This window comes from Physcomitrium patens, chromosome 2 (assembly GCF_059467195.1).
Source record: "Physcomitrium patens ecotype Gransden chromosome 2, ASM5946719v1, whole genome shotgun sequence".
NCBI lineage: Eukaryota > Viridiplantae > Streptophyta > Bryopsida > Funariales > Funariaceae > Physcomitrium > Physcomitrium patens.
The window spans coordinates 24706818-24778906 of NC_143411.1; the positions used below are offsets into that span (position 1 = coordinate 24706818).

Here is a 72089-nt window from a genome sequence, read left to right on the forward strand (position 1 = left end):
AGCAAAATTAATTGCAATAGTCTAAGAGACACTATGTTACATACTTTATTATATTGACATGACTAAGAAGATTATACAAAAGCTCAAACATCACAATCCAAAACCATGTCCTTGAGATCCATTCTAAAGTTTTTTTTTCATCCTAGATGTCCAAATATTGAAATGTCATATCTCTTTTGAAGTATGAGTGTCTCAAATATAGCATTATCAAGTATATAAATTTGCTTCTTGAAATAGATCAAGCCATTACTAAGACTATAATCTTAATACTATGTATTATCTATCTTCAACCAATTGCTAATCACTTTGAAGTAAGCATCCCAATATATAGCTTCTTTCCATTTTGTCTCTTTTATTAGATTTGAAATGATACTATTAATAGTAGAAACTTTTGCCTTGTTTCACAATTTGATCTTCAAGTCTGATCTCTCCTATAAATTATCTAGTACAATATGTTATCATCCTTGCTTCTATTCAAGCTAAATATCAAAAAGCTGTAACTTTTCTTCTCAACAATAATATCATATTTTCATATTTTTCAGATGCAAATGATGTAGCAAGGGTCAATGGTCAATCCAAACAACCACTGGCTTTCTTAACAGATAGTATCATCACACCATTGTAGCATGTACAATCACTAATTGCTCTTGATTACATATAGAGTAGTTGTGCTCTAGCCTTCTGAGCTTGCATGATTCATATACTATAGGTTGAAGATCCCTTCCAAAGTCTTGTTGAAAGACTACTTCAATAATAAAGTCGAAAGCATCAATATCAAGTGTATAAGGTTGAGATTATACAATTGCAATATTAGAGCAGTAATAAGTACTTCCTTCAACCTATCAAAAGTACTTTGCTACTCTAGTTTCTATTCAAATGAGACACCTTTTTCCAATAGGTTTGTTAATGAGGCAGTACTATATAAAAATTATTGAATAAAATGGCAATAATATCCTAAAAATGAGTGAACTTTAAAAGCATCTTTGGAGATTGGCCAATCTTCTATTGCTTCCAGCTTATCTTACTCTACACCCATGCCTTCAGAGGACACCACATGCTCCAAAAAGGTGACATCTGACTTTTAAAATTTACATTTTGATTACTTATAATAGAAGCAACTATCTTATAGCCAATATAGTACTTTTTCATTGTGTTGCTTATACTTTTTAGGAATTTTATTATATACAAGAATATCATCAATGAAGTCAAATACATACTTATTTAAAAGGTCTTGAAATAATTTATTCATGTGATCCATGAAAGAAATTGAAGCATTGGTGAGGCTAAAAAGTAAAACCAACTATTTAAATGTCTATAGCATGTATGAAATACCAACTTTTTTATATATCCTCTTATAGTAAATATCTGCTAATAGCTTTTTTTAAAATTTAATTTATTAAAGTTGATCACATCTTAAAATTCATCAAGAAGATTATCCATGCATAAAAGTGGATATGTATTCATAATAATTTGTTTATTGAGACTTCAATAGTTGATGCAAAGTCAAAGTCCACTATCTTTCTTGGATGTAAAGAATACATTTGCTTCCTATAGTGATGTGTTTTTTCAAATAAGGCCATATTTGCTTGTTGATAAAGATTGTCTTTACAAATAAATCTTTAATTGTAGATTATTTTTCTTCTTTTTTCAATGCGGAGGTATAAAGAGTCACCTTGCATCTACCATCTTTAAAAGAGATTTTCCTTGCTATCTAACTAACTTACTTATTTTTCACCTCTAGCTATAATATACCAAGGATAATATCATATCTTAACTTTATTATCTTAAACCTCTCTCTTAAGACATAGATGTCAATCAACTTCAAGATTTCTTCTTCATATGATTCACTTAATGTGTTCTCTTCATCATCTACAAGGTATATATTCCTTCTTTTGATTACCTTAGTTTTAATCTCAAGTCAATTCACAATTTTACTTAAGATGTAATTTTTTGTAGAGCCACAATTTATAAGTACTCGATATACTTGACTTCTTAGTAATCCCATTAGATGCACCAATCAATTCTTTTTATAGTTATCCAAGGCCATGCTATTTGTTTCTAAGAGCTAATAGCTATTCCAAGTACTGGCCCTTGACGCCTTTATTAAAAAGCCTTCTTTTCTTGTTTTGTCTCATTATTTATTTGGTGAGTTTTGACATTGTGAATCTACCTTATTTTATTGGTGATTGACTTTTGGCATTTTAAACAATCTCTATCTGATGGCCTAGCTCTTAGTAATGGAAATACAATCTCTTTAGTACCAATATTTGTCATCTTTGTAGTATCAATGATCTTTGTAGGACATCAATCTCCATTGGCATTGATTATTGTGCCATAGTATTAAATAGCAGCATAGGACTTTGTACTATAGATTGTATTCTATGATTTTTGAAATCTATAGTATCAAACCTCTTTGCAATCCAAATTGCTTCTTTGAATGTTTGTAGATCTTTTCGTTCCACCTCTAGCTAGACTTCAAGTTTCAAACCTAGTAGAAATTGATCTATTATCTCCGCCTCTAAAATATTACCAATTTAGAGATATAGGAACTTAAATTAGGAGACATAATCTCGCATCAACTTAGATTGTGTAAGATTTGTTAACTGATTGCATGCTATCTTCTCTGCATTGATGGGCCAAAATTGATTCCTAAATTGATCTCAAACTCTTTTCAATCACAAAATGTACCTTGAACTTGATAGCTTTGAACTCAATGTTGCCACCAAATGGCTGCCACATCTCTCAAATAGTTGGCTATATACATAATTCTTTTAGTGGTATTTGTCTCAGATAGTTGGAAGTATTGTCACATATTAAAGAGCCATTGATATACATCTTCTTATCTTGAAGTCTTAAAATATGTACTAAGCTTATTCAATTTTAACCTAGCACATGTCTACTCGCTTGTTCTCGAGGCTTTTATTTACTCTTACAAAGTAACTATCTGGCCTAAGACGTGCAGTATTTGAACGTCCATTTGGAATTACTCTATTATATCTCTTATATTGTAATTTTTTTGTTGGACTCCACTATTATAATGTCTACTTACTTCATGGTTGATTTTTTATGAATAGCTCGTAGTAGCCTCAATACAGTACTTAATGTAACGACAATAACTAATCTTAAACTAGATAATGATTATTAACATACTACCAAAAAATAATCTAATATTTGCTCCAACATGAATTAAATACGATCGGTTTATCTCAAGTGTCCAAAATCCTTCTAATCCATAGCAATATAAAACCTCATCACTAAAAAAGATCCAAAATATACTAAAACAAAGCTAAATAGAACTTAAACAAAATAGGACACAAAAGCCAAAATTGAGCAACTCAAATTAAAACAAGATAGAACATAATAAGAAGATATAAAATCAAATTTTATTAAGAGCAAGGATCCAAAGCCATACTTGATCACATGCCTCAAAAGGCCTTGGCTAGTCCTATTTATACTTTGTTCTATCACCTTGGACTTTATAGAATATTTTTAGATGATGGATCTCACTTAGATAACTACCTTAAACTCCATCCAAAAGATTCTACGATGGGCCATTCATAGATAACTGTCTTAAGTCATTTCTAGAAGATTCTATAGTAGATCCCACCTAAATAACCATCCTAAGCCATTTCTATAAGATTCCATGATGGTCCTACATAATCCACTAACTTAGACCTCAATTCTAAAAACTTCCATAACTTCTAAAACATGGTTTTAACTATCTATTTTTATATATCAACAATACAATTATCTTATATATACTTTGTTATACTATAAGAATTTTAGATTTAGTAGCTTCAAAGATTACCTAAAGATCAAGAAATTGTATTGAAGAAATTAAAAGCTACCAACTTGAGCAACAAAAAGAGATTTGACAAAATCTATTATTTGAGGTCCAAATCAATTAAAGTTATAAATTAGATGTTAGTATTTGATAGTAGTTTTGAACATCAATATAGTACTCTTAAAAAATTTGTTTGAAGATGGTTTGGATCATATATGGTAGTAACAGTATATAAAAATGCTATCTATTTATTTCATGAGTTGGATGGTATGATGTTGAAGATATTTGTAGTTGAAAAGTAAATATATCCATTTAAGAAAAGAGATGGCAAAGTTATTCAAGTAATCTTTCAAATTTTAAAACATTAAATTTGAACCAAATGGAAGATACACAAACAATTAGAGATGATAAAATAAAAAATGATGGTTAGATTAGCACATGTCAAAAGATGTGCAAGTTTAGAAGAGATGGATGTTATGTTAGAAGGCAATATAATGTATAAGAATAATATGAAATTTTATGAAATTTTAGATTATAATTAAAAATATATATATATATATATATATATATATATATATATATATATGATTTTATCTAATTTATTTAAATTTGTAGTTTAAGTTTTAAGGAATAGAAGATTTAGGATTTATTTGTAAAAAATTTAGATGTGCTTTGAAGCCAAAAATATAATATTTTGATTCTTAGGCTATTCTATGTAGATAGATAAGATGAGTGACAGAGGACTTCATTTCTATTGGTTGAAAATCATATCTAATGGACTTCAAGATGTTATCTGGGACCACACTAGAGTTTGGAACCACTTTAGAGCAACCTATTTGAGGCAAGGCAGACCATTCAAGGAAAAGAAATGTATTCAAAGTTTAGAGGTTGGATTTAAAACATTTGTAATTTGGACTAGAATTTAGATGAAACAAATGTTTGATCTGAAGTTATAATAGGAAAATTATGTTTTTTTAAAATTAGGGTGTAATTTTGGTACCTATTGTTACTATTTTATGCATATAAAAAATTATAACAAAATTTTAAAGAATAAAAAAATAAGATTCAAAAGTAGACTTAAAAATCTATATTTAATATAAAAAATTGATACATTCTAATCTAGGATAAAGAAAAAAGAACTATTGGAAGTTAGTATTTAAAACTAAAAATTATAAGAGAGTTGTTTTTAATAGAGGTTTTAATTTTTGCCATATCTTGAGTTTTTGGATGAATTTTTGGATTGAAATTTTTGGATCAAATATAAATAATAATGTTAAAAATTTGCATATGAAGAATTTATAATATTTAAATTTTAGATTTTTAAGATATGAAGGAATTAACATGTAAGTACTTAGAAATTAATACATTTAATATTTATTAGAAATTAGGAAATATCCAAAGATTTAAAATAAATTTATAAATAAAATTTTGTATAGAGATAGTTAAGGATATAAGTTAACTTGTGGAAAATTTCGAACCCAATTAGACAATTAGATTAAAAGTTATTGAATGATACATATTTGGAAGGAATCTTTAGAGGAATAGAAGTGATTTTAAGATATCTAGTCACATCTTAGGTACTCTTATACATCTTAGACTTATATATTTGATGGAATTATCTTCTTGAAGACAAGCTATAAATCATATTTGTATTTTATAATCTTGCAACTTGTTTGAATGATTAGTGGCAGCTATAGGCCTAGCACTTTCTTGATGCAACTCTCTTTATTATGAAAACATATAAAAGCAAGACTTCCTAGATTTGGTTGTGAGGTCAATCTTTTTGCTTTCTTCAACTTCACAACTTCTTTACATAGATTCTAAATTTCTTCAATGGGCATAGGATTAATTTTTTTGTGAATGATATTCATGATGCGTGAAATTTCCATCCTAATAGTATTCACAAGTTTATAAAAATGTGCAATAATTGCAAATCTATTTTTACTTCTGCCAAGTGTAGCATCTATAATCTTTCCTTCTATTTCAAATAATTTAAGAAATCCATAAGTTAAATTAAAAGAAGGTAATCCACAACCTCTAATGTCAAATAAATTTTTTTACAATGAGAGATAATTAACTCTATTTGAAAAAAAAATCAATGTTAAATGATTAAATAATTTCTTTAATGGTGAATAATTCACAACCTTCAAAACACAACAATAGAAGTAGAATAATTTACTCACTTCAAAAACAAGATAAAAATAATAAGTTAGGACTCTTATCAAATTATCAAGGATATCAACTTTAAAGAAGTAAATGTCAATACACTCTTATATCATTTGAAAAGACTTAAAAATCACTCAAAGATGATACAATATTAAACTAAAATGACTATTGCTTAAGACATGAAGCTTAAAAAGTCTTAAAATAAGACTAAGTACTAAAAAGGCATTGACAAGAGTAAAGAAGGCTTTATTCTTATCTCCATATATATTCTTAACTAGGAGCTATAGAGCAATGTCCTATAAGACCTCCAAAATATGTTGACTTTGCAAGAATTGTATCTTAACTTGCAAGGCAGGTTTTCTATGTGTGCCACATAATTAGCTTGATTTATAAGCTGCAAACATGTAGTTAATTTGTTGACAAAGTTTCTAATCCATCAATCAACTACAAATACATGTAAAGTTAAAGAAATTTCTATGAAGCTTTCAGGAAGCTTTTTTAGAAAATATTATAAAATAAATTTATTTTATTTATTTTTATTTAATCATATAAATAAATATTAAAACAAATATGTATGCTTGTAAAAAAAATCCATATACTTCTAAAATAAGATATGAGCAATGAATTATTAATCTTATCAAATTATTTACAACATGAATCTTAAAGAAAGAAAATTTCAATACACTCTTCTGTCACTAAGAAAGACTAGAAAATCATTCAAAGATAGTAATATATTAAATTAGAATGGCTATTACAAAAGACAAGAAGACTAAAAAGTCTTGAAATGAGACCAAGGATTAGAAAGGTATTGACAAGAGTGAAGTAGGCTTCACTTTTGCTCCTATATATACTCTAAAATTAGAAGCTACATTATAATATTGTATCTCAATTATATAATAAAAATATGAAAAAAAATGATATTATGATTTACACTTTGTCATATTAGTTCAAAGATAATTTTAGACATTTAAACAAAGATTTTATGAAAGCCTCTTAATTAATTTTTTTGTTTCAATAGCTAATAGACAAAGAAATTATTACTTGAACTTTATCATCAACCTTCAAGTTAACAACTCAAGGATACCAATATGATTCTTTTATATTTTTTTCATAGTTTGTAAGTTGGATTGAATTGAAATTTTTTAAAAATATAGAAGACATATTATTTTACTAGTATGCAGAATTTTATACCAATTGAAAGCTTAGATCAAAAATTACAACAAATTGAAGCTCACTACCTAAGATTAGGATTTGGAGAAAAAATTGGAAGTTGTAGAAAAAGACAAATAATAAGATAATTAGGATTTATATTTGCTTGAGGTAATTAAAAATAATATTTTTTATTACTTTGCATTAGATTTAAATCCTTTTGCATTGAAGTCATTGTTAGTATGTAGAAAGCTTAAATATTTTGGTGATATGTTGTAATATTTAATTTTTAATTTTTCTTAAAGTTTTTTTCGTTTGCAATAAATTGTAGGTTTTGTTATCAGCATTATTTCTCAATTTGTAGGTCAATCATGGTTGTTGTATTGGAAGGTCCTTTTTATATAGAAATGCTTTGCAAAGATAATTAATGTGTAATTTTTTTGTAATTAACTCAATGAAAATGTAACTTTGTATCATATCCAGGTTTTATTTCATGTCCAAAGTTTATCCCTACTTGTTAAATCCTTTAATCATGTGTGTTAAACTTTTAGTAAACTTTTTGTAAGAAAATAGTTACTGTGAATTGTTTTAATACAAACTAATTTTCTAGAAGCATTAGTCACTTTTTTTTTCTTTTTAATAAATTTGCACTATTAGGTATGTGCTCAAAATACCTCTTTCAAAACCCTAATTTTAATATATGCATACAAATGTATATACACATGTAGACCTGCATGGTTTTGAAACATCAAGTAGTAATTCAATTTGTAATATAAAATTCATGACAATTCTGATCATGGACTATGTTGCAATATGAAAGAAATGAAATTACAATTGTTGCTATTCTTTTTTCGAAAATGAAATAAAATAAAACATCCTTCCAAAATTAAGTTTGTGAACAAAGTTTGCCCCAATTCGGGAATGGAGTCGACAAACATGTCACTGAATCGATCAATTTAATAATAAGTAAATACTTTATATTTACATAACACATCTTTGAAAACTTCATTCTTTAAAAACTTCACCTCTGTCCACACCACTTTGAAGATGCATCTAATTTTCTTCACAAAATTCTGATTGCATACCAAACACTGAAAATTCACATGAACAAAATTCTCAAACTCACTTTACATAAAACACGCGAAGCAGGAGCAAATAGGAAAAGACGAAGAAAAGCACACAGCTCGCATGTGAAGTGAACACTAAAGCCGCTCCATTGGTAATTGTAACACAATTTGCAGAATCAATCTGATCCACAACCAAACATACATTGAAACTTGCCAGTTGCTCATGTCTTTGGATCTCCTCCATATCTCAATACAGATATCAAAAGCCCTCCATATTCTATGTTTCCTGGTTATATTAGTTGAGCCTCCATCTCATGCAACTCAGTCTGGCAGCATTCATGGCATTCAAGTTGTACCACTTGTCCAGTGAAGAGTTATTGAAATCTACTACTGTCGAAGTGTCAGGGTCCTGTGTTCAGAGCTTCTCCTTGCTGACGCTGACCATTGTGACAAAATGTAAATTCAAAAGTCAAGAATATACTTAAATCAATATGACAGAGTAGGTGCACACTACAATTTTTTAACAGCAACAATGGTGGTATCTTATTGTAAGTTTTCAGTTGTCTTATATTGAGAGGAGTCATTACTTTTAGTGCTCAGGAAATTTCTTCCTAAATAGAGCAAGCAGTCCAACTGTGCCCAGCAAGCACATGGCACATAATCCGTCGTTACCAAAAATCACATTTCTACTTTCTCAAAGAACGAGTGCACATTGTATAATCTCATATTTGATAGCATGAAACCAGATTACAAACTGGGTTTCACATAATTCAGACATCAAAGCTGGCGCAGAATATTAGGATAGAGGAACAAATGAATGTGTCGGAAATAGGTACAAACGATATTAACCACAGCTTGCTAACCAGGATTCGGCATTTTACCACAAAACAAGAAAGCCTAAATGGACATATGCTCTTTCACGATAATGACTGAATTTCAACATCCTAACCTAAATGCTCCCTTGCCATACTTCCATACTTCACCAATCCTGCACAGATAATGCGCCAATGACAGCACCCGTGGTGCTGAAGGTGGATGAAACGTCAGGTAGAGATTGCCATTCCGTATCAATACATGTACCAGCATTGAGCCAGGGCTTCACAGCCTGACTAAAAATGTCCAAATTCGGTGAAAGAATTGCTTCCCAATCCACCTGTCAAGTGCTCAAAAACGAAGGTAAGGTAGGTTGGTGAATCCTGCAAAGAATACTTAAATACCGTTTCCCAAAGAAAGAGACGGCATAGGTCCGTATAACAGTTTCATCTTAGTTCAATTACAAACTAACATAGCTCTCTGTGTAATCATGAAGAAATAGAAGCTTAGTATGAAGTTATTATTGCATGCTCGATTAACATGCAGCTTAACATTCTTTCTTAGAACTCAGAATCACATACCGACAAGCATCATCAGGGCTTCAACAACTAAATTTTTCACAACCATCCGCCAACTGCGTTCGAGATAATAATATACCTGGAAGTTTTTCGGTACGGAAGTGGTGATCTTCATGTTGGCAGCAAGGAATAATCCTAACAATGTGATATAACCCACAACAGCTGTGCCTCTTGCCAGTGGCATGAAATTGTACCTGGATATACAGATGCTGTGAGCTAGACATTCATGCCACCACTGCTACTTGAACAGATTCTATTGATTAGAAACCAGCAACCACTTGAATTAGAAAAATGCAAATTATTCCAACTCTTTGCAGCCATCAATGTCCTGAACACGCTTGCAATTAGTACTCCCAGACTGCATAAACGCTGATGTATTGGTATATATTGTAAAATGCACATCGATTCCAGTGAGAAGCTGTGTTGAAGAGCGCACCAATAGAATGAAAGCCTTAATATGCATTCACGCACATTCTCCAGATCAGATAGCTCCAATGATCCATAAGCTTTATTGCAATATGCATCACACAGTGCCTATTTCACAAGCCCAATTCCATCAATGGAGAGAAACACTCTAGGAGTGTTCTCAACTAATCAAGCCTCCTATGTGTGTAGGAGGTGTCATGAATAGAACTAGAGTAGCAAAAGATAGGAGCAAGGCTTAAATAAATCATGCCATGTTTTAAAAGGTCCCCCTAGCACTAATGATGCACATGCTTTGCAACCCATTATGGAAAAAGCCTAATAAGATACTATGTACGAGGTAAATACCTGCCACGCAGCTGACAATTCGACATCATAATCTTCCCAACGTAGTGGCGTGCCTGGTGTCCTTATCGAGAAGTCAAATCCCTGGGAGTCTCTGCAAATTGCAGACAGTCATTGAAAACCTCAAAACAAGATTTGAAGTTTTCGAGTTGATTTGTAGATCTGCGATTCAGCTTGCAACAACTGTTCCGACGTTACCTTTTCACTTTGCTACGCTGATTAGAGAGAGAAGAAGAGAAGAGATAACGATTGACTTACAGTTTTTGCAGAGTAAGTCGAGTACCATCTAATACTTTCCTGCAGTAGTCCACATCAACACATATCAGAGTAAGGTCCTAAACTGCGTTGAAAAAGGGCGCGTATCACAATAGAAAAAGATTAGGTTTAATACCCTTCTTGGTGTGTACTATTACAAGGTGTACACACCCAAAAATCCTTCTCAACCGTTTTGTAAAGATCCGAGCAATCTTTAGCTGCATCCACCTATAAATAAAAATTTCAAAAATAAGATCCCATGAAATTCTGAAATGTACCAAATGACAAATAAAAGTAGCAAAATAACTCAAAAATAGATATTGCATTTCAGCGGCGATCTGTGCAGAGACAAAAAATTTCAAGAACTTTCGAGAACATAACTAGGAAAAATATTAGACTGGGGCACTCACTTCCTTCAATTTTGCAGGGTCTTTCATGTTCACAGGATCATTGGCTGCATCGTTAACATAGCCCCTCTCATGTATAAGCTCCTTAATAATTTTGAATGCTCTGCACAAATACATGACCAATTGCAAATCAATGAAAACTGCAACTAGTCGCCAACTTCCCTGATAAGCTTGAGACTAACAAATATTTTGTAACTTCGTTTCCAGATCCTAAAGAAAGTTTATTTTCTCACTTCGCTATAACTCAAAATGTATACAGAACAATGAATGATACATAAACTAAGATGCGTTAATCGATGCATGGACATGAGATCTCTACTTCTATCCTTGACATCAGGGATCATCAAATGACAGCTACACCTTTCAAAGTTAGCGTAATAGCGAATAACTTGAGCTTGCCCAAGCACCATGGGAGTGTGTGATCCAAATCCCGCTGCAAACTCCTTCGCACTGCACGCACAAGCACTTCTTTGAAACTACGCAAATGAAGAAGATATGACAGGGTTATTGAACCAATGACGATTGTAATTAATAATAAGACAAACTTTGAAGGGAGTAACTAAGCCAAAATCACAAAAAAAAAAAAAAAAAAAAAAAAAAAAAAAAAAAAAACTCGAGAAGAAGCATATGGAAGCGCAAAGTAGAAATATCACATCAAATCTCATTTAAAAATGGAGGACATAGAGAACAAATTGCGAGCAGAAGCTTCATTTGCAGCTATGAGTTCGTACTTCAGCAAGTCAACCCACACTACGGAGTCACAAGGCTCTGAAATCTGCCTCCATTTGACTGCTATTGAGTAAACGTCTCTCCAGGAAGACATAAATGGATCCATTCCGTGATTATTTTCCTGTCCACTGCCACATTAACATCATATGTTAACACATATTCATAATAATTGAAGCCTGTCACAACCACAGGTAATTCCGGGTTCGTAAGACAATTACCCTTTTTTCATTGATCGCACAGTGCTGCTATTCTTTCGATTAGTTTTCCGCCCAGCCTTTTCTTTACTTTGAAAATACTCGTCTCGCTTTTCATTCATCGTTCGCCATGTGTATGCCACCTTTTGTGCAATTTCGATTGCAGCAAATCCAGCCATGCGTTGCTGTCAAGAAATTGTAAACGTCCAAAATCCAGTGAAAACACTCTTCAGAAGGTTTAGAAACGAGAGCATCATGATTTACAGATGCACGATTGTATGATCCAACGTCACAGGATCAGTGATGTGATATAGCAAGCTAGTCGCAAAACTTGAAGAAAAAGCTGAGAACATCGAGCTGTGCAACATTAAACACACTTAAAAACCTTCTAATAAACCTGTATAATTTGAGCATGACTAGCACCTTGAAATAATACTTGGAGAAGCAAAATTAGTAAAACATTCTGAAAAGAGACATCGATAATCCCGATTGACGATGGATTATAATTCAAAGTACCTGCCGAACATTTTTCAAAAATCCCGGTGCATCATACTGAATCAGACGCCCAATCGCCGCAGCTGCATCCAAGAGGAGCTTCTTACTCTTGGTAAGTGCTGTGTCCTGTAGTCTGAGACTCCCTTTCGACCTGTCCTTAAGTGCAGGCTGGGGTTTATACGCATGATAGTAAAAATCAGGTGGGAGCCTCTTACACCATGCTTCCTGTGGCACCAAAACATTCATACACTCGTAATGAAACAATTATGATGAAAAGGAGACCTATCTGCTTACAAGAGGATTCACAGAAAATTTTCACATTATCTGCACAACAATTCAGTTACTGGATTACAATAATCATTCAGAAGATCTGCGCGAAGTAGATATTACGACTAGGCGGCCATGAACTGATTCGGTTATGTTCAGCAACCACTGCTAGACATAGTTTCTTTGATCTGGCATTACAAGATAGCAGTAGTACAAATTGCATCATAGACTCACTAATAATCTAACAAACAAGACTGCAAGAAATAGTTTTAAAAGCCGCTGACGTGTTTGACTTACTTTGAAAATAGGGTTAAGATCACCGTCCATGTCAAATCGGCCGAAAGGCTGAGAAAGTTTAGTGACTGTATACAATGAATTCTCCTTCTGAAAAAACACCAAAAGAATGCAATGTAGATGGCCAATACAAAAATTATAACTTGTTCCCAAAAATCGGCATTCTGTAATTACTAAAAACTTTAACTCGAATGATTGTTTGTGTCAATTTTTACGTTAAGCACTGTTACTTTCAACAAAAGTTAATTGGCACAATGACAACTTATAAGATGAGTGTCAACAAACCACTAGTTTTTATAACTATTACTCGAAATTTTGTGATCTCTCATATGAATTAAACAAATAAAACAAAGGCTCCTCTTAGAAAATCAGATTACCTGATAGAAAGCCAAATACTGCAAAGTTCTGTTCTCTAAAGAATCGAGCTCCATCTCAAGTATGGAAGTGTAATCTGCAACCTACAAAATAAAAACATCAAAAAAGATTTATGTAAGCAAGTTCGAGCTTTTGCCACTGTTTCTCTGTAAGAGGAGGAAAATATGACCAGTAGTAAATTAACATCATGCAAATACGTTTGCACAAACATAGCCTGTAACACGCCTTTAACAGTACAACACTACTTAGCCATATGAGTGACAATTTCAAATCGTGGAACTGTGGATGGATGACTATTCATAGGCTACTAAAGACCTACTCTTATCAAATACTGCTACCCACTTGCATTTACTCTTCGTTCTACTTTTACTTGACACAAGAACGAAACTTACAGCATTCGTGAACTCTCCTAGTGCCTGGAAGGTAGAACCTCGAAGATAAAGGCACTCCATGGTGTCGGCGTCAAGCTCTAAGGCAGTGGTCAACAACTTGGCCGCATTTCTAGCATCAAATTTCAATTATTGTTAATTGCTCATCCTTTGGGTCATAAGCGATCAGAACAGCTAGAACATATTATGAAAGGTCTCATTATGTTCTGCCCTAAACTAGTGTTCAATGGAAAATTGCCTGCACGAAAAGAGTCTACAAATGCAATTTTAAAATGACTAACACTGATAAACAAATGCAAGTCACATTGAAAAGGCCGTAACACATCGTATTACCTACTGGTCTATAGAAAAGTGCAGAAGTAAGTGAGCTGGTCACATTTAATACCTGTGTTCACCTAGACCGTGCAGAAGGATTCCCCATATTCTATATGCACCTCCATATCTGTAGAAAATGGAGAGCACAACGCGTCTTAAATTATCTGATACATAAATATTATGCACACTAATACAGCATCTTGCATACCCAATAATGCCCAAAGGATAGTAAATCAAGAAACATTTATGCTACTTCCGCATCAAATTGCTAGGCTGCGACGTTTCAAAACTCAATCTCATGACATTTCAAAATCGAAGGTAATGAAATCAACTACATTCGCAAATCTGAAGATATACACACTTACTTCTTATCAATTTCGGTGGCCTTCTTCAAACACTCAACCGCCTTTTCAGAATCTGCCAATTCTTTGTATGACTGGCAAATGACATTTCAAGAAGAAGCACGTATTAGCATTACAAAACACGATTACGTCTTGATATGAACCCTCAAATACACGCCGTTCTTTAATACACGAGGCACCAGACATAAGTCAAGGTTGAAAATTTCGGAGCACTCTCAGCAAAAACAAGTCCTGGAGACAGCATTTGCGATTCTTTAGTAAGTACCTGCGCAAGATGCGCCCATCCTTCTTTAAATTTATTATCCAGTTCAACTGCCCTGCGCTGAGCTTTGATGCCGTCCACATAATTACCAGTTGCTGACAAGGCCAATCCCTACACACCAGATGATATTCATGGTAAGTATAAGGAACAGTTTGTCAGAAGGCACATATCCAATATTAATTCAGTGCATTCGTATTCCAAACTGCATCTTAGAGTCAACTTCACACACACACATCTATATATATATATATATATATATATATATAAGAAATAACTAAAGGGAATTACCAGGTAATTGTACGCGTGTTTGTTATGAGTATCTTGAGCTAGGCAGCCCTTTAAATCTTCAATGGCTGCAAAGAAATTTTTGAGCTTAAAGTTGATAACACCTGCAAGACAATAAATATATGCCGTAAAACCTCTGGATAATATATTCACTCAAGATTTCCACCGAAAATTCCAGCGAAGTTAGACCAACTGTACGTATCACTAGCCCACACGACCAACTGCAAGCGTCTCTTTCAAGGAACCATATAAATACCTCTTTCATGCAATAAATCAGGTGTAGGCTCCAGCTGGACTGCACGCGATAAGTCCTCAAGAGCCTAGAACAAAATAACAACAATCTTGAGAAAAAATCCTCGGCTTTTGGGAAACTTTCAATCAGCCTCTTCAAAGGATCCTGGTGAACAAAAGCTTCTAAAAAGATCACAAGCAATTAGAATGCAATGCAAGCTTCAATTTCATAAAAGAAGCAAAAGAAAAAGGATAGGAGAAAAAATATGAACGATTCAATACTAAAAGGGAAATATCTACTCGTGAACCTGCGCAATCTCTCCACTAGCCGCACGAGCTTGTCCACGCCTTTTCCAAGCCTCAGTAGTTTTCGGATCCACTTCAATGGCCTGCAGCTCAAAAAGGATCACCGTAAAATACCGGTAGGTAACTCCCTGGATATGACCTCCAAAGTCCAAACGACTGATTTGCAAGGTGTTTTATGTGAGGTTAACTTTCACCAACTTAGATGAATACTAGCCTCCATACTAATCAGAATTCGCCAACCCAAGCTTAGGACAGAGATTGAAATTCTGTTCATATTGCTTTATAAATTGATTCAATTTCCTTCTTTAAAAATAATACATATCTATATATATATATATATAGATAGATATAGATATATATAGATATATATAGATATATAAAGGTGGCATAAATAGTGAAGGAAAATCTTTTAATTTGTTACCTTACTAAAATCAGTTATTGCTTTTTGAAGTTTTCTCATGAAAGCATAAGCAGTACCTCGTCCCAGTAACGCACCACACGATTTTGGATTCTCAGTCAGAATCTGTCAAAAAATACACTTCTCGGTAAACACAACTGTTTACAACCTTCATACACTTGATTCTCAAGATGCATCACATCCATACATGTCAACACACCAGCACAAAATATGCTGTATTCCTAAATCTCATCAAATTCTCTTAAAAACGAACCACCACATGGGCACCAGAAGATAATGTTTCTATAATAAAATGAACGATCTAAAAAGGGGCTTAAAGAAACCAGTATACCGAATTGAAGATGTTAACTGCCTCTTCGTAATTACCACGGTTCACCTTTTCAAAAAGCACCATGTTGTCAATGTCAAAATTGCAATATGCTTGGGAAGAAGCACTATCTTTGCCCATTACCTAGTTATCCATGTTCTTCAACAACGTTCTACTAGCATCAAAGAATGGCAAAGCCCAAAGACAGAAGTACAGAAGTCTCTAGGAAATTAACCTGTTGAATGCCTTTTGATAATTTCATGTCCACGGTTACAGAGAGCCTGTTCTGTCTACTTTTGGAGACTCCGTAAATGTGCTCCATTGGTTCAGAAGCTGATCCTGTGACCGTAACAGCACCAACTTTACTATTTCTAGTAGAAGAGTCCAAAGACGCTGCCTTGACAATGTTTGAGGTAGTTTCCTCGTTCTGAAGACAATAATGCAGAACGTCAGATGTAAGCCCATTTAAAAGCAAACATATTGCCAATCATAATACATGTTAAGTCCCATAAATGAGAAACCAGTACATAATACAAACACATATTATTACAGGATATACAATGTATTGCAAACCACTATAATAATTTTGTAAATCAAGCAAATTAGAGAGAAAGAAGCTCATAGAGGAGTAATATGACACAATTCCCATTAAGGTTACCTCGGATGATGCCTTCGAAAGCAATTCTGTATCTGAGTTGGCCTTCTCCAACCCCATAGCCAGAGAGTGCAACTGTACGACAAACGGCAGTTCTTCGGGCAAGCCAAGGGCAGATTCGTAACCCTTCTGCCACACTTGACATGCCTCCACATGCTTCTTTAAAGCAGCAAGAGCCTGTCCTGACCATAAGCATGAGGGTAAAAACATCACATTTATTCAAAATATTAGAACTACTTCACAAAATATATATCATCCGTATACATATTACATCAATATTAGCCTGCACCCACACAGAAGCGTAGACAATTTTCTGAAGTACGTGTTATCAATATATGTGTATATATATATATATATATATATATATATTCACCTAAACAAAGCATATTGTGATGAGAACTATGAACAGTCCGCGCCTTCAAGTGATCAGCAGGCAGATGCAAACAAGTTTAAGTCATAAGCCAGTCATTGTATCCCACTCAAACAGACAACGTTGATAACATAACAAAAACAGTGTAACATGTCGGCACCTTTGTACAGATAGGCTTGAAGCGTGGAGGGATTAATGGCAATCGCTCTATCGGCGTCTTTAATCACATGCTTGTGCAACTCCAGCTTGCTGTAGCACCAGGCTCTATTACTGCAACCAGAACCAACCCGTCGAAACCCATCAATCAAACACCCGAATAAAAACTGGACTTTCCCTAGTTATAATACATCCGCCAGAGACTCATAACATTCTCGTAACGCAACAACGTTAAAAAGAGTAAAAAGTTCGAACTCCTTGACTCATACTGTGGCTACCATTCATTAAAAATGAAATTGCCTTTACAGTGATACAGCACTTCAGAAAACTGCTGCTGAGCCAACTCAACTTCAAATAGCGATTTGATCACAAATAGTAAGTTGAGTACTGCAATGATCGTACCATATTGAAGCTAATATAAAAATTACAGTGATCAAACACGGTTTGCCTCATACGATCATTGATAATAAAATAAAAAAAATGGTGAAAATCATAGGCGTTGGCAATATACAATCAGTTGTCCGTCGCTTACTACAAATCTTGATCATATCAAACGCAACTTTGTTGTGATATAAGCGAACGTCTAAAACCAGTTAAGGCAAAAAAAATAATAAAAAAAAAAATAAAAAAAAGGGTGTTGCAGATTTCCAGATGCTTCACAAAAAGGAAACAGAAGCTGATTCCAAAGCGAGTGTGACCGTGGAACTCCGTCTGCGCGGATAACCCTAAAATATAAACTAGAAGGAAGGCAAGTATACCACAGGAGGAGATGCGAATTAGTTGTTTCAGGAAGTGACGAGATGATGCGGATTGCTTTAGACCACTCCTTCTTCTTGCAAGCCTCGACCACCGCCCTAAGGGACTCACTCCCAGAATTTTCTACCGCCGACGCCATAGCCCAATTTCCGTTGCAATAGGCCCAAATCCAAGTTCTAAAGATCATGAGCCAGCTTTGATGGAACAATGCGAATGGGGTCACAAGACTTCTTCTATCACATGGAACCGGATGATTTCCGTCTTTCACTGTGTATCCATCCAAATCATCTGTGCAAGGATGGACTTCTCAAAACATTCGGTATTTTTACTAGAACCCATTCACTTTCATGGCTGCGATGCTTACACTTCTCATATCTGCACACCAACTCAAGAAGTTGTACACACTGAATCCGGCTCAATCTGCGCTTCGTTTCTAACCTAAATTTTCACCGTGGGTTTTTGTTGGGTCTCCATCTGAGAGCGTGGTTTGATTTTCTTGGCTACGAAGTCGTAATTTTGTGTGCTTTCGACTTCCTTTTGCTTGAGCTGCAGGGATAGAGCCATATGGATAGCGTTGTAGATGGAGTGGAAACTATCAATCTCGTATGCACACGGTGAAACAAATTGAGGAGTGTCTGCCGTAGACAATGTTGTTCTAAGTATTTAGGGAAGAGGTTAAAGGAGTTGGAATTGAGGATGGAGGATGCCTTGCGCAAGTTAAGGATAAGTAGAGTGAATGCCTTTGTAGGGCTGTCTTCGTGTGGCGAGCATAGAATGGTAATCAGTGTATCTTCTCATTTAAATCTCAGTGATTTCTATAAAAAGTTAGAAACAAGAATTCTTCCCTTCAATAGAGATCCTCTTACTCCTTTAAAATTTCTCAGCTTACGAAGCGATGGCAAAAATGGGAATGCATTGAGGTTCAGCACAGAATTGTTGTCTTTGAGAGGTTCCACTAGGGGGGTTTGCGAGGCAAATGTGCAGAAATTCGCTGAAAACTTTGTCGTAGAGGACTTGGGGCGTGGGGACGACCATGAGCAGGAGGAGAATACCAATGACTTAGGACAAGTGATTAGAAGGGCTCAGTTCAGCGGATATCTGAAGAAAAGGAGGAAAGAACCACCGAACGACATATTGCATAATCTGGCTAAAGCGGTGGCGGTGCGTGTAGCATCCGAGAAGTTAAATTCAGATGAAGATGTCATGAAAATAGTGAATGAGACGGGATTGCGGGTGGACGTTCGCTCCATGAACGTGGTGGTATGGCAGCTAGGGCAGATGCAGAATTGGTATGCTGCTACTAAGGTCTTTCGTGCATTTCGAAGTGCTGGAGTGGAGCCAAATGCTTACGTCTGCACAACTCTTATTGCAGCTTTAGGGTAAGACTTACGCATATTATCTGGACTAATAGGTTTTCTCTTGACTTTTAAAGATTTTTGTGACCTTTCCTATCTAGAATTTTCTTCTGTCCAGATAGCTCTCGCTGCAGAGCAGTTGTGTGATTGGGATCATTGAGCTCTCTGGTACCCACGCAATTCTCTGCACGGGTTAGTTTTTAAGAGGAATTGTCTCTATATTTACGGAATTCGCAAGACTACCAGATAGAAAGCGACCAAGTTTTGTTGAATTGTTGTTTTCCCGAATATGAAGATGCGGGCGTAGGTTATCACAAGCTCTGAAGCTGTTCAGATGGATGGAAAAGGCAGGAATTGAGCGGCCTATATTTACCTTCAATGCTCTTATGGTCGCATGTGGCAGGGTACGATGGTTGGTTCTATTCTGTTAGCATTTATAAATAGTTGAGGTTGAGAAGTGAACTTTGGTCACATGTGAATTTTCTAGTAGGAGTGACCTCATCTTTGCTGCAATTCGAGATTTTACTGACACCTTTACGAGAATCCATAATCCCTTTGGAAGTGCTGACCCTGCTGATGTGAGACGCAAATTCATGACCCAGAATATGATATTTTCAGTGTGCATCAGGTGACACTGCCGTGGAACTTTTTGAAGAGATGGAGAAGTTAGGAATAGTACCTGATAGAATAACCTTCACAGGATTAGTTTCAGCAACCACTGCTGCAGGTCTATGGGACCGTGCTCAAAGCTTCATTGACATGATGCAAGTAAGTGAATGTGTTCTTGTTACTTCTTTCCAACCTCCTGAATAGTCACTTCTGAAGCCATGCTTCTCACATGACATGCGGAAACGTTTGTTAGTTTGGAGTTCATTGAGAAAATGATGCTGGTTTGCTCATGAAAATTATGATCAAATCCATGCGCAGGCCAGAGGATTTTCTATTGGATTGCACGAATACATTGAAATGCAGTGGGCGTGTGCACGAGCACGGAAGCCTCGAGAAGCCTATGGGCTTTTCCAAGTGATGCTAGAACAAGGTTACGAACTCAAACTGGAAAGCTACAACGCCCTCTTATGCGCCTATGAGAGAACAGCTCAGTGGGAGGATGCCATGAGAACGTTTATTTGGATCCAAGATAAGGGCCTTACTCCGGACGTTATGTCGTGGAGTAGTCTCATCAGTGCGTGTGCTAATGCTGGACAAGCTGAAAGAGCACTGGAAGTATTGGAGAGAATGAAGACCAGTGATTGTCAACCTAACGTCGTCTCCTGGTGTGGACTCCTAAAAGCTTATCAGAAAACAGGAAACTGGGAGAAGGCGGAAGAGATTTTTCATGCAATGCTGGATTCAGGATGCCCTCCTAACGAGGTCTGGGAATGCATATACACTTACTCTCTTGGCTTAAGGCTTTAAAGCTGTGGTTTTTGGTTGTGAAGCTTCGTGAGTAGGAACTTCCTCTTGCACGTGTTGTAATAGATGTCTTGCGCAGAGCAGGTTGCATGGTGCTCACTTCTAAGCGCTTACGAGAAGGGTCGGCAATGGAAGAAGGTCCTCTACACAATTGAGAAACTGGAAGAGCTAGGAATGAAGCTTGACGTGGTAGCATGGAGCACTACAATTAGTGCCTTGGCAAAAGCGGGGCAATGGGAGCTTGCGGAGGAGAAATTTAAGCAGATGACGAAGAGTGGGTGTCTACCGAATATTGTCACATATTCTTCTCTCATCAAGGCCTATGGGGACGTTGGGTTGTGGGAGAAAGCAGAATCTGTGTTCAAATTGATGCTACGAGTAGGTATTAGGTATAAATGTTCAACCACACTTAATTAAGCAATTTTGTTCACCTTTTTTTAATCTCCCTAATGATGGTCACCTGCTCTAATCTGCTCCATGTTTCCTGCAGGCCAAATCCCCAGGCTTGCTGTGCGCTTCTCCGAGCTTATGGCAAGGGGAAAGAACTGGAGAAAGTAATCATCTTTTTCGAAAGCATGGAGCCGCAATACGGAGTTGAACCTGACAAGTACGCTTATGCTGCGATTTTTTGGGCGTGCTGGACTTGTGGAGAGTGGCAACGGGCTGTGAAATACATTGATAGAATGGAAATGGCTGGCTGCACCCCTGACAGTGTGATATACACCACATTAATTAACATGTACGAAGCAAATGGGCAGATCGACAAAGCCATGCAGGTGCTAGAGAGAATGGGCTCCGGGAGCTTGATTTGACGGAAGTATCCAGTTGTATACACGTTGACAGCCTTAGGTGTGTGTACACACATTGGACCAATCTGCGCCTGTTACACACGTGTTGACAAAGACAATTTGGGTTCCTTTTTGCAAGTCTGTCAATTCCTCGTTAAATGTGGCCTTCCGCTGGTCAGAGATGCAGGAGTAAGTTCATGACTAATGCAAAGTCCTCAACAAAGTCTTGAGAAGTCACTGTAACAGATTCCTCTTTCGTAGGGTTGCCCAAGCGCTTCGTTGTGTCGATTGATAACTGTTACGATACATAAATTTACTATAAGTTTTACTGCTTAATCTGCAGCAATAGTAATATATACAGCTGCCACAGGATCATCCAGAGCAAATGTAGAAGCAAAACTCCGCAAATTGAAGATCTGACGCTGCACGGCAGGCAGCAATTGAAAAGGTTGCGACTGACAGTAAGCCACAAACAAGTACAACCTCCTCCCCTGGACAAGTTTCTCTCTTGGTGATTCAAAGTTCACCAATTCAGTCCCTTTCTGCGATCCAGACTGGTCGGACACGTTCACCAGCGCCCAGTTCAGGTACTGCCCGCCATCAAGTTCTACCATAACAATCGTGAACAAATTACCGCGCATCAGCGTAGCTCTTTCCTGCATAGCAGATTGCATAATGGTTACGCTTGGACAGCCATCAGAAATTTCTCGAAGATGCACGATATCACCGTTTTTGAGGGCTTGAACCTTCCCGTACTCGATGTGAATGCTGCATCGGGGTTTGAAGGCGTCCAGCATGAACGGGATCACCCCAACCATTTGTAAACTCGCGATCATGTCGTCCTCTTCCTCCACGTCATCTTCATAAACAAAAAACAAAAAAGGGGGGAGGGGTTAGCTGCCTCAATGTGGATATCGTGCAGAGCCTCAAACCCTCATCCCCAATCCATGAAGAAGACTCAGAGGTAGAATTTACTGGAGGGGGCTTGGTCCTGTGGGTCATCAACGATGAGATACTCCTGGGTGAAATCCACGCTATTAGGGCCAGGGATGATTGAGTCACGAGTGTGGTCGACATTGAAGGCCGGATTGGTGGATGAGAGGAGTCCATAGCCAGGCGCAGCACTGGGACTGACACCTGCAAGGGCACTGAGCAGGTTAGAAGGAAGCACCACGTCGCGAACTCCTTGCACTGCTGCGTCTTCAGCTGTGAAAGTGATTCCGTAGGAGCTCTCCGCGCCAATGTCTTCAGAACCGTCACTGCCGTCCATCTCCATGCTCTCACGACAAAAAAAATTCGTTGCCGTTGCGCAAAACTCGAATCTCGAAACCCACAACTTCTTCGACGTCCAATCTCCTGCATTAACAACCAAAAAAAAAACACAAATAAAAAGTCCCATTGCGATGAAAGTGCACCACTCTACTCAACAGGGCTTGCCTTCCCGCTCTGGGAACTCAACAAGCATTAAGGAAACAACCACTGCAATGTTCCGAACTGACAAAAACAAGCAAATCCACAAGAAAAAGCAGCACAGTGGAACAGTGAGCTCACCCTGGAGGAATTCTGAGGCGACCCAGATATTTCTTGGTCTAAACAAAGGCTAAACCTTCTCTTGAAACCGAGTGCTATTCCTATGGAATCTCTCAAGAGTGCAAACGAGAGGTACTAGTGTTGAGCACTGAAGCTTTTTTTATGTAAATTCAACGTCGGAAGAGAGCAAAACGATCTCTATTAGAAGCAAGCAGGGCGACACTTGGGACCCAAGTGCAGCTACCACGTGGGAAGTCTGAAAGCCTCCAGGGCTTGGCATGGAAGCATGAAAACTTGTGGACTCATGGTGCCGGTACTGGGTTCTTCATGCTCTTCACACTTCTTCACTAGGTTGTGTTGCTACTGATATAGAATCAAGGACTTCGTACTGCTTATTATTATTATTACTACTACTACTACTACAACTGTGGTGTGGGTTTGTTGACAGGAACTTAAATCTCTTCATGTCTGGCTCTATGGATATGGAATACATGGCATGCTTGTTGTGTGTGTGATGAACACGGGGCATTCATCACTGTGATTGATTGACACAGACGGACTGAAGCTCTAACAGAATTGGTAACCCTCTTTGCAAGGATTGCTTAGAAAGACTTGGTTGTTCACCTTTATGTGTGCTTTGGTCACACAAACCACCTATTTTTTTTTTAGATTCAGTACCAAATAATAGGGAACTTATCAAGTAAAAGGTGCTACTTTTAATTTACTGAGATTTGCTGTGATCTAAATATCATGTTCGTTGGCATCGAGTGATGAAAATTCAATAATATGACATTTGTATGGGTAGGATTAGTGTAAATTTTTCTTGTTGAAATAAATCAAAAGTAATCATTTCATAATTTAAAGTTGATTTGAAAAGTAATAAATATGAATATGTATGTATGTGAATATATGAATATATATATATATATATATATAGATACATGTGTGTCACCTTATTTTGAAGCTTTTGTGGATTCTATTTTTAGAATATATTATTATTATTTAGAAAAACAAAACCAAAGAAGTAGTTTTTTTGTTTATCGGAAGAAATTGGAATAGAACGTACTTAGCTTAATTTTAGGATTTTCAAAAAAATACACATTTTATGGATTGCAAGAATTTTTACATGGAGAAGATGTCTCAATGTTTTTTCCCATAACAAACTTCTTAGTTTCTTTATTTTTGAATGATATTACCATATTATGTATCAATACATTAAGTTGTATTGTTAATAATTTGGTCTACTTTTACATATGTTTTTTAGAAATTAAATATATAATGTGTAGAGCTTTGGAATAAGCCTCTTACAGTTGAATATATAAAAATTTAACAGAAACACACACACACACATATATATATATATATATATATATACATACATACATACATACATACCCATTAGATTTTTATTAAGAAATGTTACAAGGATTAGAATTAAGGCGACATCATGGATTAAGGTGAACAACTCAAATTGACATGGAAGTTATATTATTCAGTTCAATCGTGTCTTCTATTTATATTATTGAACTTAAACCTTGGAGAACCATCTTTGAAAGTGTAATGTAGGAGACTACATAAGCTTCTTAAAGAGTGGAAATATTAGAAGACAATAGGGTCCCAGGAGGACAGTATTGATTACATACACACGTTCAAAAATTACATACATTAATAATCACCATTCAATCAGTTAAAACTGGAGCCTACATGCCAAAACAAGGATGAAACTGAACGTCCATATTCAGCATTTTTGTTTTAGACTGATTATCTGTTACCAGTCCCTCGTTGGGGATGGAAGAAATTAATTGAGCAATGCTTGCACAGCTGTTTCTATGCACTCTATACACAACTAAATTGCCTTCGTGGAGAAATTAAGCCCTAAAATCCAAGTTCATCAGTCTCTACTGGCCGCAACGCACTGCTATCTAAGGAACACAAAGTCAGGACCACCAATCTACAAAAGCAAACCATGGCTCATCCCGGATAGTACACGATAATTCCAACGTAAACTTAAAACTCAAACTTCCAACACGCTCCAATCATCTTTGCACCACATTTGCATCTGAATCATTTGCTTGATGCTCACTGCTTCTTAATGCTACTTAGATCACTATGGAAGACACCACTAAGCCGATGCAGCTACAGCATCTCTGTGGGACTCTTCAGTTCCTGCTTTCGCTCTCTTGGACTTGTAGTCCTTCACCGCCGCTTTGATAGCATCTTCAGCAAGCATGCTGCAGTGCAACTTCACAGGTGGCAGAGATAGGTGCTTGGCGATGTCACTGCAGAAAGTTCACACATCCCCACCATTTAACTTATATCCTTAGGAACACATTTGTTCTGAGGGCCTAAGACACACTGCGGTAATCCATGCCAACCAATTGTAGCGAACCACCGGGAAGATACTAGCCCCATTCATGTAGTTTCTTTCGACAGCAATTCCGGAGGGACATCTTAAATAATTGGTATAGCAAATAATTTTTTAAAAACTACAAGCGGATATTTTATGCAGCACATCCAAAATAAAAGCAGGTCCTCAAAGGAAGGCTTATTTACCTGTTCTTAATGCTCACTGCTTCTTCCATAGCCTTCCCCTTGATCCACTCAGAAGCTACGAGCACGATAGATAATCAAAAAAGTTAGCCTCAGAGCCTGTGTTTAACATCCAATTTACAAGCACAAAATACTGATCATGTCGCAGCAGTTGGAGTTGAATACGAGATTCCACATTTCTGCAGTCAAGTGTGCAAGCAAAACCTAGTACAAACCATTCTCTCGACAACTCTGCAGAATATCCAGTGATAAGCTTTCATTTCCAAGGACAGATTCAGATCCTTCCGACCTAGGCAGAATACCCTATCGTATGGTTGAATGGTGTAGCCAACATACCAACAGACGACGAAGCAATAGCCGAACCACATCCGAAGGTCTTGAAACAGGCATCTATAATTTCCCCGGTCTTTTCATCGACTTTGATCTGCAGCTTCATAACATCTCCACAAGCAGGAGCACCTACCAAGCCAGTTCCAACATTAGGGTCGTTCTTGTCGAATGACCCAACATTCCGAGGATTGTCGTAGTGATCTACAACCTGGAATTGTTATCCTCAACGTCAAAATAAATCCATAAAAGTTCATGTACCGTGATACAGATGAAGAAATTTGCACCTAACTTCACCTATTATCAGATACTGAATTATTCATAACTAAACCCTAATCTGAAATTTCAACAATCGGACTTCCTAACAACATCGCAGCAAACAAATTTTCCGAAAGTCCTAAAGGGATTTCAGAAAACTAGCAAGCCCACGTTAAATGCAGTTCAATACATACCTTCTCGTGGTAGAACCTCTGTCCAGATACAAGAGATACCCGGCCAGCTTGTCCAGAAGACGCCGCCGCCCTCGCGATTCCCTTTAACACGTACGCCAACATGATTCTTATCTGCGCAAGAAGAAACTGAGGCACACCCACACAAACCATTCAAATTTACGACTCTCGGTGCAACCCAAAAAGCTACAAAGAGAATTGCACAACCCATCGGCACAAATAGCATGCAAAATGTGAAACAATCACAAGTGGCGCTACAAAAGTGACACACAAAACCAAACCAAACCAAACAAACGGAAACAATGTCCTCCGCAAAATAACCCAACAAAATCTCTAAACCCTATACCAACCAGAGCAATCAATCAGAGGTGGTGAATTCAGAAAACCTCGTTGCAATCCTTGCAACCATGAAACGATGGGTATGTAGTGCAGATTGCAAGCAGAAGTAAACTGCAAGAAATGAGAGGGTGAAACCGCAGCGACAATTTGAGGCTACGAAAGAAAGAAAAAGGAGAATAAGGTATCTATTTGATAGATTCGTGTGTATTTAATGTTTGCTGTGTGCACGTTAATTGTAATCAGAACACTTCTTGTTTACCGAGTATCAGGATTTAGGGTTTTGCCCAGATTTTCTTCAGATTTTGGTATAATCCTAAACAAGGATTTTTCGATTATAATCTACAATCTTGTGCAACCTCTAAAATTTACATTGACTAAACATTGAATTTTGACTATGTTTTCTTTTATTTCTTTTTTCTTTTCCTTCTACAAACAAGGGGTTTCTCTCTTTGCTATATTTAATCACACAAAGTTGGGATTGTATTGAAGAGAAGTAACTTGTAAGCTATTTTAATTGATTCAAGTCATTGTCTTCATTTGGTAGTCTATGGTAATTGTGCATACTTAGAATTTTGTAAGATTATTTATTGCCTAGTAATTAAAAACATTTTGATTGTACTCCTTTAAATTATTAGATAAATTTTTATCTATTAAACCTTTATTACATATCTAAAATTCTAATCCAATCAAATTCTAATATCTTTCAATTTAACCATTTGATTGACTTTAAGTTTGCTTAATATATTTAAGACAAGCACATTTACGAATCCACAAAATTTTCATGCATTCATTGAATGATGCAATTTGGAGATATTGGTATTGGGAGATTGGCACCAAGCTCAGAGAAGGAGGCTAGCCAATACTTGAGTGGATTTTAGAGTTTATTTTCTATTTGGTAAGTTTAATCTTTTTCAAATTGGTTGTACTCATTGTCAACTTAGTAATCAAGAGATGTGCAAAATTTGAGTTGAAATTGACACTTTGATTATTAATTATTGACGTTTCAATCTACTATAGGATTAATAAAGAGTTTGTTTAAGATTTAAGGTTTTATTAGGATTTCATTTAGGTTAGATTAGGATATGATTAAGTTTTAATTAAATTTAGTTTAAGAGTTTTTTTTGAAGATTTTATTAGTATTTGATTTAGAATTTAAGATTTGGTAAGGATTTGGTTTGGGATTTTGGATTTGATTTGGATTTGATTAGGATTTGGTTTGGTTTTTTATTTTTAATATTTTAAAAGAATAATTTATGTTTTTTATATTTCTTTTGTAATTTCTTTAAGATTTCTATTGAATTTGATTAAAGCTTGTTCAGTATTGTTAAGGTTTATTTGGAGTTTGTTTAGGATTTTATTAGAGTTGTTAAGACCTTATTGTAGCAATTTCTAATTTATCTTCTACAACCAAGTATTTTGTGTATTTTTAATCAAACTTCATGGAATATGACAACATTATCATGTACTAACACGACTATATGGTGAAAAATAAAAATATGGATGTTATTATTGAAGAACCTAGTAGAAAGATATAATAAAAAAATAAGGATAAAAAATAGGAAGGTAGTAAAAACTTTAATCTTAATGTTGTTTTTTTTATAGAATTTTTTTATTTACTTTGTAGGACCATAAATGAGCCAAATCAAAATAAATAAAATAATTAATTAATATAAGAATATTTAGGAAAAGATTAAAAATAGGTTTTAGCAAAAAATACCTAAAAATATGAAGAATTAATATCCAGAGATGACTAGTTATGAATCAAGGTCAAAATCAGACCCCAAGGCACAAAACCATTCATCTATGGAGACTCCAAGGTTCTTTGGTTGATCAAAATGCAAAATTTGAAAGCAAGCAAGAGAGAGGTTCTTTGAGCTTTGGTTTCAAGTAATTTGGATATGTAACAAATTTATAAAGACTTTGCAAAGTTATGGTTGTTTTTGAGTAAATTTAAATTTTAAGAAATTCAAAGCATTTATACTTTGGACAATTGTGTGAAATTTATCAATGATCTATAGGTGAAATTTTGTAATAAAGTAATAATTATTGTGTATAAATTTGTATTCCAAGTTTGAACTTGATCTAATGGTTTCTTTAGTATTTATCAAAGCTCAAACATATTGAGGTCTCGCAAATTGGGGATTAAAGGACTAGTGAGGGTTTCTAATATATCCACCAAATTACCAATTGGATTGAAATAAAATTTTGCGCACAAGTATTAAACATGACTCCTAACAATCATGCAAAGTTTGAGACTTGTTGAATGGTGAAATTAAGAGATTTTGGCTCTAGAATATTGGAATCAAGGTTAGAAAAGGAGGCCAACCAACACTTGAGAAAATTTTAGGAATTTTCTTCTATTTATTATGTTCAATCTTCTTCAAATTTATTTGTGCTTGTTGCTAGCTTAGTTATTTATAAGTATGCTAATGTTTAGTCAAAATCAATGATTAAATCATTAGCTATTGAGATTTCAATCTATTATAGGATTATTATAGTTTATTTAGTACTTAGGATTGGATTAGGATTTCTTTAGGATTTGATGTAAGATTTGGTTAGGATTCATTAGGATTTTATTAGGATTTATATAAAATTTGATAAAGATTTACTTAATATTTTTTTAGTATTCTTTATTATTTATTTAAATATTCTATTTTTAGTAATTTTAAAAGATTTTACTTATTTCTTTAGAATTTTTTTATTACTTTTCTTTGAGATTAATTATGACTTCTTTATGTTTCTTTTATAACTTCTTTTAAATTTCTTTTGAATTGGTTAAAATTTCATTAAGATTGTTAAGGATTATTTAAGGTTTATTTAAGACTCTATTAGATATGGTAGGACTTTGTTGTTGTGTTTCTACTTATCTTCTACAGCTAAGTATTTAATATATTTTGAAGTAAAAATATATGTAATATAATAATGTATAAAATTTTATCCTATTAACATATGGCCTTCAAATCATGTGGACATGATATATTTAAAGTAATTATTAGTATATTCTTTGAAATCTTTTTAACAATATGTCTTCTTTATATCTTGATTTTTAAAACTTAAATTCTTTTTTAAAATATCATATTTCCTAAAGTATAGAATTTCATTACATGGACAAATATGAATTGTTACTTAATTAAGTTTAATATCCATGACTACCATTTGTACCTCCATCTTTGACTTCATCTTTGAATCAAAGCTTTGGTCAATAATATCGTCATTTATTGTATAAAGAACATTTGTGATGTATTAATTTTTTATTCTTAGGTAATTTGCTTAGATTCAAAGAAATATCATTATTATTACTGACTTGCTTGTCAACAATTTAATATAGATTAGTATTGTAGCTTCTTTTATTAAGTAAGTGATGTCTTATTCTTCATCAATTTATACATCAAATTCTAGAAGGATTGGCTTGAAGCCCACCTAATTAATGATTTAATTTTTAATGACTATATTAAGGTGTTCATCCATTTCCTTTAATCTTATTTGCTCAAATTCCATTAGATCCTCATGTTAAGTTGCCTCATGCAAATCCAAAGTATAAGATAGATTGAAGTCACCAACAAATTATTGATTTTAACTCAACCTTACTAAATATTAAGCCTATCACAATTCATTGTATTCTCGAATAGTACAATCAAATATGAAGAAAAAAATACAAATCCTTGATTTCATTGATTAAAATCATACCTTTTTAATTCAATAAGATCAACAATCTAATTTTATTTTTAAAATCATCTATTAATAAAAATACTCTCATCAAATGTCATTATAATCATATACAATCATCATTATAAATTCTAAACTCTAAAGGTTTAGGATTATCCTTACATGAATCATTATTAAATATCATTATTATCAAATAGATGCATCATTGAAAAAAATAAAGATTGTAGAATCCTACCATTTTTTCCTAGAATTTGATCAAAATAGAAATGAAACAAATTTAATAAAATCAATGGCAAATGGATGAGAATTTTGAGCTCCAACTTTTTAAAATTCTTTCCATAAAATATAATGCAGTTGCATATATAAAATCAACAATGAAGTTTAACAATTAGACAAATTAAATTTTTGTGATATTGGTAGTAAGAATAAAAGAAAATGTATTGGGCCTAAGTCAATACATGGAAGAAAAGACCATCATATTGGTAACTCAAGCACTATCTTGCATATACACATAATTAAAGGTCAAGGCCATTAACACACTATCTTATTATAGTGAAGACAAATGAGGTAGCACACAAAAACATTAGATAGTAGCTAAAGAATGGATAACTTATGGAAGTGTTCAAAATAAAAAAAAGACTAAAAAGTGACTTTATTTTGCCATATATACATGATCTAATTACTCAACCAAAATGCATACTTAATTGTCTCAGTCCTACTCCTTAGTGTCTTGCTTTTTCACTCTTATTCTTCAATACTTCTTTCTTCTATGCCTATGATTATTGCAAATTCTAACTTCCAAAGATTTGAAATTATCTTTATCTTCCATATAATTGTCACAAATTACCAGAACCAAACCTCAAACCAATAAATAAAATTAGATTTTGAGTAGTTCTACCATAATAAGAAGTCCAAGTAATAACTCTACTACCACTATATTCATCTTATGGCAGTTTAATTAATGCTAAAAATAATTTTAATAACTATTCCTCTCAATATCTATACAAATGATTTTAATAAGTTTAGACTCTTATTTTAAAACACTTACAATTTATTATTAAAAGTGAGTAAGAATGAATTTTTAGTTCATACAAATACAAAATTTTGGAGACAAATTTGGCCTATTATAATTCTCAATGTTTTCTATTAGTATAATTGAATATAAGAAAAAAAATACAAATTGCTAAAAAAAATATAACTATACTTTATCAATTATATAAAATTAATGATTTAGTCTTATTTAAGAGATTTTACATAAAAAATAAAAAATAAAAAATACTCTTATTGAATAGTATAATCAAAGTATCTATTTATATATTTAATAGCATTACAAACCTTAAATTTCAAAGGTTTAGGATTTTCTTCAGCTCTTATTTGATTGCAATAAGTCATTACAAGATTGATTTAATAACAATATATAGAATTAATTTCAAGCAATTCTATTATAATGAAAAGTCAAAGCAATACTTTTTACACTACTTCAATCATCTAGCTACAAGTTAGTTAGTGTTGAAGACAATTTGTTAATCTTTTTTCTCAACATCCATGCAATTGATTCCAAAAAGTCCATAAATAAACCAAGCATCATTAAATTGATGAATAAAAGCAAGTAAGAATAAATTTTGAATTCATATAGGTACAAAATTCTTACCATTCAATTGCAACAAAATAAGCAACAAAGAAATTAAATTGGCTTGTTATGTAATATGGCATCAAGTGCCAAATTCCAACAAATATATATAATTTAATGTATTTAGTGGTTTTTCTTCCATTGATAGTTTTTCTGTTAGTTGACTTTATTCATATTAATTAGAATTTTAGAATTTAAGTGAAGAAAAGGTCTTGACTTGATATTCTTGTAAAATCAAGTCTTATGAATGATTTTGAGAGTAAAAGAACATGTTATAAGGATTTGTTTGACTATGTTGTTTTAGCTATTTTAGTAAAACTTTAGGATTTTTTTTTTTTTTTTTTTTTTTTTTTTTTTTAAATTTTTACACTTGTACTCTGGATTCTCTCTTTGTAGTGTAAACGATAGCTTGATTTTGTTTGGTGTAAATTTTTAATCTTTCACTTGATAAAAATCTCTCGTTCTCTTTAATTAGTGATAAAGCAAGTTAGAATGAAGTAGATTTTTTTAAGAAAAAAATGATTTTTTTTTTTTTTATGATACTAGGTTCTAGGTACTATTGGATGTCAAAACCAATTGATTTGATATTGCAGTACTGCATTGAAAGACGTTGTAGTACAAAAATAGGGCATTGATATAAAATACTAGAGTATTATATAAGATTGTTGGTATATTAGATGAGAGTATAAGATCCATAAAGGCAATATGGGATAACAAGGTTAGGACTCAGGATTGCACGGCTAGGCAATTACAAGATGATAGTAAAGTATAAGATTGTAGTTCTATACAAAAAGGTCACAATTTACACAAGTATCTAGTTCAAATTATAGAACTTAGTTGTGAAGAACAATATAAGGCAGTAGTACAAGGCAACGAGGTAGTAAGCTAGAGTTGAAGAGTACAAGTTTTGATTTTATTTTTATTTTTATTATAAAATTTATTTTGATTGCAACAATGTAATATATTTTTAGATTTTTGGCATTGGAAGTAATATCAAGGTTGCTTAGCAAGGTAGTATGGTGCAAAAATTTGCTGAAAATTATAAGAAAAATAACAAGAATCTACAATAGTATATGACATTTATTGATGGCTCAAAGCATCATTCTGCAATGATAGGACCATATTAACAAAATTCTCTATAGTCAAAAGATTTGTTATGATAAAACTAGTATGGTCAAAGGATTTGTGGTCATAAGATTTTATAATAATAGAAATCACAATCACAAGATTCTATGGTTATAGACTTAATATAAAATTTTATGACATTAAAATAAACAAACAAACAAATAAATAAATAAATAAAATAACCATATTATTTAAAATTCTTAACTATGAAATTTGGAAGCTTATTCCAGATACATATAGAGTCCAAATTTGATTATTTTTAAGTCAATTTTATATTAAAAAAAGTCCAAAGAGTTCATTGACATACTCAATTTTTAGAGTAGAGGTCAATTGGAGCATTAAAGTGACATATACTAAATGAAACATCATCAGATTATGTCAAAAACTCAAGATCCTTCTAATCCACAGCAACATAAAGCCTTATCACAAAATAGGACAAAGCAGACCAAAACAAAACTAAACAAAATAAGATATAAAAGATAAAATTGAACAAACAAAAATAGAACATATTAGATATGAAGAAAAAGTTGCAAAATCAAACTTTACTAAGAAAAATGATTTGAAGCCATACCTAATTAGATGCCTCAAAAGATCCTAGCTAGTCCTATTTATACCTTATTGTATCATCTTGGACTTTCTAGAATATTCCTAGGTAGTCTGTTCCATCTAAATAACTGCCCTAAGTCTTTTCTAGACGGTTTTATGGTAGACCTTATCTAAATAATCACCCTAAATTCTTTCTAGAACGTTCTATGGTAGATCCTATTGAAATAATCATCCTAAATTCTTTCTACAATGTTCCATGGTAGATCCTACCTGGTCCACTAATGTAACCTCAATTTTAAAAACTTCCATGGTTCTAACTATCTATACAATTATCTTATCTATATCTTTTTATAATAAATTCCCCTACATTAATACAGAACATCTTCATTTTACTCTCAATGGTAACTTTAAATTGTCTCTTCACAATAGGTGAGATTTTTTGCAAGTTCATATATTACATTGTAAATGGAATAACCTTTCCAAAGAACTTTGTACTAAAGTTGTAAATGTCCACTGTCGCTACAAAGGTAGCAATGCTCTAAAATATTATCCACTTCATGTTTTTATTGGTCATCAATTACAACTGGTGGTAGTAGTGGTTGATGTTGATCTAGAAAGCACTTTGGTTTAGTATGAAATTCTTTTAGTTACGAAACATAGAAAATTAGATGGATCTGAATATGTGGCAGAAGCTCAAGGCAGTATGTGACATTAGAAATCATTGCAGAAATGCATAAAGATCCAAGTGACTAAAGTGCTAGTTTACGAATTTAGGTTGATATAGCAAATGGCAAGTTGGAATTAGAGAGTAACACATGATCATCCTCTTGAAAGATCTTGTGTTGCCAATGGTTATTTACATACTATTTCTGTCGATTTTGTATATTAAAGAGGTAATGCTGTGCCTCTTTTAAGGTCTTTATAAGCCATTTTATAAATTCCTCTGTTGTCAAGTTGTTGGTGTCAATAGGACCATGGAGAGTTATTAGCATAATTGAATGTTGATTGGTATTAAGAAAAAATTCTAAATGATTGGTACTTGCTTGAATACTATCATTATAAGCAAACTTTAAGGGTGTCAAGTATTCATCCTAATCAATATAGTGAACCACGACAAAGACCTACAATATATCCTTCAATGGCCAACTTGCATGCTCTATTTGCTCATCTGTTTGGAAGTAGAAGGTAGTAGACATGACAAGCTGTGTGCATAGTAGCTTGAATAAAGCTAATAAAAAACTTCTCATGAAGCATGAAACTTGATCCAAAATGAGATAATCAATAGTGATGAAAAATGGTTCTGAGTCATCAAATTGACTCACTTAGTATTTTAGAATAAAAATATGTATTTAGAATGTTTTAAATCATAAGATTTAATAAATAATATAGAAATCCTAAGAGAAATAGAAAATTAGAATGTTATTAGTGGAAATGGAGTCTCACTAAGACTTGGAGGCAATTATCTTTGTTGGTTTAGTATTTTTATTCATTGTTGAATAGTAAAGATTATTTATTAAGACCAATATTTATATTGGTCTTCTATCTATATGTACTACTTATAAAAACTATAAATTTTAGTAGTTAGAAGAAGCATGAGAAAGAATCACATGTCATTTTAATTATTGTTATAAAAAAATAGGATTTATAGTGGATTTAAATTTATTTTTATTATTATCAAAGATCACCAAGGTAGGAAAATGTAGCCTTAGATGGATATTAGCATTATAGAAATATTATAGAAATTTTTTATAATTTATTTAGGAATTTTTAGATCAATTTTTAAGATCTTCGTAAAAATGAGTTTTATTACTTTGGGAGCCTTTATGAAGAAATGGACCAAGATTTGAAGGCCTAACAAGGTTCCTAAGCTAATTGGGTATTTTTGAACACCATGGTGTGGTCAAAATTATAAAAATATTGGTCCTTTTAGTAGAAAATAGGAGGACCAGCAGCTAGTATAGTCCTTGTAGGAAGAGGAGTGTACAAGTCCCATGTGGGTTGTAGCACATTGAAGGTAGTTAGGAGGATAAGACTAAGGCCTTGTGGCCTCTCTTAGATACCCATATATACTACATATGAGCCTTGGTGAGGCTCGAACCCTTGATCTATAAGCAAGTTATCTTTGAGGTAAAATATTTTCACTTCATTTTTCAATTATTTACTTCATATCTTTAAAACTTCATAACTTATTCATAGTAATTTGGATTTACATGTTTCTTATGTCATTGGAAAGATAATAAAATTATGTATCTAAATATATATATATATATATATATATATACTTTTTATTTTTATTTTTTATTGGGTAAAAATACAATGAACAGATTGTGACTTAGTTTTGGATGTTGTAATTGTTTCATGTCATTTATTTCAATTGCTTTGTAGTTGTTCTTCTTTCATTCTTGTTATTTTCTTACTTCACTTTATACCACCAATTACAAGAAATTCTTAATTGAGGCCATCTTGTAACTTGGATTGAAGAGTGAAAATTTACACTTACAATGATATTAAAGAAGGTTTGTGCAAGCATTGGAATATCAATATTTGAATGCATCATAGCCAAGTGAAGTTACTTCAAAAATCAATCTACAAAGACGGCAACTATGGTATGATTATAAGGCATCTGTGGCAAATACATAATGAGATCGATAATCACTTGCTTCCAACATGTCGTAAATAATAAAATTAGTTATAATAGTCTAGGAGATGATGCATTACATGCTTTATTACATTGACATGACTTACAAGAGCATATAGAGGCTCAAACATCATGATCTAAACTTGCTTAAGATCATGCCTTTGATATCCATTCTAGAGTCTTTTCTTGTGAGTATAAAATTTATTTTTTAATCCAATTACAAGATAGCTTCAATTAAAAATTGCTTGTAATGGGTGGTATGAAGTGAGAGTAGCAAGAACAAGAAAAAAAGAAGAAAAATACAAAACAACTAGAATAAGTGTAATTAAGCAATTGTATACTACAAAACTAATCACAGTCTGTCCATTGAATTTTTATCTAATAAAAAATAAAAAATAAAAATATTTTTATAAAGTTGATTTTTTAATATTTCTAATGGTATAAGAAACATTTAAATCCGAATTATTATGAATAAGTTATGAAGGTTTGAAAAATATCAAGTAAATAAATAAAAAATTAAATAAATAATTTGTATCTTAATGATAATTTGCTTAAGAAATTAAGAGTTCAAGCCTTAGCAAGGCTCAAAAGCAGTGTATACAGGTTCCTAAGAGAGGCCACAAGGCCTTAGTCTTATCTTTCTAACTACCTTCAAGATGCTACAATTCATATGGGACTTGTATACCTTCTTTTTTACAAGGACTACACTAGCTACTGGTCCTCCTATTTTCTACTAGTAAAATCCATAATTTTATATTTTTGACTTCATTTTAGCATTTAAAAATATCCAATTAGCCTAGCAACTCAATGTGGCCTTCAAATCTTACTCCATTTCTTCATTATGGCTCCCAAAGTGATAAAACTCATTTTTACCAAAGTCTTAAAAATTCCTCTAAAAATTCCTAAAAAATTAGAAATAAATTATTAATAAATTCTAGAAACTCTTATAATATTTTTTTAATATTAAAATCAACTTAAAGCTATATTTTCTTGCCTTTTTATTTTTTATAATAATAAAATTAATTTAAATCCATTATAAATCCTACTTTTTATATAAATAACTAAAAAGACATGAGGTTCTTTCTCATGCTTCTTTTAACTACTATTTAATATTTCTTATTTTATTATAATTAATACATATAGATAAAATATTAATATAGATATTGATCTTAATAACTAATATTCACTACTCAACAATAGATAAAAATCCTAAACCAACTAAAATAATTGCCTTCAAGATTTACTAAGACTCTATTTCTTCTCTACTTATACCATTCTCCTTTATTTAATAACCTCTAAGCACACCTTAACCTAAAAATTATAATTTTGGTACCTTACATGCATTCTTTTGTCCTAAAATAATTAATGAGTCAATTTAATAATTCACATCTCTCTTCTCAGATGTCTAGATATTGAAATGTCATATTCATCATAAAGTATGTGCAATCAAAGTTTAGCATTGTTGAATATATAAATCTGCTTCTTGAAATAGAACAAGATATTACTAAGAGTGTAATCTTAATATTGTATATTGCCCACCTTCAGTCGATTGCTAACCATCTTAAAATAAGCATCCCAATGTATAGCTTCTTTGGTTAGATCTGAAATGAAACTATTAATAGTAGCAACTTTTGTCTTATCTCCTGATTCATCCTTAAAGTCTAGTCTTTGCAATAAGTTGTCTAGTATAGTATGTTGTTGTCCTTGCTTGTACTCAAGCTAAATATCAAAAAGTTGTAACTATTCTTTTCAACAATGATGCCATTGTTTCATATTTTCGAGATGTAAATCATGTAGCAAGGATTGATGGTCAATTTGAACAACCATTGGCTTCCTCAATAGATAATATTGCCACACCTTTGTGGCATATACAATTGCTAATTGCTCTCGATAATATGTAGAGTAATTATGTTGTATCCTTCTTAGCTTGCATGATTCATACGCAACAAGTTGAAGGCCCCTACTAAAGTCTTATTGAAAGACCGCTCCAATAGCAAAGTCAAAAGCATCAATGTCAAGCATACAAGGAAGATTAGGATCATATAGTTGCAATATTGGAGAAGTAATGAATGCCTCTTTGAATTTATCAAAGAAATTTTGCTGTTCCAATTTCCATTCAAATAGAGCACCCTTCTCTAATAGATTTATCAATAAGGCAACAATGTAAGCAAATTGCCAAACAAAACAATGATAGTATCCAATAAGGCCTAAAAATGAAGAAGCTTTAGAAGAATCTTTAGAGATTGGTCAATATTCTAATGCTTTCACCTTATCTTATTCTATATGCATGCCTTTGGAGGATGCCACATGCCTTAAAAAGATGAATTCTGACTTCCAATATTCATATTTTGATTGCTTATTATAAAAGCAACTATCTTGTAGCTGACGTAGCATTTTTCATAGGTGTTGCTCATACTCTTTAGGGATTTTATTATATAGGAAGATATCATCAATGAACATGACTACATACTTGTTCAAAAGGTATCAAAATAATGTATTCATCTGACCTATGAAAGAAGTTGGAGCATTGGTGAGGCCAAAGGGTTAAACCAGCCATTCAAAATGTCCAGCCATACAAAATGATGTCTTTTTTACATATTTTTTTTGCAATAGATATTTGCCAATAGCTGCTCTAAAGATCCAGTTTACTAAAGATGGTCACACTTCAAAGTTATATAAGAAGATCATCCACACGTGAAAGTCGATATGCATTTTTAACAGTGTGCTTATTGAGGCCTCAATAGTCGATGCAAAGGCAAAGTCCACTATCTTTCTTAGATGCAAAGAATACAAGTGCTTCCCATAGTGATGTGCTTTTTCAAATAAGATTTTTTTAAGAGTTTGTCCAATGTCTTTCGTAGCTCTTCAAGTTCTTTTAGTACTAGGCGATAAATTAATTAATTTGCTAGTTTGGTTCTAAGCAATTGTTCTATTTGAAAAAAGGCACATTAATTAGGAAGTAAGCCACTAGGTAGGTTAGTTGGAAAGACATCTTGATATTTCAGTATGAGTTGTTCTGCCTATTCTATTCTTTCATTTTTCTTTTCCAGCACTGATGCAAGATTTGGAACCACCATATATATCGATTGCTCATACTATATTTGCTTCTTCATAAAGGTTGTTTCTACAAATAAGTCTTTGATTGTAGATTGTCTTTCTCCTTTACTTGATGGAGAGTTGCAAAGAATCACCTTATATCCTCCATCTTTAAAAGACGTTATCCTTGCTATTGAATTAACTTCCTTATTTTTTTTTATCTCTAGCCATAGCATACCAATAATAACATCATGCCTTAGTTTTTTCACCTTGAATCTCTCTCTTAAGATGTAGGCATCACTAAATCACTAGATTTCTTCTTCATATATCTCACTCAATATATTTTCTTATTCATCTACAAGGTATATACTTCTTTCTTTGATTGCCTTAGTTTTAATTTTAAGTTGGTTAATAATTTTAGTTGAGATGCAATTTTTTGTAGAGCCACAATCTACAAGTACTCAATATGGTTGTCCCTTTAATAGTTCCATTAGATGTACTTGTCAACTCTTTTTATAGTTGTTTAAGGCCATGCCATTTGTCTCTAAGATATAGTAGCTATTTCCAATACCGGCCCTCAATGCCTTTAATAGAGAGCCCCATTTTTTTGCTTGGACTTATTATCGGATTGGTGAGTTTCAAAATTGTGAAATTACCTTGTCTTGCTGGTGCTTGAATTTTAATATTCTGGACAACTTCCAATGTGATGGCCTAATTCTTGCCAATAGAAACACAATCTCTTCTGCAATAATATTTGTCATTTTTGTGGTGTCATTGATCTTTGTAGGACATCAATTTCTATTAGCATTGATTCTTAAGCCATTGGATAGTGGCATAAGACTTCGTACTATAAGTCGTGCTATATAATTTTTGAAATCTATAGCATCAATCTTCTCTACAATCCAAATTATCTCTTCAAATGTTTGTAGATCTCTTAGCTCTACTTCTTCGTAGATCCCAACTTTCAAATCTTGTAGAAATCAATCTATCATCTTTGTCTCTAAAACATTACCAATTTGGAGATATAATGACTTGAATCGAGAGATATAATCTTGCACCAACCTAGCTTGTGTAAGATTTTTCAACTGATTGTATGCTATCTTTTCTACATTAATAGGCCAAAATTGATTCTTAAATTCGGTCTCAAACTCCTCTTAGTTACAAAATCCACCTTGAATTCCATAGCTTTGAATTCGATGTCACCACCAAATGACTATTATATCTCTCAAATAGTTGGCTGCATATATAATTCTTTTAGTGGCATTTACCTCAGATAGTTGGAGGTACTGTCACATGTTGAAGAGCCATTGACATATATCTGCTTGTTTTGAAGTTCCAAAGTAAGTACTAAGCTTATTCAATTTCAACCTAGCAAATGTCGATTTTTTTGTCCTTAAAGCTTCTATTTGCTCTTACAAAGTAACTATTTGGCCTAAGAAGTATTGTATTTGAGCTTCTATCTGTGATTGCTCTGTCATATCTTTCATACTATAATTTTTCTATTGGATTCTATTATTGTAATATCTTTTTACCTCCCAATTAATCTTTTAAGAGTAGTTCATGGTAGCTTCAATATAATACCCAGTGTGACCACAATAATTGACTTTAGATTAATTGATGATTATTGACACGCTATCAAAAATAAATAATCTTACAATCACTCTGATATCAATGAAATAGGACTAGATTATCTCAAAAATTCAAGATCATTCTAATCTACAGCAACATAAAGCCTCATCACAAAATAAGACAAAATAGACTAGAAGAAAATGAAACAAAAATAAACAGAATAAAACGTGAAAGATAAAATTAAACAAACAAAAACATAATAGAATAGATGTGAATAAAAAGTTGCAGAACCAAGTTTTACTAAGAAAAAGGATTTGAAGCCATATGTGACTAGAAGCTCCAAAAGGCCCTCGCTAGTCCTATTTATACCTTGTCTTACAACCTTGGACTTTCTACAATGTTCTTAGATTATGGATCCCACCTAGATAACCATCTTAAATCATTTTTAGAAGATTCTATGGTGGATCCTATCTAAATAACTGCCTTAAGTTCTTTCTAGAATGTTCTATGATGGATCCAACCTAGTCTACTAATCTAATCTCAATTCTAAAAATTTCCATGGTTTTAACTATCTATAAAATTATCTTATCTATATCTTCTTACATTAAATATCAATTAATTTCTAAGTGAATTTTTGATTTTTTGTCACTTTTTTATATATTATTTTTTTGCAATTGTCTTTTATTATTATAGGTTTTGTAATTTGTAACCATCAACTGTAAGCACGTTGTCATGTTGTGGTTTGGCTACTATATGAAAATAATGTAATTATGTACTTAATATATAATTTATTAAGTAACATGGTGAGAGCCATGTTAATAGATTTGAGTTGGTTTTAGAATATAATTTGATTATTACCTTGAGAAGAGGTTGTTTAAAAAGATTACTATAGAAATTATATAAATTTAATTTTCTTTTGTTAGTAGCTTTTTAGATTGGTTTTGATTGATAGTAACTTCTAAATATTTAGAATCACCTTTGTTAGACATTGATGACCTTTGAAAACTTCTTTTGGTTTTTTTATTTGGTGTTTAGAGCATAGTTTATGTAAATCTTATAAGAAAAAGGATTGAAGAAGAATTTTGGTAGCAAAAGGAGTAATTAAGGCACCAATATAGATGAATGGAGATGAATAATAAAAATCTCCATTCCTATTGGTCAAAAATCATGACCAATGGGCTTTGAGGAGGCTCCTCGAGGCCATATTAGGGATTAGGGTTAGTTTCCCGAAGCCATTCGAACTTTGGAGGCTGGGATTAGAAGGTTTAGGGTTTTGGATATGGTTTTGGTGCAAAATTTGTGTCATTTGGAGTTTTTATGAAGAAATTATAGGAGCGCAAAGTTAAGGTGTTAGTTTTTGGACCTACTGTCACTCTTTGGGGCATTGCGCACGTATACAGACAGAAAACGAGGATCGGCGACTGGAATTGGAGAGAGCACTTTTTCGGCTACAATTTATGCTTACTGTTTGTCAAATTCCAAGCTTTAATGAAGGAGATATTGGCAGTTGAAGTCAGCACTTGGAATCTAAGGGTAGTAAGTAGCCCGATTTACTTGTACTTGTGATTTGAGCTATATCTTAAACAATTTGACGAGGTTTTGACTCAAAATTTCCATGATTGTGTATAATCTTGTTATAAAACTTTCTACTTAAGTTTTTTGGAAATTGGAGTTTGGGTTTTTGAGATATAGGGAAAATAGTTTTTGGGTGCTTGTAAGTTAGGGTTTTGTGCACCTGCTAGGGTTTTTAAGATGCTGAAAGATCGGTGATAGATGTACGGTTCATTTTTGTTGTGGTAAGGGTTAAGAATAGCATCTATCTTATGTAGAAATTTGAAACAAACTGAACGGTTGGATCGAGATATATGAGATCCTAAAGTTTGATGTAAAAAGATCTTTGCGGGAAGAAAAATATTTTGAAGGATTTTTATATATTTTGAGTTTTAATACAAAGCAAAGAGGATTTTGGGGAGCTAAGGCATAATATAAAAGTGAAACCTAAACTTTCTACAGCTAGATACGTGGTGTATTCCCAGATAGCAAATCACACCATATGACAATGTATTGATTGTTGTGGTTCACGTTGATTTTTTCTTATATGGTGTTAAGGATGAGGATCCAATGTGAATTTCTGGATTTTTTTTAGTACCTTCTTTCAATTGCAAGTGTTTTTCTTAGAGGTTTTTTAGGATTATTCAATTTTTTGTTTGTACTAATTTGTGTTAATAGGCATATTGTAACAATGAAGTTAGATTGATGGTTGTAATTTTTTTTTATTTATTTATAGATATATTGGATCTATAGTAATCCAAAAGTGCTAGTGAATTACAATGTTTGGTGGTTTTGCAAGCACATGTTGCATTTTTAGTCTTTAGATAATTGAGGGTACCTAAGCAATCCATTTATGGTGCATACTAAGAGTCATTATACTAGTTTCCAATATAGATGAAGAATGAGCATCAAAGCTCTTCTACTTTCAAAGAGTGATATGTCTTTGAGTTCTTACCACAATACTTGGAGCACAAGGTACTCCAAACCTATGAAAAATAGATTGAAGAACTTTGATTTGAATTGCATGAAATAGAGCATTATTGAAAAGCATGCAAAGAACTTATTTCACCTCTTAAAGAAGGTGCTATCTCAAGCATTGTGCCTATAGTGAAAGAAGAAGATCTAACTCAATGAGAAGTTATTACATCTTTAAAAGATACCAAAGGAAAAAAAATGCATACTTCCTTAACTAGAACTCCACCTACTTTGTCTTGTATGACTCAAGCTATGAAGGCAACTTTATTTGCAATGAGAGAATTACTATCAATTGAACCTCTTCTAATATTTATTAAGCATTGACAGTATGATATAAGCTTAAATTCCACCACTCTATGAAACTAATACTATACAACAAAGTTTGAGAGATATAAAGGAGAATATTATCATGAATATAGAAGATAAAAAAATAAAATAAAAATAAAATAAAAATAAAAATAAAATAAAGTAAAAATAAAAAATAAAGATAAAAGTAAAAATAAAAACAAGTTAAAATAAATTAAAAGTTGAAAGTTGGAAGTTAAAAATTGAAATTTAAGAGTTGAATTAAAGTTAAGTCAAAAATCATAAAGTAAAGAGTAAAAAGAAAATGAAAAAACAAAGTAAAGATGGAAAGTACTAACTTCAACAAAGTTCTAGTTGAGGGCAACAGACCTCTTTCTACTCCAAAATTTTCCAAACATTTGGATCAATTTCAAATATGATGATTCTTAGTAGGTTAAAAACCTTACTTAAAGGCGCTCTTGTTTCAAAAATCTTCGTAGTAATCTAATACTTGAGCCACGAGAAATATCCCTTCAAAATTGAGTAATTGGAGCTGCCATGGCAGCCTACCTCCCTTCTCTTGAAATTTCACCAAAAATTGAAATCGGCTTTAATTTCTATGAAAATAGTGCCTTTAGAAGCTCAACTTATAAACCTTGTTTTTTTTTTTAAATTTCAAAACAATTCAATAATAAAGCACTAAGAATTGTTTTTTTAAAATTGAATAATCTAAACCACTAAGGTAGCCAACTCACTTGCACTTAATATCAAGCAAGCCTTAGCTTGTTGGAAAATTGACAACAAGAGGTGTGTTCAAAAAAACTTCACTTTCAAAGTTGTAATAACTAGAGACTGATTGAGGAAAATCAAAGGGACTTCAAATTCCTTTAATTATTGAAGTATTTGAGAACCACTAATTCCAATGGAGTGCTTGTCTGCTATATATTTAAAAGGTGCACAATAAGATCAAGAATCCAAATGAAATTTGAGTTAAGATTTAAGGCCAAAATTTGGCATGGCTTCACCATCTACCAAAAAAAAAAAAAAAAAAAAAAAAACTTGGGCAACCAAGTCTTATAATAGAAGTGAATGGAGGCTCATGGAAGGCGGCCACATCTCTACCTTTGATTTTTGAGATCCTTCATCTAAATCTACAGCCTTCATTCATCTAAGAACTAATTTTATTGCTATGATTCATGGTTATTGTAAGTATTCCAAAAAAGCACTTGTTGATAAATCTAACTTCACTATTGTGTTCAAAACACCTTTTTATGCTAAGATCAACTATTCACATATTCCTATCTATGATCATATGTAATTTATTTAAAGATATTTACCCCTAAAGATTATAGTAATTATTGAAAATTCCTTCAAAAATAGCATCTTCATGGCTCTATTTGTATTTTGGTAGAGAGGGTGTTGATCTTCTTTTCTTCACTCTATAAAATAAATCCAATGCCGCCATTGTATTTGAAAGGCTTTATTCATTATAAAAGCCATTTTGCTATTTGAAATTGTTAAATTTAAAAAAAAACTTCAAAACTACAATTGCTAAATTTTACTAAAATCTTTTAAAAATTTATAATTTTAATCCACTCTTAATCCTATGAGATGATTATAGGTGAATTCATAGGCTCTCAATCAACAATTGTAGTAATGATTAACAACCACTAAATTATTAAAACTAATAAAATTACTATTTTAATTTCCTAAATTTTGTCATTTTTGTTTAGATTAACTCAATTGAAGGAATTATGCTAGGATTTATACCACCAAAGGTTAAAATCCTCAAACCTCTATAAAACTAGGTTTTTCTTATTTAAATCATAATCTAAGTTATTCAATTATCATAAAATATGAAAAAAATAATAATAAAAATTTTGAAGTATAATTGAGAGCTCATACATGAGTATGTAGGTTTGAGCAATAATTAAATGTAATTTTTTCATATTGTGATTTAACTTCCATATGAAAATAATACACATATATGTATTTAATATGTAATTTATTATACAATGTGGTAAGAGCCATATTATTAGATTTTATTTAATTACAAAATATGATTAAATTATTACTTTAAAATAGTTAGTTTAAAAGGACTAGTATTAAGGTTGATTTTATGTTGATAATATTTTTTATATATTTAGAGCCATCTTTATTAGACATTGATGATTTGTGAAGGTAAAATTCATCCCTTAATCCAAATTATAAGATGGCCTCAATTAAGAATTATTTGCAATTGGTGGTATAAAGTAAAAGTAGCAAGAACAAGTGACACAATTGCAAGTGAAAGAATTGCAATCAAGCAATTATACACTATAAAATTAGTCACAATTTATTTATTAGATTTTTACCGAATAAAAAGTAAAAATAAAAAATAAAAAATATTTTTAGATAGATAATCTTTTTATCTTCTAATGAAAAAAAATATAAATCTAAGTTACAATGAGTAAGTTATGATTGGTTAAAGATGAAAAATAAATAATAAAAAATTTAAGTACCTAAAGGATAATTTTTTTAAGAAATTAAGAATTTGAACCTCACCAAGGCTCATAAAAAGTATATATGGGTCTCTAAAAGAGGCTACAAGGCCTTAGTCTTATCTTCCTAACTACCTTGTAAGTGCTACAATCCTTATGGAACTTCTATACCTTCCTTCTTAAAAGGACTATACAAGGTGCTGGTCTTACTATTTTTTACTAATAAAACCAATATGTTTTTATTTTTTACTTCACTATGGTATTTAAAAATACTCAATTAGCTCAAAATCTTCATGTGGCCTCCAAATCTTGGTTCATTTCTTCATAATGGTTCCTAAAGTGGTAAAACTCATTTTTACCAAAGTCTTAAAAATTACTCTAAAACTTCTAAATAAATTATAAATAAATTCTAAAAATTCTTTAAATAGTTTTAGAATTCTAATATAAATTTAAGACTATAATTTTCTGTCTTAAATTTATTTTATAGTAATAAAATCAATTAAAATCTGCTATAAATCCTATTTTCTGTATAACTAACTAAAAAAACATAAAGTTCTTTTTTATGCTTCTTTTAACTACAAAATAATATTTATAGTTTTATTATAAGTAATAGATATAAATAAAAGACTAGTATAAATATTTATCTTAATAAATAATCTTTAATATTCAATAATAAGTAAAAATATTAAATCGACTAAGATAATTACTTCTAAGACTTACTAAGACTCCATTTCTACAATTAACATTCTAATTTTCTATTTGTTTAAAGATTTCTATATTACTTATTATATATTGTGATTTTAAGCACTTTAAATGTATTTGTTTGTCTTAAAATAACTTGTGAGTCAATTTGATGACTTATACATGGTGACCATTTGAGATGACTTATAGAAAAAAAAAAAAAAAAAAAAAAAAAAAAATGATGGTGTATAATATATTACTTGAGAAGCAACTGGCTTTAAAAGCTATGAATTTTTTATGATATAAATGAGTGAGTTATTGCCTTTTAATATTTCAACTAATTTGTATTGTTCTAGAGCACTATTTAAGAGAGACAAAAGAAATTGAAATATATCGTATGACAAAATATTTAAATAAGAAAAAATACTTAAAATTTGAAGAAAATTAATATCCTTGATTTTTTTCTAACTTGAGAAGAATATGACATCAAGCTTTACCAAGCTTATATATCCCTTGGGTGTTTATTGCTGGTTTTTCTTATATAATATTAGCTCATTAGAAAAGTTTTTTTTTTTTTTTTTTTTTTTTTTTTTCTAAAGTGGATTCAAATTCAAGACACTCTATTGATGATTCTTTGCTTGATCAACAATTCTACAATCCTTAGATGATTAGAGAAGTCTTAATAATTACTTCTTAATATCTACAAATTTATTTATTTATTTATTTATTTTCAGAATTTAATCAAAAATTCTTTTTATTTACTTAGAATATGTGAAATATTTTTGTAAAGAACTAAATTGAATAGAAAAAATGATGAATTAATATATCAATTGCTAATCTTGAATTATAGAGTTTTAGATTTCTAAATTTACCTAATTTTGATGATTTATTGTAAAGGTAAATTTTTCCTTCCACCCAAATTATAAGATGGCCTCAATTAAGAGTTATTTGTAATTAGTGGAGTGAAGTAGTAGTAGTAAGAAAAAAAAAACAATACAAAATAAGTGAACAAATATTATCAAGTAATTATATACTAAAAAACTAATCACAATTTGTTTACTAGATTTTTTTGCAATAAATATATATATATATATATATATATATAGATAGATATATATATATTTTGAAATATTTTTTTTTTATCTTTTAAATTACATTAAAAATATGTAAATAAAAATCACTATGAATAATTTATGATAGATTAAAGATAAATAATAAAAAAGTTAAGTGAATAATTTTTATCTCAAGGATAATTTGCTTTATGACATCAAGAGTTCAAGCCTCACCATGGCTCACAAGTAGTGTATACAAATTTTTAAGAGAGGCCATAAGGCCTTAGTCTTATCTTCCTACCTATATCTAAGGTGCTACAACCCATATGGGACTTATATACTTTCTTTTCTACAAAGACTAGACTAGCTGTTGGTCCTATTTTCTACTAGTAAAAGTAATATTTTTTCATTTTTGACTTCATTATGATATTTAAAAACAACCCATTAGCCTAAGAACCTTGCATGGCCTTCAAATCTTGCTTCATTTTTTCATAATGGCTCCCAAGGTGATGAAACTCAATTTTATCAAAATATAAAATTTTCTACAAAAATTCCTAAAAAATTCTAAATAAATTCTAAAAAATCATGTAATATTTTTATAATACTAATATCTATTTAAGGCTATATTTTTCTACTTTGGTGATTTTTTATACTGATAAAATTAATTTATGTCTACGAAAAAATCTTAATTTTTATATAATTAATTAAAAAGATATGAAATTATTTTTATACTTCTTCTAATTACTAACTAATCATTGATAGGATTTTTATAAGTAGTACATGTAGATAGGAGGCCAATAAAAATATTGGTCTCAATAACTAATCTTTTATATTCAATAATAAATAAAAATATAAAACTAAATAAGATGATTACTTCCAAGATTTATTAAGATTCTATTTTTATGAATTTTCTTTCAATAAGACTTTTTTAACTTATAAATGCTTCTAAATTAAAATAATAAATGATTAAATAATCAAAAAGATTCTTTAATCTTAATATTTGTATAATAAAATGATTCAAAAAATATGTTTTTAATCAATATACTAATTAAGGTGCATTAATAGGACTCTCAATCCATACATGTGCTCTATTTGCCAAGGACATGAATCTTAAAGAAAAAAAATCCTCAATACACTCTTGTGTTATTAAAAGGAACTAAAAATTCATTCAAAGATGATAAAATATTAAACTAAAATGGCTATTGTCAAAAACAAGAAGATTAAAAAGTCTTGAAATAAGACTAAGGACTAAAAAGGCATTGACAAGAGTGAATAAGGCTTCACTTTTGCCTCCTTATATACTTATAAATAAGAACTACTAAGAAGTAAATATATATGTCCATGACATTATCTTATCTTCTAGGGACGAGTTTCACGAGGAGCGGTCATCATCTTTCATGGATCTTTATAAATCAATATCTTGATTTAGATGGATGTCATCAATGAAAGGCTTCAAATTTTTTTATTGCATTTATAAGATTTTTTGCTCAGTCTCATGTACATTTGTTAATATCATATCTTCGCCAATGAACAAGATATTCCAACCTATTTTGACGTTGCTTTGAATCTAAGACTTCTTCTATCTCAAACTCTTAATTATTATCCACTTTTATAGCAGGAGGTGGCATTTGTCTTCTTTCTAAGATATTCTCTATGTTATACATCTCAAAAAGAGACATATAAAATACAAGGCGGATCTTTATAGACTCCAATAGATATAATCAATAAGCAATATGATTGATTTGTTTACAAATAGAAAAAGGTCTCAACCTATGATAGTCCAACTTATCACAAAGATCACTAGTCTTGATATTGTGATACAGTAATCATACCTTATTGCCTATGTTGAATTGTGGTTGTTCTTTGTGATAGGCATCTACATTGGTCTTTTGTCATTCTTGAGCTTTCTTTCATTGTATCTTCATTGTTGCATCTAGCTTTGATAAATAATTTTTTAAAATTTTTGCCACATGATTATCAACTTTTAAAAAGTCAAAAGTATCAAATTATAGATGATAACCATAATTGGTAAAAAAAAGATATTTTTTTGAGTAGAAAAATATATCAAATTATTATATACAAACTCTGCCAATGGCAAAAGAGTTGTTCAATCATCTTGATGATAATTGATGATACACCTCAAATATTGCTCCAAAACTTGATTCACCCATTTTGTTTGTCCATCAATTTGAGGATAAAAAGCCAAAGAAAGTTTTATATCTACATTTAGAAACTTAAATAGAATTTTCTAGAATCTTGATACAAATTGAGTCTCTCTATCAGATATAATATCTTTTGGCAATCAATGATAGTAATAGATACTATCAATAAAAAGCTTAGCTATTCTTTTACTTGAAATAGATTTTGTATATAGTATAAAATATGCCATTTTGATAAAGTGATCTATCATTACAAATATAGAGTTATATAAATTTGAGACTAAAAGATCTATGATAAAATCCATAGAAACAAAAGACCATAGTTGTGTTGGAATTGGTAACAGTTGAAAAAGTCTATAAGGTCAATGGCAAGGAGTTTTGGATCTTGAACAAGTATTGCATGATTGTATAAAGTCTTTGACTGCCTTTCACATTTGAGGCCACCTAAAATCTCTTAATATTAGCTCTAAAGTCTTGTTGTATCCAAAATATCTGGTTGTTAGAAAATCATAACAAGCTTGAAGGACACGTAATCGTGTCTTGTCTTTTGAAATATATAAGAAATCTTTGAAATATAATAAGTTATTCTTGAATTTAAACTTTGAAGTGTCATAAGACTTAGGAAAAGTATTCTTGATATCATAAATAAGAGGATCAAAGGATATACTTGATTGAATTTGCTTGACAAATGTTAAATCAACAATCAATATTGATTTTATTGCTCAAAGACAAAAATGCTTCAACTTCAAGAAAATTGTTCCTTATTGATCAAAAGATGAATCTCCTTCTTTTGATGTAAGATAAGAATATCTAAAAAGGGTGTTTGATAGACCTTGTTGATTTTTGGATTGGTAAGTGATCTTGAAATTGAATTTAGATAAAGACATGCTTCAACGGGCTTAACAATGATTCAAAATATGCATTAATATGATCCATATATATAATGATTGGACTTGAAGCACCTTCTAGCTAATAATGCTATTCTTGAAATAAATCCATAATTACAAAGAGCTCATTGTTATGGATCTCATAATTAATCTCGACTACTGAAAATTTCTTGGAATAAAAATCTACTAAATAGATTTTATCATATATTCCTATTTGTGACAATAAGACATCCATAGCAAAATTTAATGTATTTATTTCCATAAAAAATTCCTTAGAAAAGTTAATACAATATAAAATTGGTGCAAAAATAAACTCCTTCTTGAAAGCATCAAATGATGCTTGTACTTCTTTATTCCACTAAAGTTTGTCTTTATAAGTCAAATGTATAAGTAGAGCTGCAACTTGAAAAAAAGTTCTTTATGAAGATTTGGTAATAATTAGCAAAGCCCAAATAGTATTACACATCTTGTATTGTTCTTGGAATCTTTTAATCTATGATAGTTTGAACCTTCTTGGGATCCATCATAAGGCCTTCGTTGGAAATGATGTATTCTAAAAAGTCAACTTGAGTAATGTGGAATACATACTTTTTCAACTTGACATAAAATCTTGTATATCTAAGTTTTTGTAATACGTGACAAATATGAAGTTTATATTCTTCTATATTCTTAGAATAGATTAGAATGTCATCTAAGCAGCAAAGAATAAAATCATCTAGAAACTTACAAAAAAAATCATTCATAAGATGTTGAAAAGTGGCTGGTGCATTTGTGAGTCCAAAAGGTATGACATTATATTCAAAATATCCATACTTGCTTCAAAAAGCACTCTTCTATTTATCTCGTTCTTTAATATGAATTAAGTTGTATGCTCTTTGTAGATCTATTTTGGTATAGAACTTTGCTTGATTGAATTGGTCAAGAAATCTTGAAATCAAAGGTAAAAGATACTTATTTTCTATGGTGATCTTATTGAATCCTCGATAATCCACACACATCTATAGAAATCTATCTTTCTTCTTCACAAATAAGATAGGAGCCTTGGTTGAAGATTTAGAATAAAGTATGAAGTTCTTTGCCAAGTTCTCATCAACATGCTCCTTTAATACACCTAATTCATTTTGCGATAAGCTATAGATTGATCTCAATGGTGATTGAGCTCCTTTTTGTAAATCAATTGAATAATCATAAGGTTGATGCTCTAGAAGAATATCTACATTTTTCTTTTTAAAAATACCTTAAAATTCTTGATATTGATTAAAAATATTCTTTGATATTTTTTCACCATTAGAAATGGGCATAGTATATATAGCTAAAGACAATCATTCTTTGTAGTATGCATGAAAGCTTTCACACCTACTAGTAAAGATTTTGATGTACTAGACTTTTGTACTTCTACTTCACTAACTTAATCTTAGATTATATTACCAGAAAAATTAAAATTATGAGAAATCCAATCTATTTGAGGGTTATATTTTTTTAGCCATAATAATCCTAAAATAATCAGATTAAAGGGAGATCTTATTATGATAAATATTATTATACTATTATATCTTTAATTACTACATCTAAAGGAATATTTTCATGGATAGTATTTTTAGAAGACAACAAAAAAGTGACTATGACTTCTACATGTATGGATTTAGATTTTTTGACTAGAGATGTTTTTTGATTTTTGATAAAATCTTCATTTATAAAACAGGTTGAGGCTCTGGAATCTACTAAGATAAAGACTTTGTGATTTTTAGGTCATAAACACACATTTATTATAAAACAAAGTGAAGGATTTGAAGAGAGAATAGGACCTTTACTAGGTTTTGTACATGGTCCCTATTGTAGTTGGAGAAACTCATTTTTCAACACATTATCTTCTTTAGTAATTGTGCTCCTCATTTTATAATTGTGTTGCTTCTTTGGATAATTTTGAGTAGTATGCTTAGCTTTTCTACAATATAAATACCAACCCTCTTAGCATCGTTGAGTCTTTTTTTACTCCGTGAGAGATTTTAAATATATATTGTATCAATTTGCATTGGTTTTAACCTTGATGAATACATTTCAAAAAACTTGGAAGTTTTCGCTATTATTTGACTTATTCTTCTCCAGCCAAATGTTTGTTCTTAACGCCTTTCAAATAATCAATTGTCATATACAATGGCTTGAGTAATAAATTGTTCCAAAAATTTTACTTTTGGCATTGTTAATAAAAAAATCTTTGATATTATCCTTTAATCTATATCAAAATTGATTGATAAGTATTTTTTCATTCCAATCCACATTACAAGCAAGGTTTTAAAATTCAACAAAATATATGGTAGCTGATCGTGATCCTTATCTTAAAGATAAGAGTTTGGTTTGTACTACTCATTCTCAATCACCCTCTCCGAATGTGGCCATAAATACTTCTAGGAAAGAATTCAAATAATAAAAGAATTGTAAATTTTTTTCTATTAAAGGTATAAATCAAGAGAGAGCACTTCTTGATAGAAGTGCGACTATGAATCTAACTTAAGTAAATCCTTCAAGGTATTAGAAAGGATGCAACCTTAGATAGAGCTTGACTTGTTCCAAAAATCCTCAAAATTTTCATCTTGTTCCATCAAACTTCTTAGGCATACCAATCCCTATCTCCATCACATTTGTGGAAGTAAAATCCCCTAGATTTGGTTGTGAGGTTGATCTTTTTGCTTCCTTTAATTTCACAACATCTTGACATAGACTCTGAACTTCTTTCATAGGTATAGGCATAGTACTTCTATGATTCACGTTAGAAATACATGAGATTTTCACTCTAAGAGTGTTGACAAGCTCATAAAGATCTGCAATAGTTGAAAATCTATTTTCACTTTTGCTAGGAGTAGCATCCATAATCTTTCTTTCCATACGCAACTCAAACAAATCTAAAAAATTTAATTAAAAGAGAGTAGTCCGCAACCTCTAATAATTTTTTTTACAAAGAGGAATAATCCACTCTCTTTAAACAAAGATTAGTATTAGAAAACAAGATTTTTTTATTTAAAAAATAGGTAGTTTATAACCTTCAAAATATAGTAATAGAAGTGGAGTAATTCATTCACTTTTAAAATAAGATAAAAATAATATGTTAGAATTCTTGTCAAATTATCAAGGATATAAATCTTGAAGAAAAAAAATCCTGAATTCACTCTTGTGTCACTAAAAAGAACTAAAAAGACATTCAAAGATGATATAATATTGAACTAGAATGGCTATTGCTAAAAATAAGAAGACTAGAAAGTCTTGAAACAAGATTAAGGAGTAGAAAGGTATTCACAAGAGTGAAGAAGGCTTCACTCTTGCCTCTTATATACTTATAATTAAGAGCTACATGGCAATATCCTATAAGACCTCCAAAACTTGTTGATTTTGTTAGCCACATGTCTTAACTTGCAAGGTAAGTTATCTATGTATGCACCACATAGTTAGCTTATTCTACAAGCTACGAAGATATAGTTAGCTTATTGACCAAGTTTCTAACCTACAAACACATCTAAAGTCAAAACCGCATCTATGAAGCTTCTAAGAAGCTTTTCTAGAAGACTTTATGAAATTAATCTATATTTATCTACTTCTACTTAATCATATAAGTAACTATTGAGATAAATATATATATATATATATATTCATTGTCGTATTGTAAATACTTATAATATATAAAAATTAGTTAAAACATATAATATGTTCATAAATCTTGGTGTGTGTTAGAATGGTTAATAGATTAATTTAAAAGAGAGTGGTTTAAGAAACTTTATTTTGAATTTTATCTTTTTTTATTTTAGTATTTAAAAAAATTATAAAACCTAAATATTTAGTATAAAGCCTTCAGAGGAGATTAGAGCCTAAAAAAAAAAATCTTATTTAATATGAGGCTTATTAAGAGGGATGAAAGCAAGGTATGGTTAGATGAAGGCAAGGAATGGGAAACTTCATTCCTATTGGTCGAAGGCCATATCCAATAAGCTTCAAGGAGGCTGCCCAAGGCCTTATTAGTAATTAGGATTTTTCTTTCGAGGTCATTCGAGCTTTGGAGGCTAGGATCAGCTTGTTCAAGGTTTTTGGATATAATTTTAGGTGAAGAATTTGTATGATTTTGAGTTTTTGTGAAGGAGATATAGGTGGTCAAAGTTAAGGTGTCAAATTTGTACCTACTGTCACTCTTTGAAGCATAACATGCACATACGGAGAGCAATGAAAGATCAAGAACTGGAGTTGGAGAGAAAACTTTTTTGAATACACTTTACATATACTATTTGATGAATTCCAAGTCTAGATGAAGGAATTATAGGGCATTGAAGATAGCACATGTAATTCAAAGGCAATAAGTGAGTCATTTTATTGATAGTAATGGTTGGAGCCATATCTTAAGTTTCTGGATGAATTTTTGGCTCAAAATTTCTATAAATATGAGTTATTAGATTAAGAAGCTATAGATCAAAATTTCATGGTATTTGAGTACTTATTTTGTGAGATATAAAGAAAATAACACATAGGTGTATGTAAGCTAGGGTTTAAAGCTACTGTTAGGGATTTAGTGATATCTCAAGATCCGTAATGAATTTGCAATTGAATTTTTTTGTGGGAGTTTTTGAAAGTATATTAGTACTTCATGTAAAATTTAGGGTTGTTTGGATGGTCCGATCGTGAGATATGAACTGTTGAAGTTCATAGAAATATTTGTCAAGAAACATTTCTCATTAGGATAGATAAGGCTTTAAGATAATTATCATAGATTTGTGTGTTTTTTTGGTACTTGGGCTTGTGTATTGATGTAATTACCCAAAAAGAGAAAATATTATATATATAAACTTGGTATTTTTATATCTTAGACTTGATTGAGTATTTAGTGGCAGCCAGAAGCCCAACGCTTTTTTGAGGCAAACTCTCTCTACCCCGACACTGTGATACTACCACCAAAACTTCTTTTATTCCAAATATTGATTTTACCTTTGATAAAATTAAATATACTTCTTTTAACCTCGTCAAAAACTTCTCATAATCATCAATATGATTTGCTACAAACTTTTTAGACCCCTTTGAATTTGTAAGCCACTGAATTTACTCACTTGGATATTTAGTATGAAAAATGCACTTATTGTGCCTAAAATCACAGAATTGGGAGTTAGTAGAAGAATTTTTTGAAGAAATAGGAAATAGATTGCTAATAGCGGATATGCAACCTAAGATAGAATTTATTAGGAAAAAATTCCATGATGAATAGGTTTTGTAGCTAACATTAGATGATGGCCAATGGAAGTATTCCTTATTGTCAAAAAAAGAAAAAATAATAAAATATATATTATTAATTTTTTTAATATATATTTATATATATAAAATATGAACAAATATAAAGATCAAAAGAAGTAGAAAGAAGTAGGAAGGAAAGAAGAAAGAGAGGAGAAGAAGGAAGAAGGACAAAAGAAAAAAAGAAAAAAAAAAAAGGGAAAAAAAGATGATCAAGGTGGCGACATGCTGCCCCTGAATGGCGGCAACCTCCTTTTCGATACGGGTCCGGCTGCCCGAAACTCCAACTCTTCTGTTTTTAGCTATTTCTTTTTTCCCCTTTGCATCTTCACGAGCTCCAGAAGCTCCGAAAAAGTTTTCAGTTTCCTCACGTGGTGGATTTACTGCGTGTGGGGATGCTGCGGTGCAGCACTTCCCTCTTCCTAGTTTGGTTTTTTTTGATTGGAGGTGGATCTTGCATTGCCAAGAGAACCGGTTCTTCTCCCCTGCCGGTACAAGTTGCGGAAGGAGCTCGGAGGTATTGAGTCGGTGTATAGCGGAGTTTAAGGTGGCGCAGCTGGCTTCCGAACTCCAGATTTAAGCGGAGGTGCCATTGCTACATGATTTTGGACAGTATTGCGGTTGGCGGCAGTGTTCTTGTTTTGGAGCCATTGCATTGTGGATTAAGGATTCACGGATTTTTCGGTGGCGGTTCACTAGAGAAGGAGTGTGGCGTGCGGTAGTGCCTTCGTTAATTGGTTCCGGTGGCAGAAGGCTGCGCATCGTCCACGTTCTTCAACTGAATCTGATTCTTCTTCAGGTGGCGGTTCTAAAGCAGGTCGTCGGAGGCTCGGCTTCGATTTTTCCTTATTTTACTAAGTCGGGTTTTGACTGTTACGACTCGTGGCGGTGCCTTCGTTCCGTGGAGGCCTGAATCCTTGGCACATAAGTGGAGGCATCCATTGAACCGTTATCAAAGGGTTGCACTTGTTCAAAAATCCCTTTTCTTGCAAATTTGCAATCGAAGCAAATGTGTAGGCGAGTTGGAATCGAAAAGGGGATGCTTGCCCAAGGAAGTTCTCTCTCATCCTGATCAAGAAGGTTGAAAGTTATCTTGCACAAGCTCGCAACAGCAAGACACTGATTTTTTGTAACATCAAACCCTCAATACGACGTGCGATTGGTGATTATTGGCCACCCTCTTCCTAGTTCAACTAAAATTTGATCCATTCAGTGGTGGAATTGGACGTTGTGCAAGTTCAAGCCGAGGGTGAGCCCTCATCTGGAGCAGATCGGAAGGGAGTTGCAAGATCGTGGTCGAACAGGAGGAGCATCTTGTGAAGAGGGACACCTCTTCAACGCCCCTGGTCAGTAGCATATTACAAGGTGAATTAAGTTTGAAAAAAAAAATTAGGTTAAAGAGTGAAGCACTCAATTAGGGTTGGTTGCATTAGGAGTCGGATGATAAATATTAACTATTGGATGAAATCTAATAAAAAATGAACTTCAATCAACTTAGATGAAAATATTAGATGAATTTTGACTGAGATAGATGAGTTTTCATTCATGGACGAGAAGTTATTCATGGATGAATTTTCATTCATGGATGATTTTTTGTAAAATGGATGAATTTTAATTAAAATTAAATAAAACAACAACAACAATAATATATATATATATAAGAAAAAAAATTAATTAAGAAAAAGAAATTTATGGCATTAAACTATGGAGTGATTTATTATTGTGAAGGTAAATTAGTATAGAGTTTGGGCTTGATTGCTTGAATTATTTAAGATGAATAAAGAGTAATTTGATACAAATTTAATTAATAGCTATAACTACCAAAATTCACAAAGTTAATTCACTCATTGTAAACTAGAATAAACTTCCAACTAATAGAGGTTTATTTTAGCTCACATTTTGGTGCATTTGTCAGAAGAGAGATCTTATAAGTCTTAGAATTGCTTGGAAAGCAATTAGTTATTGTTGTGTGCTTCTAAATTATTTTATCTTGTGCTAGTACAATCTCTTCGTATTGTTGTAGATTGCATTGTGTAGAAACTTGTATTAAAAAGGGAGCTTGAAGAATTTTAGAGTAAATTAGAAGGAAGCTTAGTTATGGATTTAGAAGTATTTTGAGAAGTAGAATTAAATTAGGAATAGACAAGGATCTTCATCAAAGAGGAGCTCTTCTTTAAAATTGATTATTATTTCTCTTCCTTGTCAATTCCTTGTTGGCAGCAATTTTCTAGTGGTAGAAGGATTTAATCACCCTCTCCACTTGCTATATCATTCCTGTTCACAAGTATAATATAGAAAAAATTCTTCAATAATATTTGAAGAGTTTCTTCATCAATAGTTTAAGGATAAATATTTGGAAGAGGAAAGTAAGACAAAGAAGAGATAGAGATAGAAGAAAAAAAAAAAAAAAAAAAAAAAAATCTAGTTTAAAGACTATATTCTAAGATAAGTTCTTTTAGGACAATTAATTGAGTTTTTAAATCTTTATTAAATTAATATAGGTTACGGATTGAAGAGTAAGGAGATTAAAGAAAAAATTGGCTTGGAAAAATAATAATTCAAATAAGTTTCTTAGCATTTGTGAATTATTTCAATTATTTCAAATTGTAGCGCATGCATGTGGAGCAAGGAGCAAGAAGTTGGAGGGTAGAACCTAGGAGGAAGAAGCCGAAGAGCTATTTATATATCCTCTCTTTTAGAACTTGGCATAGTGGATTAGAATAGAACCTTTATTAGTGACCTTATTTTTTAAATCTAGTCCATAATTGATAAGGGGGATCATTTGGAAATTTTCTGGGCTGATTTATTAACAAGTGACACTATGGTTGACAATGCACTTAAGTGAGTTCTTCAAGTTGGATTGATGTATGCAAAGAACCCTTTTAATCCACTATTTTTGTCGTTAAACAAGTAGTCAATAATTTCCTAACTGCATAGGTATAAAGGATAAGAAAAAAAGAGAGCCTGAACTCCCTGTTGGCAACGAAATGCATTTGTATTGAATGTCATTTAGGGTCACCTCCACACAAGGTCGTTCTATATAATAATCTAAGAGAAGAAAAGTCTTACTTGAGGTGATATTTAAGTAAGCATTCTTTTTTGGGTTATTTCTATCATGTTGTCATTTTTTGTTAGAAGAAGTGTTTAAATAGGATGCATGTTGATAAACACAAGATAGTAAAAATTAAATTCCACAAGTTATGTTTTTAGGCTTTTTTATTATTTTAGTTTTTATTATTTGAGATAACATCATGATTGTAGCAATTTAATGCACCACTCTACTAGATCACATAGACCCGTATTCGTGCAACGATTGAAAAATCTAGAGTCCTTGAGAAATACCAGACCTTCTTTGCCAAAGATTAGAACTTCAACTCATAGAACCGATTTAAATACTTCTAAAAACGTCTTTGAAGAGTTTGAAGACCTTTCTTTAGAAGATCTTGAAGAAAATTCAGAAAACTTGTTTTCAAATCTTTCAATAGATAATGCAAGTGATTTGGACCAAGAGGGTGTTTAGTTGCGTCAACCGCAAGAATCAATGGTTTTAAATAGAGTGGAATAGAAAGAGCCACCATCCATACCAATTAATCCTTTGATTCAACTAAAAGGTTTACCTATTCAAGTTCCAGAGGGACTTAGTACTGCACCTATGCCTCCTAATCTTTCTATTTTTAAAGGTACAAGAAATGAAGATCTTTTAGCCTATATAGAGCATTTCATAGAAACACTTATAATGTATTTTATAACAAATGGCCAATATTATTTAGTATGGTTTTCAACCACATTAAAAGAGGGAGTTTATAAGTGGCATCACAACCACTCTCTTAACACCTTCTTAAGTTGGGATATGATCCAACAAGCCTTTTCAGAACAATTCGGGCTTGAAATATGACAAAACACAGCTCTAACTGCTTTATCTTCTTTTAGACAAGGGAAGGACAAAGACATTACATCTTATATTTGACGTTTTGAATTAGTGGTGATAAGGTTTGTAGAAACCTTGTTCACTGACAATACCTTGAAGTATATGATCTGACAACAATAAGAATCAAAGATCAGTCTTCTGAAAAAGTTTGATGGCACCCGCTCAAAATTTTGTGGCTTTGTAAACCAAGTACGACTAATCACCTTACTTCAACCTCAACAATATTCTATTGAAGCATCTTGTATTGATTTGGTTGGAACCTTATTCTTAGGTCAAGCTTTATTTTGATTTGTTCCATTATTTGAAAAGAATTCTCCTTTATTACACAATATTGAAGCATTTTTAATAGTATTTGTGGAAGCATTTAGTGAACATGATAAGATTCATTCTTCAACAACTAAAATTTGAAGCCTTTGACAAAAAATGTTTTTTGCATCAATATATGCTTCAAATTTTTGACAATTAATATGTCATATAAATTGTAGAGAAGATGCAATGATCAATGTAATTGTCATTTTATTTATTCTTCAAATACCTTCTCAGAATAAACTTGTAAAGAGGAATTCGAATACATGGAAAGACTATCTGCATGTGTTTACTCATTAGGATCATACAATTAACCATCTTTTGATCTGCTAAAAACATCCAAGAAAGCTACAATATCTTTCATATTCGATCAATTTCTCTTCTAACAAATAAAATATTACAATTGATAATTCTATTTCATGCATTCACTATTTCTTTTCCTATCCAAACTTATGACAACAATATGTAATATTACACTATCTTAAAAGATTTCATAAAATATTCCATAATCCAATCACTGAAATTCTCTAAAACTAACTGTCATTCCCAATAATTTGCTTCACATAATTCTAGACTCTACAAACTTCTTCTTGTAGCATATTCTCAATTCTCAAAAATCAATATATTATAATTTTCCCAATCATATCTATACTTCACACATATCTTCAATTATTAACTTTTCAATTTTCTACTTATAATTCAATACACAATAAATTAAATTTTTCATTTGACATCATATAAATCAAATCTTTCTTTCATTACAAAATTTTACTTCACATTATTCAAATTCTATCTATTTTATTTCTTCTATAAAAAATACAAATAAGAGGTAGCACCAAGCTTACCTTGGTTCATGACCATCACAGTCTAGCTCTATTTACTTCTTCTTCAACTAATTTATACTAGCTCCGAAATAGAAATTTCAACCAATATTTCTTACTTAATTGCTTTTTTTGACTAAATCATCCATCCTACCTCCTCAATTGACTATCATATGGATGATTAATCAATTTTATCAATATCTAACCAAAGTTCTATAAAAATAAATTTCTATCTATTCTATAATGAACTAATTTTATTGAAGATTAAGAGATGATATCATGGACTTATTGTTATTTATGCCAGATCCTCAAACACTCAATAAAGCCATTAGTCAAGCTATGAAGTGTGATAACCATTTATTTCAATGACAATAAGAAAAATATTTTTCAATTATGCCACATGTATACACCAATTATTTTACACCTTCTTTACCATCTAATTTTAATCACCATTTGGAAGAAGAAGATGTATAGATTGATGCAATTCACTTCAAACCTCTTTCTGAATAAGAAAAAAAGCATCGAAGAGAACTTGGCCTATGCTTATATTATGAAAAATCTGGCCACAAGGTTGATAATTATTCAAAGAAATGCCAATGTACATATCAAATGAGGAGTGTTGCAACATCATCAAGAGTTTTGCAAGAAAATAAGGGCGTCTAGCCATAGTAGGAACCATGCAACATGATTCTTTACTATCACAAACTAAAAAAGATCTTATATTTTTTGTTAATCTTTCTCATTGTTTTGGTATATCAATACTGCTAGGAGTCACAAAATTAGAGTGTCATACATTATTTGACTCAGAAGCCTTTACATTTGTCATTCATGAAGAATATTTTAGATCACACAAAATCTGTAATGTCAAAAAATCCAAAGCCCTACATGTAGAAGTAATAGATCATCAATCTTTATCTTTTGGAGACATCACTTATGAGATGATTTCATTAGAAATAATCTTTGACAACTATAGCAACCAAATAATATTCAATGTTATTAGGTCACCATCAAGTCTAATCATTTTAGGACTCTCATGGCTTGCAAAATATAATCCATAAATAAATTAGGTATCCCAAATGTTAAAATATTTTTTAGTAGATTATAGAATCTTTAGATCTATAAAAAAACTTTTAATACTTGACAAGCAAAAACTTAAATAATATTTATTTATTGAAGCTAGAGTATTTGTATAGGTGACCAAATAAGGCACTTCGTTTGTTATCTATGCAAATCCATGATTAGATTCTATAGTTGCTACAACAAAAATTCCAGAGGCATATAAGGATTTTACAGATGTATCTGAAAATAAATGCAAATATTCTGTTAAAGCATCGTCTTTATGATTGTGCGATTGACCTTCAAGAAAGTACTCAACTACTATTTGAATTCATCTATAATTTATCCTAGAATGAGCTTGTGACTTTAAAGGAATACATTAATGAAAATCTATCTAAGAATTTTATTCGACATTCGAAGTTGCCAGTTGATACTTTGATATTATTTATGAAGAAAAAAAATAGATCTTTATGGATGTATGTCAATTATTGTGGTCTTAATAAAATCACGGTAAAAAATTGTTATCCATTATGGTTGATATCTAGACTTCTTAATCAACTTAGCCTAGCAAAAATCTTTACAAAGATTGATCTATGAGTTGCATATAACTTAGTACGCATTAAGAAGGGAGATGAATAGAAGACAATATTTCACACCAAGTATGTGTCACGGCCATAATCATGTAAGCTAATAATTACATATAGAAATAGGTAGAAGTAAGTAAAAGTAGATAAAAGTAAGTTAATTCTATAATATTTAATATAGAAGCTTTCTAGAAACTTCCTAGACGCTGCTTTGATTTCATAGGTGTCTTTAATTGACTTTTTGGATTAGAAACGTGGTCAACAAGTTGGCCATGTGCCACACATGTTGTTAGCTTGAAGATCAAGCTAACTATGTGGCCCACACGTAGAAAAACTTGCCTTATAAGTCAAGGCATGTGTCCTACAAAGTCAACACATATTGGAGGTCCTATAGAACGTCGCCACGTAGCCCCTAGTTAGATAGTATATATAGAGACAAGAGTGAAGGCTTCTTCACTCTTGTCAACTCCTTTCTTGCTTCTAGTCCAGGTTCAAGAGTCTTTAGTTTCTTGTCTTGTGGCAATAGCCATTCCAGTTTCCTTTTAATATACCTACTTGTTTATATTTTGACTTATTATATCGAGATAGCCTTTTGGTGTATATTTTCCCTCATCGAGTCTTTGTCCTTGACAGATTGACAAGAGTACACTTACAATATCAGAGCTTTGTTTTTTCTTGAGTAAGAGTAGATTACCCCTTTCTCTTGACAAGACATAAGCGTATTAGAAGTTTGCGGATTACCCACTTTTAAACTGATATTGTTCTTAGTATCTTCTTTGTTATCAAGTCTTTCTTTTCTTTTGTCTTGAGCAATATCAAACAAATTTTTCTTCTTAGTGTCATTATGGCAGAGCTTGTTGAAATGAAGAGTGCAATGGCACAAATGCAAGAGCAAATGAGGGAGTTAATGCTTGCGATGCATCAACTCAATTCACCAACACAGGAAAGAACAAGAATAGCAGAAAGTGGAGATATAGAGATGATCGGAGTTGCTTCAACATCTACAACAAATCACGTTCCTTTTCCAATTGTACAACACCCTATAAGCACTAGAGAACCAAGAATTGCCTTACCTGAGAAATTTGATGGTACGAGATCAAAGTTTCGAGGGTTCATCAATCAAGTACAATTGGTAATTGAACTTCAACCGCAAAGCTATCCAACTCCAGGATCACAAGTCAGGTTTATTGGCACTCTACTTTCTGGTTCTGCATTATGGTGGTTTTCGTCTTTTCTTGAACAACGAAATCCAATATTGGACAATTTGGAAGCTTTTTTGGCGAAGTTTCGATCTATGTATGGTGAACATGATGCAACTCGTGTTGCAACAAATAAGATCCGAATTCTGCGACAAGGAAATCGCTCAGTAACAGTATATGCTTCACAATTTTGACAACTTGCAATTGACATCAAGTGGGATGATGCTGCACTCATCAGTCAATTTCTTTATGGATTGCAATACGAAGTAAAGAAATTGATGCTCAACTTACCTGATCCTCAAACTTTGAGTCAAGCAATCGATTTTGCGGTAAAATGTGATAATCGACTTTTTGAATTTCGATCTGAGAATCATTTATGGGAACCTCAACGTTATTACTCAATGGCAACATCAACATCTTTGCCAAACGTACATTCGGAAGTAGAAGACATGCAAATTGACGCTGTACGTTTTAAACCTCTAACTGAGCAAGAAAAGATTCGTCGTCGTCAAGAAGGATTATGTTTATATTGCGGAGAACCTAAGCACACTGCTCAACATTGTCCAAAGAAATGACGCAACTATAAAATGAGGGGTACGACGGTCAAAGAAGACAACATGTCGGAAAACGGATTCGTCCAGCTACAATAGGGACCGTGCAGCTGGAACCTTGTACAATTCCTAATGAAGGTCCTATCCTCTCCTCAGAACCCTCTCCTTGTTTTATAATAGACTTATATTTAGGACCTAAGAATTACAAAGCCTCTGCTTTATTAGATTCGGGAGCCTCAGCATGTTTTTTAGATGAACAATTTGTTAAAAGTCGTAAAATACCCTTTGTACAGAAACCTAAACCAGTACATGTAGAAGTCATAGATGGTCGTCCCTTGTCTTCTGGAGATGTCACTCATGAAACTCATCCTATAAAAGTAACAATAGACAGTCATGATAGCTACATAGCTTTTAACATAATTAAATCTCCATCCAATCCAGTTATTTTAGGTTTATCCTGGCTAGAAAAATATAACCCTCGAATAGATTGGAATTCACGTAAACTTGACTTTTCCAAAAGCGTTATTAATAGTTCTACGAACCAAGTAAAAAATTATAAGTCTAGTACAGTAAAACCCGTACTGATAGGTGCAAAAGCATTTATACACGCAGCAAAAGAAGGATCAACTTTTGCTATTTATGCTGCACCTATTTCTGAAAACGTAAAGACTTCAAGTGGCATTCCAAGTCAATATCAGGAGTATCAAGACGTTTTTGAGAAAAAGAATGCAGATATTCTTCCTGAGCATCGTCCATATGATTGTTCAATCGACCTTAAGGAAGGAACTCAGCCACCATTTGGACCAATTTACAGTTTATCGCAAGATGAGATGGCTGAACTCAAGACATATATTGACGAGAATTTAGCGAAGAATTTCATACGCCATTCAAAATCTCCAGCAGGAGCTCCAATTCTATTCGTAAAGAAAAAAGATGGATCTTTACGAATGTGTGTTGATTATCGAGGACTCAACAAGATCACAATCAAGAACAGGTATCCATTACCTTTGATATCAGGACTCCTTGACCAATTGAATCAAGCTAAGATCTATACAAAAATAGATCTAAGAGGAGCATATAATCTAGTACGGATCAAAGAAGGAGATGAATGGAAGACTGCGTTTCGAACCAGGTATGGACATTTCGAATATAATGTCATGCCCTTTGGACTCACGAATGCACCAGCTGCTTTTCAACATCTCATGAATGATGTATTTTGTGAATTCTTAGACAATTTTGTCGTCTGCTATCTAGACGATATCCTGATCTATTCTAAGAACATCGAAGAACATGAAATACATGTTCGTCAAGTATTACAAAAACTTAGAGATGCAGGATTGTACGCCAAGATGGAAAAGTGTGTATTTCACACTACTCAAGTTGACTTTTTAGGATACATCATTTCAAATGATGGTCTCATGATGGATTCTAAGAAAGTCCAAACAATCATGGATTGGAAGATTCCAAGGACAGTAAGAGATGTCCAATGTTTCTTGGGATTTGCCAATTACTATCGGATCTTCATCAAAGATTTCTCACGAGTTGCAGCTCCACTTACACGCTTGACTAGTAAAGATAAATTTCAATGGAATCAAGAAGCGGAAGCAGCATTTGAAGTCTTGAAGACATCGTTTGTCTCTGCACCAGTCTTGTATCGTGTTGACTTTTCCAAGGCATTTTTTATGGAAACAGATGCATCAGATTTTGCCTTGGGTGTAGTTTTATCACAAATGGAAACAGATGACAAACTTCATCCGATAGCTTTTCATTCAAGAAAATTCTCAGCAGCCGAGATCAATTATGAGATCCACGATAAAGAACTTCTTGCGATCGTGGATTCCTTTCAAGAATGGCGTCATTATCTAGAAGGCGCTTCTAGTCCAGTCACTGTGTATACAGATCACAAGAACCTCGAGTATTTCATGTCAGCACGCGTGTTGAATCGTCGTCAAGCTCGTTGGAGTATGTCTTTGTCAAGATTCGAGTTCATTATCACTTATCGGCCAGGAAAATAACAAGGTTTATCCGATGCCCTATCTAGACGTTCTTATTTTGCACCAAAAGAAGGAGATGCAGTTTTTGAGCAACAAAGAACGATCCTCTTGAAACCGGAGAAATTTCATCTCCGAGCAATGAAATCAACATTGACTGTTGATTCAACTTTTTTCAAGCAAATCCAGTCCAAAAGAGAAGCACCTTTACGTGTTCTTCAAGCACGTCATGACTTTCCAGCAGCAGGGCACTTTGGATATAATAAGACTTTGGAACTCATATCAAGAGATTTTTGGTGGCCACAAATGTGGAAGTCAGTCAAAGACTTTGTACAATCATGTGATATTTGTTCAAGATCAAAAATTCCTCGTCATCGACCTTACGGACTTCTTCAGCCATTACCTATACCAGAACAACCATGGTCTTCTGTTTCTATGGATTTCATCACAGATCTTCCAAGCTCAAGATCTTATGATTCTATATTTGTGATAGTAGATCGTTTCACCAAGATGGCACATTTTGTGCCATGTACAAAATCTATCACAGGTGAAGAAACAGCTAAGCTTTTCATTGATAATATCTATCGCTATCATGGATTACCTAAAGATATCATATCGGATAGGAGAACTCAATTTGTGTCAAGATTTTGGAGGACCCTTTTCAAGATTTTAAAAGTGGACATAAAGCTATCTTCGGCTTTCCATCCTCAAACTGATGGACAAACAGAGCGCGTAAACCAAGTCTTGGAGCAATATTTAAGGTGTACTATCAACTACCAACAAGATGATTGGACAACCCTTCTGCCATTGGCAGAGTTTGCTTATAATAATACAGTACATTCTTCCACGCAACAAACACCTTTCTTTGCCAATTATGGCTATCATCCACGACTTGATACTTTTAATTTTTCAAAAGTTGATAATCCTGCAGCAGAAGATATGGCAAATCGATTGTCAGAGTTACATGCAATAATGAAGACACAATTGAAAGAAGCTCAAGAACGACAAAAGATAAACGTAGATCTATATCGTAAGGAGCAACCACAAATCAACGTGGGTGATAAGGTATGGCTATTTCGTCGCAATATCAAGACTACTCGACCTTGTGACAAGTTGGACTATCGTAGGCTTGGCCCCTTTTCTGTTTCTGAACAGATCAACCCAGTTGCATATCGGTTACATCTACCGGAGTCAATGAAGATCCATCCTGTATTCCATGTATCTCTTCTTGAACCATATAAGACAGTGGATATACAAGGAAGAAGACAAATGCCAACGCCTCCTATAGAAGTAGATAATAATGAAGAATTTGAAGTGGAAGAGATATTAGACTCAAGGCGGCGCCGAAATAAGCTGGAATATCTTGTTCATTGGCGCGGATATGATATTAGTGAACGCACATGGGAGCCATCCAAGAATCTAGCAAATGCATCAGCTAAAGTCAAAGTTTTTCATCAACGACATCCATCAAAACCAAGATGAAAATCTCTCTTATAAAAGAGACAAGATTGAGGCAAGATAACATTCAATTTCCTATCCTTGTTTGTAACTTCTTTACATTTGTGATGCTAATTAGATGGAGAGCCAACAACCAGCGGATTCAACTCAAGAACCTCCGTTTGCTGACCTGCCGGACGAGACATTACGATTGTCACAACCTTCAAGACGACGCAATCGAGATGAAGATCTTCAAGAACGACATGTTCTTCCTCGAACAGATGGTGAGATACAACGCGTTTGGTATCATGATTTGGGAAGGGACTCCCGATGTTTGGTGATTTTGCTAGAGGTAGGAACAACTCCTGATGGTGTTCCGAATATTCTATTCGAAGGAAGTTATGAAGGCCTCAATAATGATCAAATAACTGGGTGGTCTTCCCGCCCTGGTATGGGACACTACCGATGGTTGAGAGGCCCTATCAATCATCTTCGAAGAGAACAGAGATCAGAGTATGTGGCGAATACAATTCGTCGCATCATAGATTTCCTCAACATATGATGACCGCTCCTCGTGGAACTCGTCTCTAGAAGGGGGGGTAATGTCACGGCCATAATCATGTAAGCTAATAATTACATATAGAAATAGGTAGAAGTAAGTAAAAGTAGATAAAAGTAAGTTAATTCTATAATATTTAATATAGAAGCTTCCTAGAAACTTCCTAGACGCTACTTTGACTTCATAGGTGTCTTTAATTGACTTTTTGGATTAGAAACGTGGTCAACAAGTTGGCCATGTGCCACACATGTTGTTAGCTTGAAGATCAAGCTAACTATGTGGCCCACACGTAGAAAAACTTGCCTTATAAGTCAAGGCATGTGTCCTACAAAGTCAACACATATTGGAGGTCCTATAGAACGTCGCCACGTAGCCCCTAGTTAGATAGTATATATAGAGACAAGAGTGAAGGCTTCTTCACTCTTGTCAACTCCTTTCTTGCTTCTAGTCCAGGTTCAAGAGTCTTTAGTTTCTTGTCTTGTGGCAATAGCCATTCCAGTTTCCTTTTAATATACCTACTTGTTTATATTTTGACTTATTATATCGAGATAGCCTTTTGGTGTATATTTTCCCTCATCGAGTCTTTGTCCTTGACAGTATGGACATTTTGAATACAATATCATGCGTTTTGGACTTAGTAATGCACCAACCATATCCCAACTTTTAATGAATGACATCTTTTAATGAATGCTTAATGTAATTCAACAAAATTATCATTCACTAATGTAATTCATTAATATAATTCAAGTTGAGGTACATGTAATACATGCAAGCATCTTAATGACTTTGTTGTGATTTATTTGGATGATATTCTAATCTTTTCCAAGAATTAAGAAAACTATAAAAAATATGTTTGCTTTGTATTGAAAAAGCTACAAAATACTAGGTCATATGCAAAACTAGAAAAGTTTATATTACATGCACCTCAACTTGAATTTATTGGATATATTATTTCCAATAAAGGCTTTTTTATAGATCCAAAGAAGATACAAGCAATCATCAATTAGGCAAAGTCAAAAACTATACATGATGTCTAATGCTTTCTTGGATTTGTAAACTTCTATAAGATTTTTGTTAAAAATTATTCAAAGATTGCTATTTTACTTACGCAATTGACATGCAAGAACAAATTGGACTCGAATCCTAAAACAGAGAAAGCTTTTTAAAGCTTAAAAGATACTTTCACAATAGCTTCAATTTTGATACATCTAGATTTCAATAAGTCCTAATTTATGGAGATCAGTGCCTCAGACTTTATATTGAGAGTAGTCTTATTGCAATATAAAAAAGATGGCCAATTTCATCCAATTGTATTAAAAAAATTCTCAACACTAAAAATCAACTACAAAATCCACAATAAAGAACTGCTTGCCATTGTAGATTCTTTCTAAGAATGGCACTACTTTCTTAAAGGCACATCTTTTTAGATGATTATATATACAAATCACAAGAATCTTAAATACTTCATATTAGCCCAAGTCTTGAACCATCACTAAATGCATTGGAGTATATCTTTATTACAATTTGACTTTTATATGACATATTGATTCGGGAGCCAACAAGGATTATTAGATAAATTATCAAGACATTCATATCTTGAACCAAAAGCAGCAAAATGAAGAAGAGTAGCTTACTAAGATGGCTTCACCATGAAGATTCTTAGTTTTTGGTCTCATAAAGAAGAGGAGGAGACAGTCTCTAAAGAAGCAATTTTTTCAAATGTTTAGAATAATATAAGTTAGTAGTTTGAGTTCTTGATCATAGCCTGTTTATATTCTTTTGGTCTTGTCTATTTTATGTGATATAGATAGTCAAAAAATAGACACCTTGCTAGTTATACAATCTCAACTAAATAGCTCACAGAGATGACTTTGATATAAAGAGCCACTTGAACTATAAAGATGTTAAAGGATATCTAGTAATAGATCACTGATAATTGTATTTGAGGTAGAATTTGCCTATGAAGGATGTCCAAAAAGACTGTTTGTAGGACAATTTCATAATGAAGATAACAAAATTTATACTTGGTTACAAGTAGAATGCTTAGGGTACTATCGATGGCTATAGGGACCTATGAACTATTTTTCTTGTGAAAAACAACTAGAATATATAACGGACATTATGCAACAGATCTTCAACTTCTTGTGCATATACTGACTTGCAGCATCATTACTTCTCGAAGACCTCAAAGCTAAAAGAGAAAGTGATGTCATTGAAATTTAATTGAAGAAGATTTGAGAAAGTTCTAAGAAGTTCTAGAAAGTTCGAAGAAGGTTTTTTCTAGATCTTAGAAGGTTCCAAAAGGTTCCTAAAAGGTTTCAATAGATTCTAAGAAAGTTTTAGAAGATTATAAGAGATCTTAGAAGATTATAAGAAGCTTTAGATGATTTAGGAAGTTGCCAAAGAAGAAACTTAGGCTTGTTTTATTCCTAAGCCTCATGAAAACTTCTCAAGAAGCTTTCTAGGACCTAGTATATATAGGAGTCGAGGTTGAGGGGATCTTCTGTCTTGATAACTTACTTTTTATGGTCTAGCTAGAACCTTCTTACCTTATTGTAATATCAAGAAAACTCCATTTCTTGGTCTTGAATCCTTGTCTTATATATGGTTCTTAACAATAATTTATATTTTACATTGGATTTGGTACACTTTTTTTACACTTATTTCTAAAAAGTGTAATAACTAGTGCCATCAATTATAATACTTTAGTAAATTAATAAGCCCTTTATCTATTTGATTTTGGCTTAGATAATTGGATTAAAGAAGCATGGATTTGACGAAGTTAGTCTATTGATGATGGAAGGAAAGAATTCATTTTAGTTAAATTTACAGCCATTGCTATGATTATATCAGTAGAAATCTTATTTGGTAATAGTACATTGGCTATCTGATTTGCATTGTAGAATAATTCTATTAGAATAAATATTAATAATTATGGTCCATTTTATAGGACCAACTAATCCACCCTTTTTAGAAGTTCATACAAAACACTAGAAGGATCCATCTCATCTTTAGAAAATATGTGGACAACTTTTTTACCAATGTGAAGAGATTGTATCTTTATTAGATATGTTAAAGATATTAAAATCTTCTTTTTTATCTATCTTTGTCCAACCTATTTGGTCGCATCTATTAAATGAGGGTATTATCCTTGTGAAGTTCTTTGCAAGTATTAATACAATTTTGGCAACAATATTGGAGATTGAGCTTATTA

General features: G+C 32.3%; 4 protein-coding genes across 9 annotated transcripts; 1 reads left to right on the forward strand and 3 right to left on the reverse strand.

Annotated features, from left to right (window-relative positions):
- Positions 1-8878: 8878 nt before the first annotated feature.
- Positions 8879-18346, reverse strand: LOC112273958 (suppressor of RPS4-RLD 1). Of its 3 annotated transcripts, none has more exons than XR_002967261.3 (26): positions 18156-18340; positions 17402-17511; positions 16875-17053; positions 16452-16643; positions 16241-16285; positions 15913-16014; positions 15494-15574; positions 15211-15274; positions 14958-15058; positions 14673-14780; positions 14411-14481; positions 14116-14172; positions 13734-13842; positions 13344-13424; positions 12970-13056; positions 12427-12630; positions 11935-12095; positions 11719-11844; positions 11348-11437; positions 10991-11090; positions 10717-10808; positions 10584-10622; positions 10329-10419; positions 9994-10063; positions 9637-9751; positions 8879-9319 (listed from the first exon to the last, which is right to left on the reverse strand). XR_002967261.3 is itself a non-coding variant. In XM_024503076.3 (26 exons), exons 3-26 carry the CDS (start codon positions 16929-16931, stop codon positions 9146-9148), a joined length of 2445 nt encoding a protein of 814 aa, XP_024358844.1. In that variant the 5' UTR covers positions 16932-17048; positions 17402-17511; positions 18156-18346; the 3' UTR covers positions 8879-9145. The 3 variants fall into 3 exon arrangements, 2 of the variants coding, with proteins under 2 accessions (XP_024358844.1, XP_024358830.1); XM_024503076.3 differs by having other exon boundaries at positions 9994-10091; positions 16875-17048; positions 18156-18346; XM_024503062.3 differs by having other exon boundaries at positions 9994-10091.
- LOC112273971 (uncharacterized) lies at positions 18332-21856 on the forward strand. Of its 3 annotated transcripts, XM_090248376.1 has the most exons (7): positions 18332-18472; positions 18706-19532; positions 19804-19912; positions 20127-20276; positions 20436-20879; positions 21006-21310; positions 21412-21856. In XM_090248376.1, the coding sequence occupies exons 2-7, from the start codon at positions 18850-18852 to the stop codon at positions 21731-21733; spliced, it is 2013 nt and encodes a 670-aa protein (XP_090104502.1). In that variant the 5' UTR covers positions 18332-18472; positions 18706-18849; the 3' UTR covers positions 21734-21856. The 3 variants fall into 3 exon arrangements, with proteins under 3 accessions (XP_090104502.1, XP_024358857.1, XP_073387432.1); XM_024503089.3 differs by lacking the exon at positions 18332-18472 and having other exon boundaries at positions 18507-19532; XM_073531331.2 differs by lacking the exon at positions 18332-18472 and having other exon boundaries at positions 18507-19532; positions 21006-21195.
- A 106-nt stretch (positions 21857-21962) lies between these two features.
- Positions 21963-23654, reverse strand: LOC112273978 (CEN-like protein 1). The gene is made up of 3 exons (XM_024503101.3): positions 23261-23654; positions 22685-23065; positions 21963-22568 (listed from the first exon to the last, which is right to left on the reverse strand). Exons 2-3 carry the CDS (start codon positions 22983-22985, stop codon positions 22042-22044), a joined length of 828 nt encoding a protein of 275 aa, XP_024358869.1. The 5' UTR covers positions 22986-23065; positions 23261-23654; the 3' UTR covers positions 21963-22041.
- Positions 23655-25000: 1346 nt separating this feature from the next.
- LOC112293542 (uncharacterized) lies at positions 25001-27014 on the reverse strand. 2 transcript variants are annotated; one of them, XM_024543090.3, is made up of 5 exons: positions 26952-27014; positions 26569-26694; positions 26126-26327; positions 25793-25847; positions 25001-25518 (listed from the first exon to the last, which is right to left on the reverse strand). In XM_024543090.3, the coding sequence occupies exons 2-5, from the start codon at positions 26668-26670 to the stop codon at positions 25362-25364; spliced, it is 516 nt and encodes a 171-aa protein (XP_024398858.1). In that variant the 5' UTR covers positions 26671-26694; positions 26952-27014; the 3' UTR covers positions 25001-25361. The 2 variants fall into 2 exon arrangements, with proteins under 2 accessions (XP_024398858.1, XP_090104503.1); XM_090248377.1 differs by having other exon boundaries at positions 26916-27014.
- Positions 27015-72089: the final 45075 nt, after the last annotated feature.

Excerpts from the sequence above, each read along its gene's own strand:
- LOC112273958 (XM_024503062.3), bottom strand. The coding sequence starts at position 18,340 with ATGATCTTTAGAACTTGGATTTGGGCCTATTGCAACGGAAATTGGGCT. Across the intron at positions 16,015-16,240 it reads CAGTTAACATCTTCAATTCG|ATTCTGACTGAGAATCCAAA; the intron begins GTATACTGGTTT and ends ATTTTTTGACAG. Across the intron at positions 11,845-11,934 it reads GTGCGATCAATGAAAAAAGG|TGGACAGGAAAATAATCACG; the intron begins GTAATTGTCTTA and ends TTAATGTGGCAG.
- LOC112273971 (XM_090248376.1), top strand. The coding sequence starts at position 18,850 with ATGGAGGATGCCTTGCGCAAGTTAAGGATAAGTAGAGTGAATGCCTTT. Across the intron at positions 19,533-19,803 it reads ACTCTTATTGCAGCTTTAGG|ATGCGGGCGTAGGTTATCAC; the intron begins GTAAGACTTACG and ends CCGAATATGAAG. Across the intron at positions 19,913-20,126 it reads TTATGGTCGCATGTGGCAGG|TGTGCATCAGGTGACACTGC; the intron begins GTACGATGGTTG and ends TGATATTTTCAG.
- LOC112273978 (XM_024503101.3), bottom strand. The coding sequence starts at position 22,985 with ATGGAGATGGACGGCAGTGACGGTTCTGAAGACATTGGCGCGGAGAGC. Across the intron at positions 22,569-22,684 it reads ACAGGACCAAGCCCCCTCCA|ATGACGTGGAGGAAGAGGAC; the intron begins GTAAATTCTACC and ends TTGTTTATGAAG.
- LOC112293542 (XM_024543090.3), bottom strand. The coding sequence starts at position 26,670 with ATGTTGGCGTACGTGTTAAAGGGAATCGCGAGGGCGGCGGCGTCTTCT. Across the intron at positions 26,328-26,568 it reads AGAGGTTCTACCACGAGAAG|GTTGTAGATCACTACGACAA; the intron begins GTATGTATTGAA and ends TAACAATTCCAG. Across the intron at positions 25,519-25,792 it reads GCAGTGAGCATTAAGAACAG|TGACATCGCCAAGCACCTAT; the intron begins GTAAATAAGCCT and ends AACTTTCTGCAG.